Source organism: Stegodyphus dumicola, chromosome 6 (genome assembly GCF_044657685.1).
Source record: "Stegodyphus dumicola isolate Sdum_Otavi_A_Nest chromosome 6, ASM4465768v1".
Taxonomy (NCBI): domain Eukaryota; kingdom Metazoa; phylum Arthropoda; class Arachnida; order Araneae; family Eresidae; genus Stegodyphus; species Stegodyphus dumicola.
The window spans coordinates 86,341,900-86,410,568 of NC_140773.1; the positions used below are offsets into that span (position 1 = coordinate 86,341,900).

Sequence of the window (68,669 nt, forward strand, 5' to 3'; positions counted from 1 at the left end):
TGTAAATAAAATAAACAAAAGGAAATTAAAATCCTTCTCTTTAGTGATGAAAATTTTGGCACTTTTCGATACGCAGTCACATGTAAACTTTCTCAGCTCAATGAAAAGCACCGAGGAAGTTGATGAAAAAAATCTTCGAAAACGGGGAGAAAACCATCAGCAGTGAGATAATAACAATAATCATCTAGATATCGTTCTAAAGAACAAGCAGCGAAAAAGATCGGACATTTTCTTTCTTTCTTGTTCTTCTTCCTTCTTTTCCTTTTTTTATCATTCTCCTTTTCTTTCAGATTTCATGCAAAATGCACGGCTGTTATCGTCTTTGGAAAGAGCAGTGTTTTGTTGTTCTTGTTGTTCCGCCAGTTTTGATTGCGGCATTTCTGACTTTTTTGTTCCCGCAGCTATAGTAAAGGATTTTAATTTCCGTCCATTATCCTACGAAATTTCCCCGCTTCGTTGTTCGTGTCGCGCCAGATTCTTCGATTTTGTGTTTCTGCCACGTGATGGCGTTGCGATCGATTTCGTACAAGTGGAAACGGGGTTTTTACCCAAAGTACGGTCTGTCAAATTTTCTCGAAATAAAGCACTTAATGTTCTTGTCGTATCACGAATGTGCGTGTGCCCAGTTGGAAAGGATTACAAAGCCTTTCATTGATGCAAAAAATACTTTTGAAACAACATGTTACAAACATGCAATGTGAATTTTATTTTACGCCCCCTTTCTTGCACATTTCTCTCTTAAGCTTCTACCGAAAACAGATAAATAAATTTTAAAAAAGTGGAGGTTGATCTGACAGATTCCAATCTAACATTATTATTTGTTCTGTTTTTCAGTCATTAAAGAGGCACAGTCATTTACCTTTTAATTAAGATGATTTACTAAATTAGTAAAATATTTACCAGTCACGCAGATTAATCCCCAGCTTCGTCGGATACACAATATCAATCGACAAATAGTACCGCTAACAATCATTAAATGTCTTACAAATATTAGCAGTTATAATGTTTTTGGGTATAGTTACGATAAGTTTGAATAAAAGTAATAAAGTAGGACAAACATTAACTGATCTCGTTATATCTTGGAAACTGCATTTCTCTCAGTTTCAGGTGGAAATGTAGAGGGACACCCAATGTTTACTATAAGTAATGTAGGTATAGTCCCACTACACTTCGGTTTATTTTTAAAGTAATATTCAAAATAGTACATAATATAATATAACACATAGTATAATATAACAGTATAAATAGTATGTCGATATTTTGATTGATATATCTATTAGATATAATTATAGTAGTTATAATAGCTATAATAATAGTAGGCTAACAGTCATAATTTATAACAGTTCTTAATAGTTCCTTGAGATAAAGTTTATTATATGAATTTGTATCTTCTTCCTCTTCTTTTTCCCTTTTTTACTATATCATTATTATTGCAAGGGTTTGTTTTTAAGATAATTAGATTGTAGCGTTGCGCGCCTCCAACTTGCACGCAACCAAGAGGTGACTGTGAAAACTGGATAAAAGACAGAGTCTTGTTAAGGATTTAAGTCCCTTTTTATTCAACGTAATAAATTACAAGTGCGTGCTCTTGACGCTCACAAACTGCGCTAACTCGGCGGTCAAATAAAAATAATAACCTGAAAAGAAACTAAAGACAAGACTCTAACTACGAGGCTCTCTAAAAGTAACTAACTCACCGCGTTTTACAATACCGCTGCTAATTCAGCAAACTTGAAGATCACTTGAACGATTAACACTACTTCCAGGCAAGCACACAGGCCGAAACGCGGGGTTCTTCAATTTCTGGCCAACTACCTCCGCGCTCGTGAAGTAAGAATATCACACCTCGAACTCGTTTCCTTTCTATTTAAATCAGAATACTTCCGCTGATAATTTGAATCCTTGCGCGTTCTACTAAAATTTACCTACTCTGGCATTGGCAGTTCCAGGGGAAAGTAAGGCTTGACAGGAAAGATAGTTTAAACTTAAAATAAATGTGAGTTAAAATAAATATAAACCCTACAAGATAATAAAAGTTTTAGATGAATTGCAGCTTCAAAAATGAATTTTGACATTAATTACATTAGTGCTCACATAAATGTTTGCCTATTGAAGATAGATATTTGATTGTATTTTCTATTTTATTTTTTAAATGTTTGTTGGTAATTGCAAAACGAAGGAAAGCATTGATATTTGAATTAGGCAATTTAATATGAGTTGACTTTGTTAAGGGACATTGAGTAATATAATGGATTGGATCACCTTTATTTCCACATACACATTGCTCAGAGTTAGAGCGTTTCTCTCAAAATTCAAATTATTAATCTCAAAATTGTTCAAGTTATTGCGTTTCTCTCAAAAAATCAGAAACTAAGTTCTTATTTTTAACGAGAAATCTTAACTCGTAAATACTACATAGGCCGTTAAATTTTAAAAAAGAACGCACAGCTTTCTCATTGTTTCTTTTTAATATATAAACAAAACCTGCAAATGCATAATACGTTCTTTACATTTACATATTGTTGTTTTTTAAAGCCCGATAAGGCCATCTGCCTCGAAACAAGATGTTGTTTTTGGGTCTGTTGCAATTCGCAATTATTCTTTCATGTTCAATCCATCTCAAACTAACCTATTTAAAATCAATAGATATAGCTCTTAAAAGTATTATTTTTTAAATTTTTAATTTGATTGACTTTAATAAAAACCCATTTAGTTCATGGCATATGTAATTAAACACATTAAATATTTTTATAGAATTACATTACATATTTTACCACTTTTTAAATATGCAGAAGATGTATAATATTCTCATATTAGTGTAGATGCATATTCATCTATTATCCTATAAAACGTTTCGCTAATCTATTGGAGCCACTAAAGTCCACAGTTCATGGAATCCATAAAGTTAAATTAAACATTCATAAAATCGATGATGTAAATAATCATAATGTCTTAATTAAGCTTCAAGCACGAATTTTTTCCCTGTTTCATAATAATTATTGAATCTCGTAAACTAATGGCGATGTTTTTGAATAATTTGAAATTGAAAAAATACTATCATACTACCAATAAAGATATCTGAATGAACAATATACGTGCTAATACTTCGTCTTGGAATTACTATTTTCATGTCCTTTTCTTTGACACATTTTAAAATCACCTTCCAGTAGAACAAATGTGCATACCACATTATCATTAATTTTAGGGCCATCAGTGTAGATTCTAAGCATTGTATTGCAATATGAAAAATTATCGGATTCTGTTTCTATATTATTTTTACTAATGATATACGTTTAGGAATTCCCTTATGTGCCGGATGAATGTTACATGAAATTGTTGTATATTTATAATAGAGTGGATTAAATTCATATTAGGCATAGCTTATTAGGTTTTGTGAGTTGTAGTATAGTCATAAGATGTTCTACTTGAATATGCAAAAGAAAAAAATTCTGTTAGCACAGTAAAATCTGCAACAATTGAAGTAGTACTGGTAGTTGCATATTTGGTAAAGATAAATGGGCCCTGTATATTCAGTGAACGTTTAGAGTTTCTCTTTTGCTTTAGAAATGCCCATATAGCAGCTGCGTATGAAACATTCTTTTTTTTTTTTTTTTTCAAACTAATGTATAGTTGCTACTGTATATATGGATTCAAACCGCAGTTTATTCCTTGAAATCTTTTAATATCATTTGCAATAATTGTTTTTTTAATTCATGATAATTTTAAGTACATTTTGTGCCTCTTAAGCTCTCGTATTATCGCTGGCTACCAAAGCGTACCAAAATCACTTTTAATATCTAGGTTTAAGGCATCTTTTCTATTTTCATCAATTAAAACTTTTATAGGTTTGCCGAAACTAAAGAAAGCCTCAGTTTTGCGTAAAATAATTTTACAAAAAGCAGCACATAAGACGTGAAGCTTAAAACTACACATTAAAAAGTTTCACTGTATTTCATCGTATAATTTTTGAACGTAAATATAACAAAAGAATTCAGAAAGGGCAGTAAAACTAAGCATTATAAATTTGTATTCCATTAAAACTAAAATCTTTGCAGCTTTAACTATTCTTCAAGATTTGTGCCTCTCAATTAATAACAAGTTAGCGGGTTAAAAATTATTGCAGACATGCTTGTGCCTAATGGACAGTACATATTTTTTTTCTCCTTTATCTTGCGACCATTACATTATATCGGATGTCTCAAGATAAACCGACCCATACATGCGAGACTTCACTTGATTTGGGTGTGGTTTATCTTGGGCCATTCGAGAATAGTTACCATGGCTTTAATCATACACACGTCCTTACTGCGGTACTGCCGTTACACGAGGCAAAATATCTTTGACATCCTACGACTTGGCAACCTTCTAGTCCTCAAAGGTTATACTGTTCTTCTCAGTATAAACTTTTTAATTTATCAGCCAAATTTAGAACTGCATAATAATTTGAGTAACTTCAAAGAAATCAAAAGGTATTTCTTAAAAATTCATATCTATAATTATCTAATCGATATAATCTTCACTAAAATGTACAGTTCTAATATAAATGATATACGTTATAATTTATAGCTGATAAGTTTTAAAAAATTTGCAGCAGTAAAATAAAAATGTTTCTGATATTTTGTACCTAGTCTGCAGAATTCCCATTTGTGTTCCGCCGAAGGACAAATTTATTACCAACCGTTTTAATTCTTGTAACCGATATAAATTGAACAAAAGTTGTAAACGTCATAGCAGTCAAATAACAGTTTTGAATATATTAAAATTCTAACAGATGTCAAAGAAATAAGCAGCATCTGCTACCATTAATCCAAATTCCCAGTTTAAATATTCCATTGCTTTACAGTTGTCAAAAAATGAGCAGCATTTGTCACTGTTAGGCCTATCATGTTAACTAAAATTTAAAAAAAAATTATTAAACTTAGACCATTTGCAAAATAAATTCAGTAAAGCATGAAATACATTAATGTGCACAATTTGTCAGCAAAAAATAGCTCAGTAAAATTCTACAAAAGATGAATATGCCTTCCAGATAAAAAAGAAATGAAAGCAATAAAGTTCCACCTTGCAAAAAGGAAAATAAGTAACAACATTCCCAAAAGAAGGCTGATTTTCCAAAGCATAATCCCCGTTCTGAAAAACGACCTGTATTACAATACGCCCAATTTGTTCTAAGCATTAAAATTTGATGTTCAAAAATATTTTTTCCCGAACTCAAGCACTGAAACTTGCATAAAGACTCTGAGTATAAAAAATGAGGAATCGGATTTGTAATGCCTTTGCCATCAATATGCATTAAACGGAAACGATGCAGATTCTGAAAAATGCTCCTTCATTTCCTTTTTGTTCTATGGTGAAGAAAATAACGATTCTTTATCAATTTTGATTTCTTCTTCAATTCCACTTCATTTGGCATTTCTTTTCATGTTGCCAGATTACATTACGACTATATTTACTTCGTTATAAGTTTCTAGATTAGGAAAGAAGGGAGAAAAAACAAATTACGCTTTTTTTAACTCATTAAATTTTACATAAATATTTGCTTTAAAAATTTCTGAATTTTCAGAAAAAATGCGATTTTCCCCATAAATATAAACATTTCTAATTTTCTTAAAACGTAAGCTTAAACTTCTTAAAGTTCTTTTAATTTATATTTTTTAGAACATTAACCATGAAAATAATTTACGATGATAATTAGCTGCAAGGCAATTATACATTTTCCAATACCAAATTTTTGAAAATTCATATATATCTATATCTATATCTATCTATATATATATATATAAACAGACAGTAATTTAATAAAATAGTTTGCTAAACAGCAATTTTAAAGCAATGTTCGAGATAAAACTATATAATACAAACATTTTAGTTATTGTCCCAAAAGCTTAATATGCTTTCTACTTCTCTACTTCCTGCAATGTCGAATTAAAAAAAATTGATGTAGATATGATAGAAAAAAGGATATTTTAACCAAACATTAACTGAAAGAATGTAGTGGAACAAAAATGTACTTATTGTTCAGAAAGATTACAGGAGTATCTAACAGTATTGCAATGTGAAATATTTGCACAAAATCATGAAATCAGATTTTTGTTAAAATGGTATCATGATCAAAGTCATTTTGGTTATGGTTTGTTTATCATAATTTATTAGAATGCATCATAATTTATTAGAATGCATCATAATTTATTAGATGACAATCACATATAATCTGGAAACAAATTTTATTAATATATTTTACAGATAAAAACTGCGACTTTGAAGGTTTTATCCATTTTCATTCAAATCAGACGGCATTTACTAACACCAGAATGAAACATAATATATTTTACAAATGCAAGATAAATAAAACAAATTTTTGTTAAGTCAGTGTAGAACATATTTCATAAATTTTAGCTTAACAGCGTCAAATGAAGAGAGTAATATCATCTCTGATAATTTTTATACAGGAACAGCAGCATTTGTTTCTGCAATTTAAAAATTTGTTTTAACTTATTTTTATTAATGTTTTAAAAGTTAAATTTTTTAATAATGCCTTTTAGCAAATGCGAAATAGCATTTAGGTCAGAAATTCGTTAATACAGAAAGTTTTGTGTGTTTTTGTCATTACCGGCATATAAAACGAAAGAACATCCAATAATTGGAAGGGCATTATTCGGCCCTGTTTTCCTTAGGTCTTGATTAAGAATTACATTTATTATGTCTCTTTATTTCAAGCAAAGGATTAAAACCACTCTCAAAGGCACATCTCCACATCCTCATATGTTTCACTAATATTCTTTAGTATATTTGGATTTGTTCTGAAAGCTGCAAGCCCTCTGCATAATGAATGATATTGTTTTAAAGAGATTCAACTTTAATTTTAAAAGATGCTCTGAATAATATTTGAGACCTCCATTTCAAAGGTCCTTAGGCATATTTTATCCTCGTTAATTCTTTGCAAAAATCTCGGAGTTCGATACCCATGAAATCCAGCATCATAAAAGGAACTCCTCATAGTTGTCAAAAATGTTTGAGATAATTTTCATGCTCCGTTTCCGTTGAACGTCAACTGCAATTTAGTGACAGTTGTAGGTTTTTTAACCGCTAATCTACCCTACGAAAAACTAAATCGAACTGGCGCAAAGCCGCGTCGACAGGAAGCGATTACTTGACTATTTCTAAATTTCTCCGTTTCAAAGCTTGAGCTTGATTTATTGATGTAAACCATTTTCTGAATCTATATTATAACGTTAGTCACATGGTGTGATAAATACCACTATTGCTAAAATCATGTACTTCTCAGCATTGCTAAAATGAAGTGTAAATAATAGGAGGAAATAATAATGTAGAAGAACAGCAAACAGAAATATTAGTATTTTTAAGAAAAAAATATTTTGATCAAAACTTGTGGAAATTACAAAATAGCTATGTTCATTTTAATCTTCAATTAAATTGCTAACAAATCACAAATATAATTTTATTTCTATGCATGTGGCTCCAGAACATGGTATAATTATTTACAATAAAATCTCTTAAGCACAGTGTTAGCAAACGACAGCTTTCCCGCTCCATTATAACCAAGAGATTCGTCGTTCGATATGGTGCATGATATTCCTCTCAACAAATAATGCCGTCTTTGCAGAGCTTTGCGTAATTACTCTTTAATTTGTAGCTGCAAAAGCAGCACTTCCTTACCTTGGCATTATTCATATATCCTTGTGCTTTTAGAAGTTTCTAAAGAAGTCCAAACATGAAATAGATGAAGTTTTTTCTTTGTTTACATGAATTCTTTACAGTTACAAATCACAAAGTTTGTACTTCTGCAACAGTCATGACAGAAAATACCAAAAGGGCACACCAGTATACCATTTGTCATGTCTAGTAAAACAAGATAACGTAGCTGATTTCTGAGTTACATCAATTACAAACAAGTTCGAGTTCAAAAAGTTGTTAATAAACAGTATAAAGTTTGTCATAAGATCAACAAAACTGACAACTATCTTAAGGAATAATCTCAAAATACATGCCAGCAATAAATATCACGAAACACGTTCTTACCTTACTGTACACATCTATCAAAAGTAATGATTACTTCGGAAATATAGCGCGGAAAAAATGTAATGGTTTTTCTGAATCAGTAGTATCGCAGTAGTGTATTTTGTATGTAAAACTGTAAAAGACGAACAACGTCAAACGGTAACAGTTTTTATATGTTTCTCCTTTTCGCAAATACAGTTTATGTTCTGTAATGTGAAGCTTAAACTACTGTTAATTTAATAGATTTACGTTAAATCACACTAACAACGAATGATATTGTTACGAAAAGTCCAGGCGCGGTAAGATAGCTTCTCCACAAGCAGGTTTAGGGTTGCCACATTTGGCGAAAAATCGCCCATTCGGCGACATTTGGAGACAAAATTGGCGATATGCCATGGACGGAATTCTTACCGGTTTAACCCACAATGTTCTCGAACACAATCCAGAAGCTGTACAGAGTTATACTTCGGTGCTTTGCTGTGAAGCTGTCAAGTCACTTATAGGCTAATTGCCTGAACGTTGTTTCGGTGATCGTTACAGCGTGTCTGTAGTAGTTCTTCGACGACTGTAGAAACGTAATTTTGGAGCTGTCCTGAGAATACTGGCCAATAAAGTGTGTTTTGATGCTTCATCAAATGCTGTTGTCTTTATTCACTCCAAATACGCACGAACCCGTACTGTACGAACGTAAAGGAAAAGAAAATTACACAACAATATTACTTTCTCAAGCATCAGCTTCCGAATAAAGATTGAGCAAGACGTTTTTATTGGCAGGGTTAAAGATAATTCAGAAGTTGAATTTGACGAAAATCGGAGCAAAATTTCATATAACAAACAGATAAGAGAAACAGAATGTCATTGAGTCTATTATGGCTAGTTTCAGTGGAAGAATTTTCATTTCAATCGTAAGAAGAAATTTTTAAAAACATTATCAGAAAAGAGGTAAATTGTCCGCTATATTACAAGGCATACGATTCTTAAAATTTCTAAATACATGACTTAAAATTATTTTTATTTTGGCCATATCTGGTCTGTCCAAATAACAAATGGGAATAATAATGTCTATATGTGTTGTAAGTTGCTTTGTTTCAAAATCTAAACTGATGTACTTCTCTTTTGTTTATTAACCTTATGAACCTAGTTTATGCTTCAAATATAAGCTTAACTGCAGACATACGTTCTTGTATGGAAGGTAGAACTACAGAGAAAAGTTTTGTATTAGCATACCATCCCCTGACCAGAATGACAAATGGCATCTTTCGGCTTTTAACGGCTAATTATGGATGGTAAACAAGATGCTTTTGCACTTCTAGGATACAACGTATAAGACATCAATGAGAGAAGCGCCAATGCTTTTTTAGTTCATTTTTGGCAGTATAGTTTAACTCCTTACTGTTCATAATGAGCATCTTCGACCATTTCTTAAAACGCACTAATTGGATGGAATTATAAGGCTAACATTCTAAAGCAAATTCTGCGTCTTATTCGAGGACTAATGAGTGCCATCGTCACTGTATCTGCAACAATCCCCGGAGGTTGGACCTCAAAGACCGTGAAAGCTTCTTTCTGATTATCATTGCGCCTTTATTTAAAATATGGCAAAAAGTTAAATTTTTATGCAGTAAATGTGTAGCCATTCTCTCGTGTTTACTCAATATTAAAAATACAAGGGATGACCACTGAAGACTGCAGTAAGGAAAATGCGGAGAATATGTGTGCAGGTAATTTTATTGGGAAGGAAATAATCTTATCATGACTGCCATTCTGTGAAGGATTTGTATGTAAGTTTCGTTTCTTCTGCAGTTGCATCTACAACTGCTTTTTCAATCTTAAAGTTCTATCCTTTAGTTTCAATAAGTACTCTATCTTTTTGCTAAGACATAATCTTGTACCAGGAGGAAATAATATGCCCTTGTATCATTTCAATGAATTCCCTTTGCTTTTAGTACAAGGGTACGTTTTTGGAATACAATCTTTAATAATAATTACGTAGGAATCTATTAAATTAAAGTAAAGAACTAGCAAGAGTAATGGAATTGTAATTCGCTTCAGAATGTTGGCATCCATTTTCCCTTGTTTGATACCAACAAAAATCTGCAAAATCGCAGTGTGTTGAATTAAGCACTTCAGGTTTCTGCAGCTGTTGTGCTAAGATTACAGGAAAACTGTATGGTATAATCATTTTATACATTCAGAAAAATAATACAGGTAATAATTTCATAATTTTAAAATGGAAATGCAAAATTATCTTTATAGCAAAAGCAAATAACACTGAAATAATAATAATAATAATACAATTCATATAAAAAGTACTGCATTAATATTAAAGACTTTTTCATAGTTCTCTATTTTTTAATGTTTTCTGAACCTTCTTTCACCTTATAAAATTTAGCAACGTTAAAAGTATTTTAACCCGGTTTGTGAATTCAGGTACGACTTAGCTAAACTGTACGCCTTAATTATCTTTAAATGCATTTTCGGCCAAAATCATTCAAATACCTTCGTTTTTAGAATAACTGCAGCATTTATATCATTTAGATACTACGTGATAAGCTGCTCCTTTTTAAATATCTAAATACAATGGCATTAGGTTTTCACAGTCAAAAAATAGAAACTGAAAGCAGCTAGAATGTTAAATTTTTTATTTATCTATTTTAATAGTGAGATTAAAATATTTCAGTTTCTTTCATTTGTACTACAAAAAATAATAAAAACAAAATAGTTCTTTTATCAGTTGATGCTTGAAAATTTTATTTATCAACTTTTTTTCATGTTTTTAATATTGCCGATATATTCATTTTTAAAGTTTTCACATTTCTCAGGAATATTTCCTTTTATTTTTCAGTAAAAAAGAACTAATCCTTCTATTATGTATGTTTAACTTAATAAGGCAAAGCATAATGAGCGCTATTTATCGAGAGAGAATGATATATTTGTGAAGGAAATGACTTTCTTCTTTGTGAAGGAAACTAGCTAACATGTATGCTACAGGTTAGGAAACCCGCAAAAACATCCATGCAGCAAACGCACATGCCAGAATTCGATGTTAGATCAGTCTCTATAACACGTGCAGTTTTATGCATGAAAAAATATTTGATAATGATGCTGTATTTACTTTTTCTGTGTTCGATTCCGTAAGTGAAATTTTAAAGTTTATTGCCTGCAGTGTCTATTAGTTTAGCCCATTGCAACAACATATAATTTGATGACATAAATTCGAGACATTTGCATGAAGTAATAATAAAAAGCTGTAAACTGTATAAACTGTCTTGTACCGGATAGGTTTCAGAAATATATAGTCATTTTTATGTCTCACTTGAAATATTCAATTGTTAATAATTAATTCAGTCTTTGATTTGGTTTAATTAATTGATTAAGGAAACCATGGGAATGTCAAAGAATGTGGCGCCTTTTTATTGCTTTAAATAGGATACTTTAAAACGGTGCTTCTGGAAGCATTTAAAAATCGAAACTTAGCTATATTTTCTAATGCGTTTCTAAAATTTTGCTACTAATTTGGCATCACTCCTATCGAATTGAATGAAACGAAATAAACAACGAAGGAAAAAAAAACAGCAATTAAATCATATTCCATTCTAAAATAGAAATAAAAATGACTATATATTTCTGAAACCTATCCGGTACAAGACAGTGTCGGCAACTGAAAGAGTGAAATTTCTTTAAATTAACATTTCCATGCAATTTCATTTTCTATTAAGTAATTTAGAGCAGTGGTCTGAAACTCAAGCTCGGCTAAACGTACAATATAAGGCTGAATTTTAACAAAAACAATTTTAAAACTAATAATAAATTTTATTTACTTAAGAATTGGAAAAATATATACATAAATAGTAATTGTAATAACGCAAAGCAAAATTATCCAGATAACAAGAAAGTAATTTCGTTTTTTTAGAGTGAAATGAAATTCTATTTTTCTACATAAAAATAAACTTTAACCAATCAGATATTTTTCATTTTGTTCGACGATCTTCTGCCATCTTTCTGGTAACTTCATGATTCGATTCCACGCTCAAAGAACTTCCGGTCTTTAACAGCAAAAAAACTCAACCAAGAGCGATTTTTGGTCATCATTATTACTGAAAGTTTTGCGACTTAAGAAAATTTTTAAACTTCAAAATAAATGATAATCCGATGGAGCAAGATCGGGGCGATATGGAGGATGCGATGTCACTTCTCATTCGAATAATTTCGTACGTATTATTAAAAGTGTACGAGGCCTCGCTTTGTCGTAACTGAATTCCTTTGCGATTTGCCAATTCTGGCTTCTGCTGTTTAATTAATTCCTCCAATTTTATACGTTGTTGGCAGTAAACATTTGAGTTGATCGTTTGGTTGCTTGGAAGCAACTCAAAACATGCAAAACCTTTTTAATCCCACTAAACTGAAAGCACGATCTTTTTCTGATGGAATTTAGCTTTCAATATCATTTGTGCTAATTAATCATGCTTGAACCATGATCATTTTCGATTAATGTTACTGTAGACGATCCATTTCTCGTCACAACTGATAATTTGAAAAAAAAAAGGCGATTGCATCACGTTTGAAATACGTATCGCAATTGATTCGTTGTGTCAAATGAATTTTTTTCAATTCACGCGGAACCCAAATAGCCAGCTTCTTAACGAGTCCAAGACATCTTATATGATATTCAATTGTTGTGAGTGATACATTTAACCTTTTGCAATTTCTCGCGCAGTTATAGAACGATTCGATTTAAATATGGCTTTCAATTTTGTCATCATCCACTTCAGGAGGTTGCCTAGAACACTGGGCCCACCAGCAGCCGAGCGGTAAAGTCGCTGAACACTGGTAGTTCGGCCCGAGGTTCGAATCCCGCGAACGGGCTGGCTACATGGGCGTTTTCGTGGTTTTTCCCATGTGTAACGTGTATACGAGCCAGTTTCCCTTAGAAAGTCCTCCACGAAGGCATCCCTCCCCTTAGGCAGATAGCCCTCGAGGTTTTGCCATAATCACACACGCACGCCTAGAACACTGGTCATCTTCAAGTGGAAAATCTCAAGAGCGAATTTTTTAAACCAATTATGACACATGCGTTCTATTAAACAATCAATATCATAAATTTTACATACCTCTTTGTAAGCACCCCCATTTTTCTTGTCTATGAAACTAAAAAATCTGATGCGGACACTACATAACTTCTTTGTACAGAATACTAAATTATACGCATTTTTTGCTACATTTCATTTAAACTTACTTCCTCGAATTTCATTAAAGATGGATTTTCTCATCCAATTAATTCATTTCTCCTTTCCTGACAAGGTAAAAATACATAAAACCTGAAAATATTTTCATTACAAATTGAAAAATATAGAAAAAAAAATGAAACATCAAATACAGTTAAAACAAAAACATAATTTTTACAATTAAAATTAGAGTTTCTACGCAGAAGTAAGCAATTTGGCCATCAGGCAAGAAGGCAGATTTTTCGGTGCACAAAACCGAACGCTTACGTCTGCTATTCTGCCAAATTTCAAATGCAAATAAATATGGCTGCTATGGTAAAAAATAGGCATACCCGCACTTAAACTACTTTTAAATTGTTGATAATTCCACAATTATTGCATGCAGATTAACTAAAGGCAAAAAACCTTAACCAGAAGATAACAACAAAATTCAACCTTTTTTTAAGCAAAAAATGCACATTTTAACAACATAATACAATAAAAAGTAACTGAACTCAGCCAAGTAACAGAATGGGTATGTAGTATATATGTCATGATACTGAATACGCAGTCGAAGCCTGGAACTCTTAACAGCTTTCGATAACACTCATGGCATGTGGTTGAAGCGTACAGATGAAGATAACGACTTCGATTTCGATAAATGACTAGTCTTTATTTTTACACATGTTCAATTAATTTCGCAGACACTTATTCAATCCTAATATATCATAAATTTCTATGTACATTGGCTTTTTGAAAGGAAATGACGTAGTCTGTTAAGAAGCGAAGCGATGGGGATGCATTAGCAGTGGCGAAGCAAGTAAAGGAATGACGTAGTATTTTGTGCCAAGAGTATTTATACCAAGTCTGAGGTATAAGTAGAGTTACTCCGTGACTGGTTAATTTGAGGTTGTTATATAGAAGATTCTTGAATTTGAAAGAACAGATGAATTTAGGGGAGATCATCAAATCTAGAATATTAATTTTGATGTCGTCAATTATTTTTAAAACAGCTATCATGTTTTCTTATATCTTACATATTCCCCCCTTCAAAAGAAAGGTCGGGAGATCAGCGTGTCAGGAAAGCATTAATGAATTGCCGAAGCAAGAGAAAGTTTATTGTATGAGGAAAGACATGAGGAAGCATCTTTCAAGTATTTATAAGGACATAGCTTGCATGTTTTCCTATGCCCCGTCATAATTCATGTATATAAGGCTGGTACTATATATATATATATATTTATATACTTTTGGTGTGGCCCATTGGAACTAAAAATGGAGGTGCATACCTACATGTTATAGGAGTCCTATACACAAAATTACAACTTTCTGAGGCTACTCATTTTTGAGTTATGCAAGATATATACATACACACGTACAGACGTCACGGAAAAAAACTCTTCTGAATCCATTTTAAATCAATTTTATAATCCGCTCCGGGAAAAAGCGTCTTTTATTCTACCCTTACGACAGATGTCATGCAAAAACATCGTTAAATTGCATTCAATAGCAGTCACAATGAATATTTTCGTTGAAATATTATACCCGGAATTTGGCCCACCAGCGGCCGAGCGGTAAAGACGCTGAACACTGGTAGTTCGGTCTGAGGTTCGAATCCCGCGAACGGGCTGGCTGCATGGGCGTTTTCGTGGTTTTCCCCATGTGTAACGTGTATACGAGCCAGTTTCCCTTAGAAAGTCCTCCACGAAAGGCATCCCTCCCCTTAGGCAGATAGCCCTCGTGTGCTTTGCCATAACTGAATAATCCATCCATCCATCCATCCTATACCCGGAATTTTTCGTGATTACAATACTTCGTACAAGGATGTAAAAAACAAAATATGTCGAAAATGTTTATTTTTGCACCCCATGTTAAAACTAACCGCAAACTAGCAGTTGCTAAAAAAATACAGAGTTTGTTTCTATAGGAACCTAAAAATTTCAGCTGCGAAATCTCAAAAGAAAAATGTTATATGATTGACAGAAGAACAACAGTAGTTGGCATTAAAGACTATATTTGTATTTTTTATCTGCTCTTGGTTTTTATATCCCTGAACTTTCATATTATATGTGAATCAGACGAAGATATTTTAATGACATTCATTTAAAAGCAAATAAAACGTTTTCTTTATGTAGGAGTATATTTTCCTTTCAAAATAAGTATCTTATTCTCTTGAAACACCCCATTCCCTCTAAATTGCTTGTGCACTAGCTGAAAGCTTAAAATGAAAATCTATAAAAATGTACAGATGTGATTCATACTCACATTAATATAAGAGGAAATATCCTTTTCGATACTTTATCGATCATTTCTCTAATACTCCCAATTTCAATGGGAAAGTCAAGAGACTTAGAGCTTCAACTAAAATAAAAGCAAGAAACAGGTGGTACAACCTACTTCAGTCCTCCTGGTGGAATTACGAAAATTCGGGCAGAATTACAGCTCTCAGTCAAATACTATAAGGACTACGTATATCTTTAGAGAGGACAAGAATATCACAGATTTAATGCTGCAGATCCATTTCTTTCTGCGGGAAGAGTATCGCTTATCCTGATCTAAAGCTTATAATGTAACGAGGACATAAAATATGTCTTTGCCATTTTGCTCTAAGTTGTGCTATGATTCTGCCTCTTTTAATGAATTTTAATTTTCCAGTACCTGGAGCTGTGACATAAAGCCGTTATCAAATCCCTAATATATCAGAATCAAGATATCAAGTATTTGATAACAGCAGCAAAATCATAAATTACGAAAGCGTCAAGCCATAAATAAATATTCAAGTATAAATTTTGAAAAATTTAAGGAATTAAGCAAGCGTCATCAACATTTGCAAGCGTCATCAAAATTTTTAATCTGAGAGACGATTCAAATAAACAAATGCAACCAGCTTCGACCAAAAGCTTCCCTAGTATATCTTTTCTAAGTTTGAGCTCAGAGCAGAAAAGTTTCCCTGTTCTAGGCAAAGTTCATTGTAAGGATACATTCTTTCCCCTCTCCCGATTAACTACCGCCCCTTGGCATAAGTGACTCCCAGCCACTACCTTTATTTTCCCCTCAGGGCTCAATTATTATTCCGCGTTCAGTCGACAAATTTAGTGTTGCATTAATTTATCGACTTTTAATTGACACAGTTTGAAGTGAGCGGTCAACTTCGCATCTGTTCGCGATTGGCGATACTTTTCTGGCGACGCTAAAAGGATTATTTCTTCATTTAAAGCACGCGACTGTAGTTAGTGATGATGGAGTATTAGAAGATGAAGATTAAAACACGGGAAATTTTTATGAGGTTGGTGTTTTTATGTAACATGATGAATAGCCTAAAGCGTCATAATCCACTTTGTCTCTTCCATTAAGTATATTTTCATATTAATATCTTACCATTTATCCAATCCCGGAGCATAAAACTAACATTTCTTCAGTGAACCTCATCTTTCCTTCATCAAATAAGTTTTCGAAGTTTTTGCTTAATAGACACCATCCACTGTTTGTTATGAGTTGGAAATGCTTCGTTTCATACAAGGAAACAGCAGTGGATGGGTGTCAGAATTTGCTTTGGAATATGACATCAAGTTTTGGAAACATTTCATCTCTAAAATATTAAAACACTGTGCAGTGCATGGTATCATCCTGTATGCATGCATGGCACTTCGAGTATTTCATTGCTCTTCAAGTTTAACACAAAATCAATCACATGTTATTCATATTTTTGTTAAATCTTTTTTATCTGTCGACAGAACTTAATGATGCTTCAGTTGTAGTGACCGAATAACAAAGTCTATGGGTGTTCAGCTACAGTTTCAAACGCATGGATATAAAATCTTCAAAAAATCCTAGCTGTTAGATCCCGTACTAGGAAACGAAATTGAGGGAGCCTTAAAACTTTAAACATTTAAATCAGAATTTGCATATAGGAAAACACCCATGGCTTCAAAGTTAAAGATATTTCGAAAAAGATTAATAAAAAAATTGCAGAACTTAACAAAATGGAAACAATACATCTAGAATGAATTTTTCTAAAAATACTCGTTTAAATTTAAACAGCGAAAGACGGTGCTAATTAGGTTTGGTGAAGGAAATCACGTCCAGAGGAAACAGGAGTCTGTAGCCAACGTATACACAGTAATTTCCTTCGTTAATCTACAACAGTGAGTTATTTATCTACAAGTGTATTATAAAATAATATATTTTAATACCATTGTTAGTTAATGTTTGTTTTTGAATTCAAAACGTTTGCTTAATGAATATTTTTATTTCTTCATGAAGAATTTATTAACTGAGAGCAAAATGTTGATTCTTTATAGTGATTAGTTTATCGCAGCAATGAGGCTTTTGAAACTGTCAGTTATAATCATACAGCTTTTACAGTCTCTTAATATTTATACAAGATTCAGCAACTGAATTACCGGAATAATTACTTGAAAATTATTAAAATACAGTGAGAAAAGAAAGAAATATTACACACAAATTTAACTAGGGCTATAGGAAGAGGCGAATTTGGTAGGCATTAACCAGTCACGTTAATTATAGTAAGCATGATTGCAATGAATTACGCAAGTAAATTACAACGCGAAGTTGAGATAAATGATTGTCACGTTTACGTTTTACTGTTCTGTAATATATCCTCGTTTGAGACATAATCAGTTTAATGGTAATTAAATTATATCGTAAAGCTGCATTTCTGGTTAATTTCAGAAGTAAATTATTTTGCACAGCTGATTCTGACTTCCAAGTTCAATAGTAAAAGCATGCATAGCACTTACTGAAATAAACTTTACTGTTCTAAATAATGTCTGATGTATAGATATGCAGAATAGTTTAGCTGCTTAATACTTTCTCACGCTTTTCACTCACAAATAGTTCTGTAACATCCGTGCACAGAGAATATTAATAAAATGAAAGAAACAGAGGTTTGAAATTACTTTAGCAATTTAAGAAATACGAATTGTAGGAAAAAATTAAATTTTAATTAAGAAAGTAGCTTAAATAGAAAAGCAAATAGCTTCTAAAAATAACTTTTATTATCAATAAAATGATAATTCTCTGAAATTATTTAAACGCCTGTAAATATTTGCATTTATTTGTTTATATTTTTATTTATTGTTAATAATTTTTTATTCATTATTCAGCACATTTTGTATGATAAATTTTATGTTTATTTATCGTGCATTTTGTTTAATTTTTAAGTTTGGACCATTTATTGTATTGTGTTTAATTGCGTTGATTTTATGCAATACTTTCTACAATTTGTAATTATGAGTCGACGGATACTGGGATTGTAAAAATAACTGAAGTCAAACTGCAGCTACTGCAGCTACCCTCCACGATATTGCAGCGATTTTTGCTAACTTAGTGACATTCTAAAGGTTTTCAGAAAACACGCTTTCGGAACCTCAAAGCGAATTTTCTAGACTTTTGAGAAATATTACCCTTCTTCGAGAGCAGTAGTATACTGCAGCGGTTATAGCAGCCTTTGTTATAGCAATGGTGTGAGACGCCGCATTGTAGAGATTATAAAGAATTTTCCCCGACAGATTTACCCATCGCTTGTTCCTAATTTGTTTGCCTAGTTTTGATAATCATTGTACATAATAAACACATGTTATAGTTTTTTGAAGCTGAATGCTATCGCTAATCAACCGCCCTTTGCATTCCAGAAAACTCTGACTGATGACACTGAGTCACGAAAATATTTTTGTTCTCAAATGAATGATTTGAGATCATTCAAATGACATGTTTCTAGTGGAGCGGCCCCGTGTCCAATCAGCGCTCACACCAGAAGACAAATCCAGATACCAGCAGCCTGTAGGAAGGCCTTTTTGCATTTGTGATAGGATGCTGGCATCCTTACCGATGATCTCAATTCGACGATTATGTATTAGCAAGGCCAGTGCCTAACATTACCAATAGACGACAACACGAGAGAACTGGTAGCAACGCGTGGAAATTCTGGATACGCCACACCAGATCTTGCTTTTTTGTTTACTCCCAGGAATCCTCCTGAAACATCGCGGGGGAAAAAACTCCTAAATCTTAAAAAAATCTGCTTTTCGTGCTTGCGTTAACATTCTAAATACCATTTGGTCTGATGTTTTTATTATTATTCCTTAAAATGTGGTTCTATGCTGTCAAATGAAATATACCTACAGTATATATTATATGTTTTAAGTCACCAGCAGCATCTTCATTTTGGGGCTTACGCTTCATGCATGCGCAATATATATTTTTTAACACGGCAAATTTCGTCGACTGGCGACGAATGTAGACTTCAGGCACGCATTGTTAGTTGCTGCGAATTGTGTGCGTGTTCTTTTTTCCATATACAAAAAATAAATATTTAGAAGTATTCATAGTCCAAAAGTATCCATAAATATTCAATACTGTTTGCATTAAGAATTACTGATTTGTTATTCAGATAAAAACCAGAAATGCGAAATTTATTTACTCTGGACTTAAAAGCTTATGCGGAAACAGACGTTGTTCTTTCTTCAAAATAGATGTTGTTCTTTGTTGACTTGTTGATGTTAATACTGTAGACACCGTGTTGCTGTTAATACTGATGAATTAATACTGTAGGTTTCTGTAACGGTTAATAATAAATTCACTAAACCTTATTTTATATTTAATTCCTAATGCATTTTTGTTTGATATTCCATCCTATATTTACTGTTATAAAATTTATTTGAATTCACATTTTCCACAAAGGCTTCTCTCATCCAAATAATTCTTGAGTGCTTTACCATAATCAATTAATTTAAACTCATTTCACAAATTTTTCTAATGCAGTTTTTATATCTATATATCTATCTATTATTTTCTTATGTATAATATATCTATATCTTATATAGATATATAATATTATTTGCATCTTCTTCATCATATGTCTATGCTTTCTCGTTGTTGATTACATTATCTTACCTATTAGTAATCCAAAAGACATGCACTTTATTCGCAATCGATCCTCTAATGACTAGGCTTACCATATTTTTTCTCAAACCCGAAGAATTTCGAGAAAATACTCCCACAGAAAATAAAACCTGCAACTACTAAGAAAAAAAGAAAATAAAGAAAGATTGAAAAGGCTGAATAAAAAAGGCAAAAAACAACAATGTGTTAAATTACATTTTTAGTAACTCAATATAATATTCATTAGTATTTATCATTGGTGTCTAGTGTTCACACTAGTGTTTTGATCACTAGTGTTAACTTTGTTTAAAAATTCTTTGTTATTTTTAACAGTATCGAAAAATTCACTGCAATTTGACTATTAATTTTGCAGTTTAGTAAATTACTTACAGTAAAATTAAGCTTTTACTGTCGATTCAGCCAGTTTATCTCTTTCTTCAAACCATTTTTTATGATGTTTATAATTGACAATATTCTTTTTATTGCTGCCAGTGTGTCTCGCATACTTGAAAATGTATTCTATCATTTAAATGGCTGTGTGCAATGAAATGTGCTTTTCTTTGAAATGACTGAAATTTTGTATTCATTTTTTTCACAATTTTTATTTTTCAAAATTTCATAGTTAGTGAAATCATTAATTCATCAAAACCTTTATCTATATTTATTGTATAATTTGTGACAATTTAATAAATTTTTTCATTCGAAGCTTCAATTTCAGATCATTTTAATTTACTTTTGTCTATTCAAATAAAAGATACCAGCTTCCCAAAACTGTTGCCCCATAGTTCCATAAGACAGACATAAATCAAAAAGGTTGTAAATTCTTGTAGGGCTGTACTTATATTAATAGTTCGATTATTTTCTAATTTAAAACTTTTTTTTTTCAGGTGCGTAATTTTTACCATGTTCTGTGCATTCATGTGCACGAAGCAGGTTTTACTTTGTAAAAACTTCCTCACAATCATCACATGTAAATTTGCGAGCAGTTCTTAATGTAGGAGCTAATTTTTCTAATTACGAAGGACGGCACTTAATAATATGCGCCCGTAGATTTCGTTGGAATGAATAGGACTTCGAACATTCCAAACATAAAAAACTTTCTTCCATAATAATCATACTAAATATAAGACTCAAGTAAACTGGTAAGTAAGGGTTAATTTCTTAGCGTTACATTATTTAGCGGAACAACATGTCTTTAATCGTCCCGCAGAACGGAGACCGCTACTTTAAGTCACTCGTCCATCAACATGAGTGTTTTCATTATGACAGTCCTGTTTTTGGTAACTTATATGGATGGATGATGGGAATGTAAAAGATTTTAACACGAAATTCTCTCACTACGAGGTTCTGCTGCTCATCTGGCAACTTTGGAATAAGGTAAATTGATTATTAATACATTATTTAATGTCTTCCGATATCATTGAAAATTTCCTGCATCGACATGTGCTTCAAACATGGTAACTTTATCTCAGCTCAAACTTCAATTTCATCCATCATTTACTTTGACCTGATTCTTATTTTGCCTATTTTCAGAAAAAGAAATAAATAAGCCATGAGTATAAAATTTATCATTAAGTTTTATAGCATATTGTAATTAATTATAAAATATTACTATTCTAACTTTATCTGTATCTTACCATTTTAATTATCCTACTAGATATTTGTTTAAACCTCTCGTAAGTATCTGATTTTAAGAGTAATGAATGCCAACATTCAAGATGTATAAAAGTTAGTTTCGATTAAAAAAAGGAGCTTCAGTATATGTTAACGTTAGTCCGAATCAAATTAAGCACATTAGTTAGAGCATTGTAACACTAAACAAGGAGATACATACTGTACTTGTGTTCTAACAATGAATGAGGGATTATTTTTGAGGCCATCCTCTAAATGTTTTCTGATTTTGGTGAATGTTAGCTTATTATTTTCCCTTGTCTTTCCTATTTATCCTCAATCTCTTACCAAAGAAATATACAAATGTGTGTTTAAATATTAGGTTACATAAAAAACCTCGAAAATATGAATTAAAATAATAATACCTCAAGCACCAGCTACAAGAAAGCTCTTGTGAGTTTTTGCTAATATCTAAGAAGGTAGCCACTGCAAATATGCTCAGCAGAAATTCAATTTACTAAGATATAAATTGACTTTAATTTTAAGATTAAATGAGAGACAGAAATATCTGTCCTCCTGTCCTCCTTTATATAGTTCAGCCAGTTCCATCAAGTAGTTAACTAAAGTCAGACGAAATTATATTGTTACAGATAGTTTGCTATTTGATAAACAGATATAACATCAGGCCATTTTTGATTATAATAATATTCTAAAAATAGGCTTCTGTTTGTTTCTAACATTATACTTTTAGTATGTAAAATCTATCGTGCCAGTTTGATAAATCTCAGTTTGTTTCCTTTTACGCATTATGTGTGTTTATTTGCATTTTTTTAGAGTTTTGAATTAGGATTTAGTAGCTTCCAGATATTATATCTCAATCAAATACTTCAATCAAAGACTTAGAATAGAGCTGCAGAATATTAATAGCCCTGTCACAGAAAATGATGTGGCTAGAAAACTACTTTTTGTAAAAACAATACATTTACGTTTATATGATAACCGAAGTTTTGGGTGAAATTATATATAACATTTGTTGATTTCGTATAAATGTATTTAGATGCTGAAGAAAGCGCTTTGTTAAAAAGTTCTAATAAAAACAGATAAAGAAATGAAACAAATGTTAAAGAATGCATCTGTTTTCGAATTTTACTTTTAAAAGAACGGTTGCAATTCAATATTTAGAATTAACTCAAACCTTATTCAATTACCTTACCTCTATACGGAATACTTCACCCTGTTATGAAAATTAGATCCTTTTGTTGCCGGAGTATAAAATAATTGGAAAAATTTCACAATGTAATACTACAGACACAGTCAGTCCTTGATCATATGAATCCAAAAATAGCTTTATTTGAGAACAATTACAAAGCTTTATGTCTAAGAATTTACAAAATGCTTATTAAAATGGCATTACAATTAAGAATTTTTTACAATAAAAATAATAAGGATTTTTTACAATATGAACATTTACTATAAATAAAATTTAATTATTCTAAAAAATAAATAATTAATGCTGATAAATTGGTTATTATCACTTTCAAGACTTCTAGAAATAAAATATTACTCATACCTTGAATTAACAATGAACGTCTTTCTTCTGAGGTGATAAATCCCGAACCAATGGATTTAAGCTAAGCAATTTTAAAAAAGAATAAAAAAGTTACTTGTTTTCATTAAGATTTTTTCATTCAAACTCACCAGCTTTTATATTTAAACTTGTTTTGTATTTGAATCTAATTTGCATGTTCCCAAATTAAGTATTCTTCATCTAGTTTAAAACTTCTTCAAGTGAAATGGCAACAGAAAATTTTTAAAACATTTAATCTTCTTAAATCTGAGATCAAACCAATGCATTTCTGGTCCACTTATTTCGAAAATAAATATTCAACGATTATTTTCCTTTTCAAGAGACGTTTAAAGAATAGTTCCAATTTATTCAACTTTACCGGATTACTCTAAGCAAATGATTTGGTAGTCTTTTCTTTTTTTCCGAAGTGCAGCCATCTAATTTTGTCTTTCCAAGGGAGAAAAGTCTGCGAATTATTTTTCTTTTTATCTGTGGTTATGTACTTGGAAATTTCCTCAAGAAAGATTTAATGACAGTTTGTTAAAAATTCCATTGCATTCTACACTCATTTAAATACTCTTCTTATTTTGAATAATCAACTGGATTAGGTGCAGTGAATTAATATAATTTCTCGAATTATTTTTTGTGTTTTATTAAGCTTTTTTAATAAAAACACCTGAAGCGTTTTAAAAGCAAAGAATCTAAATTTACTTAAAAGAAGTTGAATCTTTGACAAAATTTGGCATTGAATTTTATTTATAACATTTTTTTTTTATCTAAGACGGTTTAACATATTCTAAGAACAGTAGAGTTATTACTAGATTAAGTTAAAATGTCTCAGATGTTTACATCTATATATATGCCCATAGCAAATTAAATTTAAATACATTTTTCATTATTTCGTTACGATCAATTAAATTGTAAAAGTGTTCCTAAATCGACGTTATTACCGGAAAACCCGATTAGGAGTGAATTAATTTTTTATGACAAAGTACATTAGAATTCAGACAATTCTAACATATTTTGTACTCCTATGGAATTAACATACCATGACTTTGTGAATAACTGGTTTATATTTGTGTTGCACTCGAGAAAAATTAGAAGAAATCTTATAATCCCAACCTTTCGACCACTAAGAATAGAACTGACAAAGGCTTGATTCTAATAATCCTAAATTGTTCAGACGTTTCCATTATATTAGCAACCTCCTTTCTAGAGGAAAATGAATAGCGTTTTAAAAGACATAATTGAATAAATAGAAAATGTAGAAGTTTGCAGAAAAATCAAGAACTGCTGCCTACCAGCAGACTTGCATTAAATATAAATGTTGTTGCAAATAAGTGAATTTCCATAGAATGAAAGAAACAAAAATTACAGAACATTTATTAAACATTTATGTATTTCTTGTTTTATGCTTCTTATATTAAATGTAGAGTTAAATTATAAGTTTAAACCTAATTGACGTTAAAAATTATTCCTTATTAATCTTTCTTTACTCATACGTGAAGGAAATTTATAACTCTAAGAAGATATTCTTAATCTAAGAAGGGGTAAAATTTATGAACACTATATTTTGTAGTAAAATTAAAATTTAATAAAACATTGCATCGCTGTTTGTGGAATTTTGTGAATACAAGCACTAAATGTGTAAAAAAGAACAATTAGATTATTTTCTAAATATTTCGGTTCCAGTTCCTGAATTCTAAATCGTAACCTTTAACTAACACAAAACACATCCACCGATCTGCAGATCGGCGTACTTGCGCGTCGTTTGAGAAATAAAATATTTTTCTGGCGGACTGTTAAATCTCTCTCCCTAAATTACACATTTACTAATTATTTAAACTTAACCTAATTTGCCTTCTAATGAGGCACACGGAAGAAACAGAAGTTACGGGAAAGAACTAGAATAAAAATAATATTTGATCGAAAATGAAACTTACAAAATCAAGAGGATTAGCTATCGTATTAGAAAATTAAAATTAATTATAAAAAGAAAAGTACTTATCATAAATATATCTTTTTATGTGTTACATTAATAGAAAATTTTATTTGGAATAATTCGTTATACATATTTAATATCCCCCCAAAATATAAATTCCTTGCTGCTGTGTGTTATATAATTAAATAAATGTTTTATAGACACCATAAACAGATCAGCATTGATGTACCGATTTAAAGGTTCAAATGTTTGGACTCGTAGGCATATTTTTTGTTTTTTTTTTATTTAATAGCTTTTTCCTGATATTTTTAATAACTTTATACAGTGGCAGTCAGTTCATTAAATGTACAGAAATAGGAACTTCTAATTTTATTTCAGGCATATATACTGATTATATAAATGCGAGTACTAATAACATTCGAACATCTATTTTCTGAAAACACAGGAAATACAATCCTAAGAGGTAGTTTGCATAAATCTCTTTTACAAAAGCTTCTTAAAATATTAAAGGAACATGACTTTTTATATTTCTCTACTGTAAGCAATACTTCTTAACCGCCTTTTGATCTGCTGTTTATTGTTGCTTGTAAATAGTATTCTGGGATCTTCAGTAAAAGTAAATGCCTGTTTTATACGACTTACAAAGACAACTGCAAGCAACAAACTACATCAGTAAAAACATACTTTTATGCGAGCTGTTACTTTAATTTTTTTGGGGGAGGGAGGGGGAAGGGAGAGAAAAAAGAAAAGACGACAAAAACAGGCATCGACACATCATTTTCAAAAGTCACATCATTTTCAAAAGGGCACCAAAAGCACAAGAGCAGCGACCAAAAAAGACAGCAAATAAAACGTTCATTAGCAAAGAAGAGATAGTTCGCCATGTCTGCTGTATTTTTTCTTCAGGACATTTTACCTTTGCACTTATCCGAGGCTAAGCGAAGAATTAGCAGGCCGACCGGTGTTTCTGATTTACAGCTCAGTAGACTGGAACATGGATGGGGTGGAGTTAACAACGATGACCACCTTTGAGCTCAAGTACTGCTGTTAGGAGGATTCGTCTCTGAGAAACATTTTCTCAGTAGGTATTATTTTTTGACTGCAGGGAAAATTATTTTGGTTTAAAAATAAGATTCATTTTAGTCTTCGTTTTTAACCACTGTATATTGATTCTGGATACATAACATGAAATACTTGAGGGATGTATTTTGTATTTAGTTAAAGCCTGCTAAGAGAACACTTTTTAAGCATTAATTAGCACTAAATGAACTATTTGGCTTGTTGGTTTCGCTTATATTGTTGATCAAATGAATCTTTATTCTACGGTAGCAATTAATATTTTATGCTAAAATTTAAAACATTTCGCCATTTCCTCGGGCTGGATCTCCAGTACAGTGTTGCACGTTGAAATCGCTTGTTTCGTGCTGTATTAATTTTGAAAACTTTCAAAATTTATAGCGATGCTAAATGCAGTTGCTTGTAACAAATGCAAATACTTACTACTCATATTTCAAGATCAAACACTGTCTAAATGCACATGTATAAGGATCACACAATTATGTGTAAATGAAGCAGTATTTGGATATTAGTAAGAACTTAATATCCGGAAACTTAAAAGAAAGCCTTAGACTATGAAAACATCAGAATGAAGTAAGTAGTTTTTATGAAGAGGAGGTTCTTCCAAACATTTTTCAGATTTTCACGTTAAGTGCGAAAACTACATTACAACCTCGAAGCACTATTTTTTGCCCTTCCCCGTATTTATTCATTCTGTATTGGAGAAGGTAGTCAAGTAGCGTTGGATATGGAAGGGGTAAGACCTAGGAGGGTGTAAATCGCTTTCTAGCAACACGAAAACAAATATTCCTTAAACACGAAGAATAGGAGAAATATATGCACAGCTTAAGTGCTGGCAGATGCAGATGAGTGTTTCAGTACATAAATATTCCCTCAGAACATAGAATATTTTTACAATATTTTATTTAAGTTCAAACATCTCGGAAGAAACTGAAGTTCTTAATACTCAGATGTTCTGAGGACTTCATAATTTAACAATAAGGATGTATCGCGCAATTCGCTATGCACATGGATACGTGAAAACGTGTTGAAGATGCTGATTCTCAGATGCTTTGAAGACTTCCTCATTTAACATCATGAAGATATTCGCACTTCATTTTTCGTAAGACATCCATCGTCTAATATTCTAAGGAGTGTTTTACTCATTTCTAGTAATAATTTAGGATTTTCCAATTTACTCTAAAACGTCTTGAACAGATACTGAGATATTATATTTAGCACCCCAGAGAATACATTGATAAATTCTGAAATGTCATGCGGGTATGGTAAGTAAGATTAAAAACCTCCCGTACATTGTCAAGAGGATGTTTGCTAAGCTGTTTAGGAATTCCACTGGGGTATGACATCAAACATTCAATAAGACATTTAACATTTAGTATTTGAAAATTTATGGGAATATTCTGGTTTGCCCTGTGGATATGTTCTGATATCATGAGCAATATCTTTAAGGTACCCTAGATTTACGCTATGTAGCCCTATATAAAGGGCCGTAATCTTTTTCTCATTAATAAACGCAGTTGGTGTACACATATTAGTGTTTTATTTGTATTTATGAGTAACATATTTAACTGATTTCTGTTTTCGAATGAAATTTTCAAAAACGAATTTTTTGGTCTTGGAAAAAGATTCATTTATTCTTTGCTTCTCTAAACTTTATTAAAATTAATAATAAAGAAAATAAAATGAATAAAATCAAATGGTATCACATGCATTTGGAAAATGTAATTTAAAACCGAGGATTATTTATTAATATTTAAATTAGCAATTCGGCATATTTTATTCTTTCAGAATATTATGTAATCCAGAAAATCAGCGATATGAAGAATTCATCAATATTAAAGATCCACTAGACTTTTAGATCTTCAATGAGCAAAAAAACACGCCTAAGATTAAAACAAAAATACACTATATGATAAAATAATAGATTTTTAATATATATAGAATGCATAACTGATATGATACAAATGCAGATCTAGCACAATTTTAACATAGTTACGAAATAGGCAGTTTTTGAACCTAGGCACGAGAGCATTTGTTTTATTCTGCTCAAGCTGATTCCTTCCGCGAAAGAGAAAACCTTCTTTGAAATCTAATTTAGCTAAAAACATACAAATATGTTTCGTTTAAAATAACAATTTTTCATGCTTAAAAAGTTTTTTTCTTCCTTAGAAGTATTCTTCTGAAAATGAAAAAAAGAAAAAAGAGCAGCTTTAGTTTGAACAAACAAGTGCATATTTTCAATGTAGAACATCAAAGCACATTGGAAGATTGGGGGGAGGAAAGGCGATAGCGAATTATTACCGAAGCGGCTTGAAGAAAGAACTGCATATAGAAAATGGAAAATGTTAGAATATTTTAGCGTGTAAGTTAAGCAGTAACAGAAATAATATAATGCAGCCACATGCCGGCGAAGCAAGGATGTTGAAACTCGTTCGCCCATTCTTTTGGTGGCAACATACTTCGAGAAAGGAGGAACATATTTTCCCCATTTCTGACGGCCTTCGCATTCCTCCCTATCTGGTAATCCGAGTAAAATTCCTAATATTTTTTTTTTCCTTTTCGTTTTATTTACGCAAAATTAAGCCGCGTCATTACTTCCAGAAGCTTAGCAGACGCAGTTATCCAAAGAAATTGGAGAAGGTAAGCTAAAATCTAAACACCTTTTTATTTCCCCTTCTTATACGAAGCTGGTTTAAGATTTACCATTTCTTAGCAACGTCCATCAACACTTTTTAAGTACGAATCATATTACAAACTGAAACTTACACAATCTTCTCTTAAATTTTTGGTATTAAATAACAAGTTTATTTATATTTGTTTAGTATAAGGGACTATGGAGAAAGAGAAATAAGGGCGCATATTACTCGTATATAAGGGGGAAATATTATTAGGCCGCATAAGAAATGCAAAGTGAAATCGTAGAAGCGTAAAACAAAGCGAGTAACGCTAAGCGATGAAAGATTCAAAAATAAGTGTTCCAGGAGTGAATATAATTCTGTGATATATTCTAAAAGCATTTTAATTTTTACATACATATTACACTAGACAGCCTCTACGTTTCTTTACAGCCCACCAGCGACCAAGCGGTAAAGTCGCTGAACACTGGTAGTTCGACCCTGTGCTTGATTCCAGAAGAACGGGATGACTGCATAGGTGTTTTCATGTTCTCCTCCCTGTGAAACGTGGAGAGGAGCCAGTTACTCTTAAAAACTCCATGAATGCATCCTTCCAAGAAGGCAGATTGACCTAGTGTGCTTTGCCATAATTAAGTAAACCAAATCAAATATATTTTTCGGTCATTATAATACATAGTTATCTGATAAATATCACCTAAACTGAGCACTCCTTGCTTCGGGTAGATGAAAAGGGGTCGCAAAAGTACATCTATAGTACACAAAATGTTCGAGAAAGATGAGAACGAAATTCCATGACGCCACACCCACTGCAAAGAAAAAAATCTCTCATCATTTGGTGTAAAAATTCTATTACAGCCCTTGAAAGCATACGTTCTGAGTATATAATTATGTTTTTTCAAATTAACTTAAAATACAAAATTAATAAATTATACGATATCCTTTTAAAGGAGATTTTGCATACAATTCAAATCATTTTACTATTTCAAAATAATAACATTATTTGAAAAATAATGAAAGGAAGAATGTGGTTCATAGAAAGAATAATTAACCAATAAAAATTAAGTTTCAGTACAAATTAAAACTGCCATCAGCTCCTGATGTCCAAATTCTACCTACAAAAATGATTATTTCTTGTCTTAGGGTTTCTGGCGCTGAGATTGCTCCTTGAAATTTTCAGTGTTGTGTTGAAATTTTTAGTATGTTTCAGATTAAAGAATATAGTTTTAAAATAAAATGTTTACGTTTTCTGACGTTATTGCTCTGCGCAATGAAAGATTAACTTGTTGTAAGACTGCTCTAAAATTTGACTTTCACCATTTGACAATTATAATAGATGCTTTAGTTTAACTAGGAATCTGGAAAATTGACATTGAAGAAAAGATTAAAAAAAAGTACCGTATGAAATGGCCGAAGTCTTATTCGTTTGTCTTTAAAAGGTCATTCCGGTAGATGTGAAACATTAAGGCATAAGTAGCGAATGAGGTGTTCAGTTAATGTTTCAAATGGACTGTAAATCGGAGGCTAAATGAAACTGGTTTAATAGCCCCTAATTCTGCCGAAGAATATTTTCATTCATGAAAAACAGAGAATTAAGCGATTAAAATAGGCTCTTACTACAATGCAGCATGTAAGATGAACTTCAAATCAATGACGTAAAATTATCTGGAGAGCCAAAACAGAATATTTTTCATAACCTACTAAAGAATTTGGTGCGACTGTTTGTGTGACGCCTTTGTAGAGATAGATTTAAACTATACTCTAATACAGTAACCGAAATGTTATGCTATTGTATACTGCACTTATGCTATTGAGTTTGCATCTCAACATATGGAGTGGTTTGACTTTATTTCGTAGAAGAAAAAGTGAACACACTGCCTAATATATTAAATATATTAATGTGCTTGAAAGAAAATGCTACCTTATTATGTTAATTTAGTGACGTTTATTATAATAGTAATTTATTATTTATTTAAACTTTTAATTGAAAGAACTTGTTTCTAACTATTTATGTACACTTGTAAAGCAAATAATAACAATGATAATAGGTTCGTATTTAAATAATAATACTGCATATCTAAAATATGATTTTTATAGAAAATTTCAAAAAATAAACGGGCATAGAATATTCAATCATATTGGACAGCTTTTCTTGCCCCTTTTTTTCCTCCAGATATTTTCGATTTAATAAATATGGAGCCTCCTAGAAGAAACAGTGAACTCTCTTTTATGGTAAGGACAAAAAGTTCCTTCTCGAGAGAAAGATACCACAAACTGTGGTTCTTCACCTTTAGTCATAATGATATGACACAACAATGATAAAACACCCACCATTTGCAGAGAGGACAGAATGGACAAACAACTATGGTCATGTAGCAGAGCGAAAATTTAGGGTAAGGCACGCGCATAACTTTCTTTCAGATACAAATACTCAGAAAGATAATTTACAAGTCAAGCCGTAGTAGCTGGTAAATACATATAACAAAATACTCATTCTAACCTATGGGGAATGAAGTGATATATGACGTGTACGAAACAAATATATTACGTGAGTATTGATAAATAATGTTATTTAAATATTGAAGTAGTTAGAAGCTTACGTACTCATAAAAGTCGAATTTTTTCAGTTGAATAACATATTTTGACATTTTAAATAAGATATATTTCAAATTCTTAATATTTGAGTAATGTTTAAATAGTTTATCAATTCTGTCAGTTCGTTATTGTTTAATATGACATTTCATTTTTATATTATGATATGAAATGTTAAGAAATAAAACTGCCATTTATGGTCTTTTCTAACATTTCTCAAATAATGTCATGTAAAACCTGAGTCAACCTGAGTTATTATGTAATTGTGCTTGTCAATAATTATATAATCACACGGCTTAAATTTTAATCGAATCCAAGCTAAAATAATAATATGAAAACCCAGCTAAGGCAGTTGAATTATTTCATGATTACAAACAAATTATTAAAGGAAATTATTATGAATTCATGGAAAAGTATTTCGCAAGATTACGGTGAACCAAGAAATAAAGAAACCATTTCTCTATTCAATTTTCTGCGAAACAATAGTTCTTGGAACGTTTTCAGAGGAAGGCCTTTCTAAATTAATGCTTTTGCAATTAGATATTCACATTCGCGAATTATTTTCTTAACTTACATTAAAGTAAAGATCTGTAAATGATACAATCTACAAGAACTAGCAAAAGATCAGCTCATGGCACGTTTAACAATGACCTGGAATTACGCTACGGATAATTAATGTCATTTATTAAATTTCCTTAAGCCCAACAATGATAATCTTAACAAAAGTTTAGAAACTAAATTAAGCGATTTTCATAATCGCCTCATTTAACGTAATACTACCAGGTTAGAAAATACTAATTTCACTATTAATTTTCGCATGTTTCCAACACTTAGTTTCGTAAACAAGCGATGACAAGATTTGAATCCAGAATTAATGTTATGCAGTATTTTATATTTATTTGGCTTTAACGCGTAAGATGCAATTTATAGCGTAAGCATTAGAAAATCTACCACGCATCGAATTTCCTTGTGTATTTCATTAAATATGTCCTATTTTTTGAGTTTCATATTTAGTTCTCGAATGGATTATTTTGCTTTTATCGATCTGTAATTTAACGCCTGGAAGAGGTGGTCCAGATCGACGACCTCGAGGAATATTTTGTGTGTGTCATGCGTATACATTGCTGCTGATCATCTTTAATAATAGTTCTTTTATTAAAAATAATTTTATTTATCTATACTGTAGAGACATTAGGTTATTTCGAAGCAGGAGACATGAAACATGAGCAATGCCCTCGCCGGGACTCGAATCTCGGACCTCTCGAATACGCGCCGAGTGTGCTGGCCATTACACCCCGAAGGCATGCTAAGAAGGCGGGAGAAATATCTTGTAATACAAATGCCAGACATTTGGCCACTAAACCAATAGTCTTGATCTTGCTTCGCAATACTTAAGAGCAACAGACTCAAAAGATAATAGGCGCAGTGCCTTCGTCAATATGCTCCTTCTCCATGGACTATCCAGAGTTACAAAGAGTGCAGACTGAAGAGTCCTAGTCTAATTTTAAAAGGATAGGCATTCAAATAATCGTGCCTAGTTAAAAGAGGAAATAACATTAAATAATTTAACTTGAATAATTTATTAAAACTAGGATAGAAGGAAACGAACAAAAATTTTTAGTCAGCAATATGACATTATTTTAAAATCATGCTTAGAAGAACGGAAATTTTGGAATCCGATTGATGAAGAAAAATTTCTATTTTAAAATTCGAAATCACAAAATTATACAGTTTCCATTTTTCATGTGAATTATTAATTTGAGGTAAATTATTAAAAACTGATGTCTAGATTTTACAAAAGAATATCTCGATAACTATGTACCAGCAAGAACATCATCATCGAAATTATGACAACATAGTTGCTGAAATATAGTAAAGGGCTTCTATAAAAGTTTGTAGAGACATTAGGTATTTTGGAAACAGGCAAGATGAAAAATTAGCACTGCCTTCGCCGGGAATCGAACCGCGGACCTCTGGAATACGCGCCCAGTGTGCAGACCACAACACCACGAAGGCATGTCAAGAAGGCGGGAGAATTACCTTATATATTCCCTCTTTTAAAGGGCGAATGGGGTTTTTAGGGGACCCAATCGCCAAATCCCAGGTGTGGAAAATCATCATCCAACACCCTTTTAGTTCGGGCGCCGCTGTAGAGACATTCGGTATTTTTGAAGCAGGCAAGATGAAAAATTAGCAACGCCTTGCCATTAATCGAACCGCGGGCCTCTGGAATACGCAGGCACCCAGCGTGCAGACTATCACACCACGAAGACATGCCAAGAAGGCGAAAGAAATACCTTATAAGTTTCCTACATTTTCAAAACGATACATATATTAAAAAGCATTACATGTACTAGTATGAGAGATATTTCAAAATAAACGCACACTAAGTTTGCGTACCGAGACTGTTACTGGCACAAGTTACCTGAATATGTTGTAGTTGTGATTGTCTCCACAAGTGGCTGCTTATTACAGGGACTTTGTGCAACAGGATGGGGCGTACTCTCATTGGAATATTCAAGTTCCTCAATGCCTGAACTATGAACTTCCGCATCGCTGCATTGGACATGTTTGTGAGGATGACTTCGCGTTTATTCTCGGCCCCCAATGCCTTGTGACCTTTCCCTTTTGGGGCATATTAAGGGCCTTACAACTGTTACCAGTAACACCAAAACATTAAAAGAGCTCACGGAACACATCAATGCTGTAGTGATGACCATCGACAGGATGGGAGCGCACACAGAACATTTGTACAGAGAGCAGAAAACTTATTTGTACGTGTAATGCTTCTGAATATACAGCGTTTTGAAAATTAATAAATCTTTTATAGCAGTCTTTATAAGAAATTTTCTGCAGCATGCATACTGAAATATTCATCTTCAGCATAGTCATAAAGATGTTAAGAAGTTAATATCGCTAAATACTGGTAATGCGATCACGGTTCTAACCTAAGTTACTGGTTAAGTTGACTGGTTGCATGGTTGAATTTCATGATTTGATTACGTGTAACGTGAATGCAGGTCATTTTTGCTAGTAAAGTCCTCCACGCAGGCATCCTCTCCCTTACGAATATGGCCTTCGTATGCTTTGATCTATAGTCAAATAAGCTATTCTATTTTAAGCATAATTAGCAGTGCGCAGGTACATAAAATTAATGAAGCTTTTTCATGAGAGCAGTACATGATAAAGAATTTCATGTGAATATTAAACTCCATGAATTTAAGACTTTATATGTGTTTTTTTATTTGCTAAAATTAAAAGGAAATCTCATTATATTTTGCAATAAAAGATCATATTTTGATAGTTATCATACGATACGGGTTTTATTATTGCAATATTATTCTGCATTATTATTAAACATATTAACTGTTATAGTGCTAATATTATTTTTACGGATGGAAGGGATGGTGAGCTGTTCTCCAGGGGATTCAGTTACCTACAAATTAAAGTTAAAATCGTTTTCAGGAACAAATCTCATTCATAAGCCAGAAAAGTCTTGCATTCTTTTAAATTCAACATAGTGAGATAAAAGTTGATAAGACCGAAGAAATGTGAGTAACCTTTTGAAAAACATTTAAAATTCATGAATCCTAATTCAACACTTTCTATTCAATCTATCACTTTGAAAAAGGAGCCTTATCACATTATCTCAAGATATTTAAATAAAATATTCAACACCCAGTTTCTTTCCAGTTGGCTTTGAAAACAAAACAAAAACGAATTCGAGAAGTTCTGGCGATATTTCCTGTAAGTAAACATTGGAACATTTATTTTTGGAGATAAGTCGCATACTTCTCTTCTAATGGCTGAAAGTCCCCTTCTTAATGCGATAATTTTCCCATGGAGAGAAATGCACTTTTTTTAGATATATCATCCTCTTCTTCAATTCTCAGAGGAGTTAAGCGAAATCCTTTGAAAATTTTAAAAGCTGCAGAATTTTTTAGCAAGATTCGTCAAGCATATATCTTATTTTATTTATGTGCTTTATTCGAATTCTTAAAGCGAGCCTCTTAAAGTGAAAAATAAAAGAAAGCTTTTCAGCACCAAGAAGATAGCATTTAAATGGATAAGAAAATTTTAATATAAGACTTCAGCTCTGCAAGAAAAAGTAAAGGATGCATTATACTTCTTTTTGTTTCGTAATATTTTTAAATATTTACCACCCTATTTCTTTAATGGATTTCATAAGGAAGCCATTTTATTTCATAAATGAGAAAACCTTTAATTTAATTGTGTTATAAAGATGCTCTTTATTTTTGCACTGAAGTAATTTATTTGCCAAAATATTAAACTTCAGTTAAATTTTATCTCTCCAAATTCAACTAATTTATTATAATTCCGTTTTACAGTATTTTTATTGCTTTTAAATACCTTTTCTTAATTGCCTATAATATATGAATTTCTAAAATCTAAACTATGTTTTAATAAATAAATAATTATTTTCCAGATTATTATGCACATTAAAATCTAGTTTTCATGATCTTCTCTGAAGTAACGTTAGAGAAATTTCAGAAAAATATCACTTGAAAGATGAAACTTGAATTCACTTGAAAAGTGAAAATATAAATTTTATATTGTAAGGAATTTGGGAACTTTTTAAAAGAACAAACATGTTTTTCTCCTGCAATATTTTCTGTATATTAGTTCGTGAGGAATTTTCGCAATGCCTTGAGCGTACTTTCATGATGTAAGTAGTTAGCCTGCTAATTTAGCAAATAGAAGATTCGTGCCTTCAGCCTCGATAAAAGCATAGCTGATTTATTACATTTCTCGGCCAGAAAAATTGATAGCCTCTACAGTGGCATCGAATTTAAAAATTTGGTGGGCAATACCTGAATTGGATCGGATCGGCCTTGCGACTCTCCAGTCAATCATTAAGTGGAAAGAATGTCAAGAAATATCGCATTGCACAATCCGTGGTCTTGTGATATAAGCGACTAGCACATCCAACTGGTAGTCGAAAGGTACGTGGTCCGAATCTTGGAAGGAACACAATTGCTTCTTTCATGTTTCTTGCATCGAAAATCCTGATAGTTTCCATAGGCTTTCTGTTCTTAATTAATGCACTTTGAAAGAACTGCTCTTAGAAACATCTATGGTACAATGTAATTCAAAATTATTTGAAGTCAATTCGTTGATTAGCGATATTTTCACCAGTACCACTATACGCTTTTAATTTCTCGACCTTAATTTAACGATCTCGGCAGCCACTCAACGCTTGCAAATTTGGGACTCTTGAGCCTAGCGCCCGGAAGCTCTTTTTCGCTAGTGGTAGAGACGTCGTCTCGCATAAAACAAACCCACGATCGAATCCCAAGGTCATTATTAAATTCAAGAGCACGTAAAATTCGTCAGCGGTTGCACTTTCATAAAATGGCGATACCAGGAAGCAGAACCAAGCCATCACGTGGTGATCGCTACAGCTTCATGGCAGTTTCGTGGTTTAAATCATTTTCACTGGGCACGAGAGCCAGTACCTTGAGTAAAAGTCCTTTAGAAATGTGTTCCCATGAATCAAATATTCTTCAGATACATTTCCTTGATAACAGTGTGTTAATTATTATTGACAAAGAACTGAAGAATAGGAAACTTAATATAAGGATATCTATTAGATCTCATAACAGATAATGTTTCGCATTTATTTTACCTGCAGATCAATCAGCTCTTGTATTCGGCAAATTTGGGAAATTTTGCAGGTGTTTTAACCAATGTATGTTCAACTAGGGTTTTTGTTAACAAAACCAAACCAGTATTTTTATTAATGCATATTTAATTGGTTATTTTTATTAGTGAATGAAGATTTACTTCAATCTCTTGTGCAAAAATAAACTAGTTTTTCATCAAAATCAGATATCATATTTCACCTAATAATAATTGCAAACCAAACTGACATTTTCATTCACTTAATATGAAAAAACATTATTAATTAATCATTACGAGTTTGCAGAAAAATCGGAATGTTTAACATTAAATCCATTATCCAATATTTCAGATTTATGCTGCATTTAGGTGCTGTATGTCACGTGTTTAGTACTATGAAAAGATTGTGATGCAATTTTTATTTTTAACATTCTCAGATAATTCTAATGGAATTGTGCACAAAAATACGTACACGTGATGGTTACAAAATACCAACAAAAACTTTTAGTAGTTAACAGAATACCTCATTTAAAAGTAATCAATCAATACATTTTAAGAATGAATACCAGTTCAAAAAATATGGAACTACAAATGGCGACGCTTGAAGTGCGTCACAAGTTTTGAAATCTTTCCTAAAAGCAATTAATTCTGTTGAATTTCTTTCTGATATATGTGTATGTAATTCTTTTCAAGTCTTACTACGACTGAAAAATTTCCTACAAGTCATCTAGCACTTCTTTGGTATTCCCACTTTCCTGTCTAGGATTTTTGATAATTCACGTTTCAGCATACACAGAGTTAGGTTATAAATAATGCATTTTTATTTCACAGTTCTGAGAAATTTTATTAAAAGTGCGCAGCGCTTCATAAAGATAAGCTCCGCTTTCATGACAAAATCCGGACTACTAAAAATGTTAACATACGGTTCACAGTTTTAATCTAATGTTGTTCTGAGTTTCGCTTTAAAAACTGTAAAGATTGCTTCAGACTTAAAATAAAAATTGTGTTATCCTTATCACTCAAAACAAAAGAGAATTTTTTAAAAAATTTAAGTAACGGTATGAATCCTAGTAAAGCTACTTAAAGCAACAGTTTTTGTGTAAAATATCTCACATTAGCATAATTTATTATAATTTACCGAAATATTTCTGAAATACATTTTAATAATTCTCGTTCTGAAGGATAATCTGAACAATTATATTTATAAACAAATGTTTAAAAATTTCAAATTAAGATTATGAATTTTTAAAGTCGCACAATATGCTGCAAATTTAATTAAATAATCGAAAGATAATAAAATAAAAATTGGGGTCAACAATCTCCAGAATGTATTCACAGCAAAATTGAAACAAAGACAAAACAACATTAAAGTAATAAAGTGGACAATTCCGTGAGCCTTTTCAAGAAGGAACCGAAAAATTTTTAAAGTCAATCTTTCGGAATTATACCTGGATGATTATTCAAAAATTCAAAAGGAAAATTCAAAAGTGGCAAATAAAAATTAAATTAAATTATTAATTAAAGGTGATTAAAATGTAATAAAGTATGAAAGATGTCAGTTTTTCATTTTAAATAATTATTAAGCTATGATCTGCTCCCTAAAACAAAAATTACTGTAAAAATAAACAGTAAAAAATAGGAATAATCTGAATAATAAACAAAAAAAAATATTGGGTAAATTAACAGCAAGGAAGTTAATAAATATTTAAATAAATTTTGAACTAAAGGAAATGAAAAAATGCTAATAAACCTTTTAAATCAAAAGCAACGGTTGTAAAACAACAGGAAACGCTTCTAAAGACAAAATGTTAAGGAGCGTAATTTATTTTAGGACGTTTGAAATTTTAATGATAATATATTGAAAAGTTTCCAAACTGAGGAGAAAAACAAGAAAAAGAACGACCTTTTCAACCTTTTATTTTTGTAATAAAATTTCAGAATTTTATCACTATGTATGCAGTCTCCAGTATTTTCATTTTTCAATATTATAAGCTACATCTATATCTATACAACTCGACTTAATTCTTGTTTTTTCATTATTGCCATTTTACTAAATTTCTTTCTTTGCACTCAAATCGATTTACACCTCATAACAGGATTCTCGAAAGTTTCACAAGTAACAACATGCGGTTTTGATTTACTTCATTCAGGTTTTATTTATTTTTCTATTCCCTTCAAATTATTTTTAAGTGAATTAATTGATTCAGTTTAATACTAATTCTTTTTTCCAGTTTTAGTTTTCCATTGTTTGTAAGGTTTTCTTGCTTTTCACAATTTGAATACTGATTTTAAATATATTTAATATATATTGTTTTGTTTTACTTACATTAGATTTACAAAATTTGCTTTTGATTTACAACGTTTATTAGCAGCTTGGCGTTTTCTTTCGTTCACAATTTATTTAGCCCATTGCTATTAATTTACTCAAAGATCTTTCTTGTTTCTTATTTCAATTATTCTTATTTTATACTGTTTAATTTTACAGTGATTTTTGTTTTAGGGTCATGCCGGAACAGATGATATCTCAGTTATTAATTGAAATTTAAAAAAAATGCTTTATTATATTTTAATGGGCTTTCATTAATAATTAAAATTTGATTTTTAATTAATTGAATTTAATTTGTCATTACTTTATTCTGAATTTTTCGCTTGAGTTATTTTAAGAATTTATAATTATCCAGATAGACTTCAGAAGCGTGGCTTTGTTGAAAATTCTTCGGCTGCTCCGTGAAAAAGATCAAGGAATTTTCAACAATTTTTTTACATTATTTTTAACATATTATTTTGTTGGATTGGTTTACTTTTCTTTCAGTTTTGGTATATGTATGTCCCTTTAGACTGTTGGCCCTCTTTTTCGATTTAATTATCCTCCTTTAATTAAAATGTATTAAATTAAATTATTAATAGAGGGTATATATACTCTTGGCAAACGAAAAGTATAAACTACTGTAATGTAAAAAAGCTAACTCCATGTCAAAAAGGCTGACTTTTCAAGCGCTGTTAGCCTTTCTCGATAAAATCATCAACGATTATTGAGATGTGATAGTGTTTTGTCCTTTGAATTTCATTCAAATAGACGAAAAGATGGATTCATTGGCTATTCAAATAATATCCAAAGAAATACTTAATTAAATTATTTTATATTAATTCAATTTATTCTCAAACATACGAGAGAAATACCCCAACATGATCCGATTTCATCAAAATAATAATAATAATAAAATCCGAATGCTCGTCAAAACAGTCGAACCAAAAGTATACGCAAACATCAAAGAGAAAAATTAATCTTCTAAAATAAAAGACAACAAAGTAAAAGCTAAACATTTACAATATATAACAGGAAAAATTAATTATCCTATTACACATACAATAAAAGGCTAAATCTTAAATTTACATGGTTAAATGCATTTATGCACAGCAGATGGTGGCAGAAAATACAATACAATACCCGAATTACACAGCAAGTAGTAGTTGGATTGAGATAAACTTTCAATCCGCTAAGCTTCAGGTTCTATTATCCGAAACGTAAACACGGGGATAAGTATGAAGATGACAAAAATAATATGCAAGGAATGAAGAATCAGAAAATTAAAAGCTGACGAAATTTTGAATCAATTTTCTTGTAGTTTACCAAAGCAACCACATTTATGATAGTGCTAAAGTGAATTTGATGAAATAATTCGCAGCAAACGCCAACCTATATAACTATCATTAGCCAACAGTCACTGACGCAGCCTGAACTAAAACTATGCTGCGAGTTACAGGTCGCGGTCCGAACGAAAAGTATTGTGTTAGTACCGGTGACTGATATAGCGCTTAACATGTTAATTTAGTTCTGTTTTCTTAATATATATCAGGGTATTCTAGTATCTGTTTTTTCTTTCACTAGTTGGCATAAAAATATGGAAAGATATCACTCCAGATTAAACAATTTTTCTATATCTTTTAATTTCTTTTAAAATTAAAATAATAATTTACTAAAAATATGTATTTTTGATTTAATTTCGATAATTTGTTTATGCATCTGCTTCTTAGCTATGTGCCAGTCCGTCAAATTTTATGAACATGTACATTACATCGTGCTAATTATCGTCTGATATTGTACTTCGGTACTACACTATATATATATATATATATATATATATGTGTGTGTGTGTGTGTGTGTGTGTAATGATATTTTTAAATCAATTGATTAAATTAAATTCTAATCACATTCCTTCATAATGTGTTGGCGATTTTCTACCCAAATTGTATCCCTGTTCCTAAATTTTGGCGAAATCCTTTCTCTATTATAAAAAGTATGTTAACCTGTTGGCGCCCGCCAGACCGCCAAACTCATAAATCTGTCATATTACATAAAGTCCTTAAGAACACTCCTGATGAGAAGATAACGTCGCCTCGTGATTTCAATTAATATCGCTGATTGGATAAGCACCATGATGCACACATATCTGTAAATAGGGCTTCTCCTCGAGGTAGAGGAGGAAGGCTTGTGAGATGGATGCTAAATTAAACGTATCACTTTATATTCAAAAATTTGTCTCATTCCTGTTGCCCCAGCTGCACAACACAAATAATGTATGAGATTCTACATTTCATATATATATATATTTAAAACCGTACTTAGCCATATGACCGTAGTAACAGCATACTATAATTAGCGCAATGCATTAATGCAAAGTATTCGCTGTGACAGCTCCGTTTTAGTGCAGGATTTTCATGAGATCAAATTTTGCATCTATACTGCATATTGGAAATATACAGAGGCATTTTTCATTGATTAATTAGAGAAATTGTAACAGAGAAAGAAAACTTATCTCTCCTTCTACTGTGAAAGAAAATTTACTACCAGAAAAATTAATGTTCAAGAATGTTCAAGGCATCAACTAAAATAGCATTAAGAAGTTAAAGACTTCTGATTTTTTTTCCCACAATATAAGAGTTGTCAGTCAAAGATAAAATGGTACAGGTTTTAAGATGGAAGTCTATCTTTTGATGGGCTGGTTAGCCAGTATTAGATACGTCGGTCGATTTACTAATGTTGGGTACTCTGAGCAGAAAAGATTCTTTTTTTGTACTGTGGCAACTCTCATTGAAACAGTCAAAGCCAATTTTTATGTAAGCTCTTTTAAAATGTGAAGTTTTCAGTAATCAAAAATTAAAATTTCCATTTGCTGTACGGCAGATGTGAATTTAAAAGCAATGTAGTTTCATTTATATTCTGGGCCATTGAAATGATATCTGGATAAGCTTAGTTAGTGTAGATCGGAATCTTTCATATTAGTGGAAGAAATATACCATTCTAGAAATACCATACAGCTACATATTCAATAACGGAGACACAATAGAGAGGCGAAGTAGTTTACGGGGGTAAAAGACTGAATGCATATGCAACTGAACAACTTTAGATAACGTTTTCAAATTTTTCTTATGGATCTTTAGAATTCAATATATTTGTATTCCATGGTGGTTACGTCTCAGGAAGTGGTACGTTTTCAAATGTAGGTTGCTGGAGTTATATACTCATCTTCAGAATGATCGGGATTGTGACTCCGCCGCTTTCGCATGTATTTTTATAACTAAATCCAAGTCGATGAAGGCAAGATGGAAAGGGAGCATCGAGAAATACTTTAGTGAGGATTTATTGCTCCTATAGTTACTATGGGATCTGTAAATATGTGTTCTTCCTGTCGTGGCTCTGCCAAAAGTAAACATTTTTGTGGCGACAACCTCAATAATACGAACACTTGTAAACTGACCGTCATTCTTGAAAATGTTAGTAAATGTTGTCACTGAGATCAATTTTCTAAGACGACAACATCAACAAAACAGAAAAATCATCTAGAGACGAAAATGGTTCTCTTACAAAGGTTCCATTAATCTTTTATTTTAATTTTTACGTTTAGGAAGAGTTATTATTTGTAGCTTCAAATTACATTTTTACAATTTTATTATAACATTTTTGGATTAATAACAGGCTGACATGCATCGGAATGTGAAATCTATAATCGGAATTTTAAAACTTTAAAACTACTGTCACGTGTTTTATGGCAACTTCTTACAGGTAGTGTATCAGAGTGAATATTTATATGAATTCTACCATCGTACAGAAAATGAAGATAAACCTGGGTTATTAGGAACTCTAGCAAAAACTCCTCCGACTCTTCCTTTTCATTAATAATGCATTATTTTATTAATTACTCACTTCCGAAAGAGCTGAGCTATTCATCTAACGTGCCCTGACACAAGAGATCGGAATAAACGGGAAAATAATACTCTTGGAAAAAGGATTTGAAAGACAGATTTCTCTCCTTTCGAATAATTCGGGAAAATTTCTCGGAAGGCATTCCGATGCGTCTTAACGACTGAAGTTCTTCTGTGAAAAAATGGAATTCGTCGGATAGGATGTCCGTCGATTATTTACGAGAGTGACAGCGAAGTTTGGGGATTATCCATAAGCTGAATGGATGACACAAGGAGAGTAAAGGCGCGATTAATCAGAGAACGGAGGGGGGGAGGGGTAATATTGGCATCTTGAGAACGATCGATTTTCTTTGGAAGCCGAGCTACACGAAGGAAGGCAAATCGTTAAGTTTTGAAGATTCGGTAGGAAAATGCTGGCGTGCAGTAAATAGCGTCACAAACTGGAAAATACAGTAGTACGCAAAGGTAAGATGAGTTTTTTTTGACGATAAAAGAATCAAAATAATGGGAAAAAATCAAATGAAAAGAAACAATCTTATGAAATGCCTATATGGCATTAGAAACGAATGTTGCGATTTATAACTTTGCATTTTAATATACGTCAATATATTATAAAATGGTATAAAAACTTAAAATATTCAGGAATTCGTTTGTTGCTTTTAAACCGCTCAACTGTTAATCAGTTATAAATTGATTAAACTCGAAAAGAAACATTTATGCTTTTCTGAATGGCTGCACTTTACGAATTAATAACGCCCGAGGCTTTTTATGATGAATTCAATACTTAATGATTTGCATAGTGGCAACACTTAAGTCCTGAAAAATGCAGATGCTTTGACTGAATGCTAATAAAAGCATGCAATCTTGATGTTATGTCTATGGTAGCTTAATAAGATAGCGTAACGTAGCAGGTTAAAAGGAGAATTAGAAAACACTTTGATGGTAAGGTTGTGAATGTCAAAAATGAAAAATATATAACCAAATGAATCTGCACCATTACATAATTTTCGAACGTTGGAAACATATTTTAGTAATTAAAATTAGCTTCTCGTATTTTAATTACTATTAATTAAATTATAATTAAAAATGAAATAAACAGCTAACCTAGTAACAATTGCAAAAAATTCAGTTTGATAAACAGTTACAGATGTCTAAATTCAAAAGGCAAGTTAAACATATTTTACCGAATAGCATTCTCAAAATTAATTAAAATATTTTCTTTTTCTCTACCTCGTGCTTTCGTTGTGTAACTGGAAGCACATACGGCTAGCGAACGGAAAGTCTGGAGTTAAAATCCTGGAGAGCGCATTGCGAATTCCTTCGATTCCTGCTCCAAACTAAACTCAGCGATTCTGCAAAGTGCATGACCAGGTAGAAGATAAATTAAAAATTATATGCTTCATGCAGTGGCAACAGTTGCGAAGTTGAGGGAGAATGCAATAGGATCTCTATTAATCCACAGAGCTGGAAGTCAAGTTAAAGAAATCATTGGTGGATTAGTAATATTAGATAATATACTATGAAAAGCAGGAACATTCGCGAATTTTTCTATCAGAGATTGATCCTTTGACAGTTTTTTTAATCCGAAATTGCTTATTTAACTGCATTATTATAAACAATAAAGGATGCGGTTTATATGTGTTTAAGATGAAAGCAAAACTGATAGTCAGACACGAACTGATAATGAACTCGTAAGCGCGTTTCAAAGTCTAAAATGTTGCGGAGACATGGTTCAAAAGCTGTAAAAAATAGTGGATTTTCAGATTTTGAATGGTGAAGTATCTATTCGCACAAGCTGAAAGTGATGGTGAGGATGACGAATGAAACGGAAATGGACAATGTAAAAATCAGCCATATTAAAGCTTTAAGTAAAGGATCTTTTTTAGAGTAACATCCTGATGTTTCTCATATGGTCTTCTGTTGATAGAAGTGGCGTGATCGTACTGTGGTGATAGAAATAGAGAACTATCATAAAAACTGTTATAGAATTTTTTTAAAATTAGTATCTTATAAAAATACATGTAAGAAAATGCTGATAAGGATGTTTATTCCAGTCCTTTCATTAACATTTATGTCACGAAATAAAATTCTGTATGCAAAAATGGTTTATTTGAAGGAAAAAATATTTACTAATAAAGGAGTTTATTAAAATGTTAATAGTAATCTGTGCACTTACTTTTAGAATTTCAAATAGACAGTTTCAGAAAACCTTATCGAAAGAAGGACTGGCATGATTTAAGTCTAACCGGGTAGCCTAAATTAACCGAGGTGGTCACGTTTCAAACTACCTCGGATAATTGAGGTTATACGGTGCATTCAAGGTAGCGTAATGTAACATAACACATTTAACGGTACAAAATTTTTGGAAACAAGATTAAAGTAAAAAATCGTAAGAAAGATCAATTGATAGAAGTGTTAGGCTTAGGTTTAAATGCCAGAGGTCATGTTCCCTGAATATATAATTTTAGTCACTAATTAAAAGACATAGAAGATAATCGAACATATTTGAAACTGTTTGTAAGAACGTGAAACCTGTTGCTAAGGTATATTTTGAAAATTATTTGCTAACGAGAAATATCCAACGGTTTTTACTTATCTGTTTTAACATAAAACCATGGCTTCAAAAAAGGACTATTAACCAAATCTCAAACGCAAAATAATTGTCTCAGTATTTGTATCTGTTATTGAACCATTAATGGATTCATATTCTTTAGTTTTAATAGTTTCCGTAGTTATCTATTCTCTAACATTGTTCGACAATGAAACTGGATAATTCTACTCTCTTGGGTAACAAATTACATGCAGAGCAAAGACAAATGAGGAAATAATTAAAATAAATTATGCATAATGGAACTAACCTTATGTGAAATACAAATGAAACAAAATGTCAAATTTTATATAATTATTTTGATCTTCTCTCCGTATACAAATTATTAATCGTAAATGTTATATACAATGGACGGAATATATTTGCATGCTAGCATATATAATTTCAAAAATCATGATATGCGTAAACATTCTTTTAGCAAGCATAATTATATAATTATACTATCCTTTAGCGATCTAAAAGTTGCTACATTTTAATACGAATTGTTAATGAAAGGACTGGAATAAACATCCTTATATCCAATAACTCTGACCAATAACTCTGACATTCGAAACAACTCTGACCAATAACTCTGACATTCGAAAACAGAATAAAAGGAATTTAAAGTCATTATTACTTATTCACATACTTTAATTGTCAATTGACTTCTTGCCTATTACTTTCGAATTATATTTAGAAGGAATGTGTTTCCATGTGTTATGAGAATTTTTTGGTTTTTATAGTGTAGTGGTTAATTTTTTCCGCGAGCGTTGTGTGCTGATAAATGCGAAGCTGTTGCTAAATATTTTGGAATGAAGAAATGGCTGTTTCTTCATATTTTTAAAAATCTATTTCAAATCTTTAAGCAGAATTCCATTTGGATTGGACAAAATAACAAAAGTGGGGGGGGGGGGGGGTAGAGCACAGATTTTTGAGTTTTATATTAATAGCATTTAGCAGTCATTCTCAATGCTACTGCATTCTATTTCCATCCACAACACTAATTCCAAGCTTCCTCTCTGTTAGAATTTGAAAACTTGTGCTTCGGCATGCAAAGGCTTTGAATATTTCTTTCAATGCACATAAAAAAAATATGCATCTTTTGTATAAATTGCGAACATGTACTCCACTTAAGACAAGTACTGTTGGAAATAACGCAGCAATTTTGTTCAGCTCAGAAATGTTTGCCAATTCATGATGAAAGATTTGTTTTGGCTCGAGATTCAAGTAAAATGTGTAAAACGTGTTTCGAAGTTATACGGCTTCAATTAAATGGCGAATAAATAAATAATTGGCCATCATAACATTATTTATCATACGTGATTAAAAATAAAGTGATGGATCTGATAACAGTAGTAGATTTTAAATCAATATTGCCAAAGAGAAATTTAAGCGAATTGAATTATACTTATATTAACGTCGTTTCTTTACTTTAATATCTATTGTTCCTTGAAATTCTGTTAATATCTTAATACTGTATGTTGCAGGTTCAAATTCTATTAAATAATATGACCAAAAATGAATTATTTTTTACTTTTTAGTGCATTTAACTGAAACTGTGTGATTTAAAGCAGCTTTTGTACATTTTATTTCATACTTTTACTGTATAGTATATAGCAAAGTAATAACGAAAGAAAATCTCTACCTCTAAAGCTATCAAAATTAATCTTTTTAGTTTGGATTAAGTCAATATTCAATTTCATTTAAAATTTTGTTTTATTTAGAAATGCAATTTAATCAGGATTAAAAGGTGAAGAAATAATTTTAAGATTTGATGCAAATTAATGAACAAATAAGTAGTAAACTAAGTTAAATGAAATCGAATAAATTTTTAAACGAATGTTTGAATAAAATAATAATGAATCAAAGGTTAAGGACTAACTATAAAATTTTCATTCGTTGAAATACTACAACAAGTACTTATTTCCAGGATCAAATTTTGTGTATTTTTTGATTAAGTTGATTACAAAATGTTTCAGAATAGAATAGCAAATAGTCAATTAACGTTTCTGTCACTTCGGGAAATAATACTAATTACAATATTTGAAACTTGCAATTTTATTTATTTAAGACAAAATTTATTAATATAAATAAATTTTGTAACAATATATTTAGTTATCAACAACCCATTTATAGAAATTTTGATAAACGTAAGTTAAACTGAAATTATTTATTGAAATACAAAATATATGAGTACATTCAGTTACTTACTTTTCATTCTTGACTCTTTCTTAGAGATTTATCTTAAGTGGTGAACGATAAAAAACAGCTGTTTGTTAGAAAAAGCAGATAATAATAGCTGCAGTTTATATATCTTTTGCACTCACTTTACTTTGATCTGAACGCTATATTTCAAACGTTCTTTCTCGATTATGCTGAAATGTTCTTTATCAGGACATTATGTTTTTTGATCACAGTAGCAGTAAGTATTACTCATTTCCACAATTTCTCAAATTACTTCAAAACTGCCAACACTTAAGTACTATTTTTCAGCTCAGCGGTTCTTATTAATCGAGTGCATTCAGTTTCCTAAACTCTAGTAATTTCACTCAGGGATCTCACAAAAAAGATGATTCAATCCTGTGTTCTATACAAAATTCTTTCGTCAAATCCATAAGTCCGCTAAGTAGGAGGCTCCTCATCTGTGCGTAATATGCTGTACTACACACTCATTTCCTATTTAAACTAAACCTAAACTAAATTTTAATGACCATTGGTGGAAGAAATAGAAATTATAAAAATAATTAATATTAAAATAATGTATTAGCTAAAATAAACCATACATGTTTACTTGAATATATATATATATATATATATATATATATATATAAATTATATATATACATACCTGAAGAATTCATATTATATATATACATTTTCTGTTACAATTATGTGTTGAATAAATACTGAGCAGAGCAATTTGAAGTAAGAGGCAATAAGAATGTAAGACCCCTTTGCTAGTAAAAAATAATAAATAAAATAAAACAGAATTAGTGTACCTGTATAAGAATTTGGTTTAAAATGTTTGCTGCTTTCAGGTCATAAAAGCCATTCCCTTCCAATCGTGCAATAAAAATTCAGATTGCGGAGAAAATTCTGTGTTACTGCTCCATTCATGATGAAGCACTGCGAACCGATTGTACTTGAAGGTATATTAAAATTTTAATTTTTTATTACATATTGGGCAACGTGCCCAGTCCTGAGTCTTCACTGTGAATGAAGTCCCAGTCTTATCAAACTTGAATTAATCATTAGAACAGCATTTAATGCAAAAAATTCTAAATATATTTTTTACTGCTTAAAATTTTAGAGTCTTATATAAATCATACAAGTTTATCAAATGAGGCAGCAAAATGAGGTTATGTTATAAAATAAAGAGAATTAATACTAATAATAATACCATCATTTAATTTACTTTGATTATCCTAACATGTGATTATTGTATTTGTAACTTAAAATAAATTTGTTATGCAAAATAAGGAAAACCCTGCAAACTTAAAAAATAAAATAATTAGAAACTTTCAAAAAATTGCAATTAAATCTTTGTATGTTGATTCACTTGATTTTAGTTAAACAATTTTATCTAAGAAGTTACTATAAACCATATAGATTAAATGCGAATTTTTCAGGCATTCAAGACGTAAAACATAAAATTATATATTATAAACTGTTCAAAATAGCAGAGAGAAACTATAGAAAGAAATGTATGATATTAAGTATGATATAATATCATCATAAGTTATCGCCACCTTCTGCCATACGTGTTTATTTAATAGGAAAAGACTTTGTTATTTAAGATGTAGCTGTACATTTATGTCTCTAAATCGCCTGCACACGAAGCTTGCAATGGATATTTTTCTCAATTGAAAATACTCATTATTTTGCCAGAACATTAAACTAACTTCTTGAACTAATGAACGTCTCGACAGAAACTTCATTCGATGTGTTTACTGCATGCCTATTTTTATTCAACTTCTTTGAAGTCTAGCGATAAACCATTCAAAACAACAGTAAAGTATGTTTAAACGTTTAGCGGTTTTTTACTAATGTTTAAAATTATGCTATTAAGACTGCGTTTCATTTATTAATGTTAAGAAAGCATTTGCAACTAAGAATTCAAATGTTATATTTTGCTGAAATTTTATAAGTATCAAAAATGCATTTGACATAATAATCTCTACAAATTCTGGACTACAGTTTTTAAACATCTATTTCATTTTGAATCCCATTGTAAAAAGCAATTTATAAAATCTAAATCTTATGCTCAGAGTTATTTAAGATATGTAAATAGTCAGAATGACAGAAAAGTAAAGTAAAACAAAATTATTCCAACGAACAAATGAAATAATTTCTGAATTTGAATTCTTAAGATGATCACATAAGTCAAATGATAACATTTTCACCGTGTGATCGTCTTACATTTAACAAACCTTCGCAATAACGATTTGGTTAAAATTGTTCGTAACAAAAGTATATCTTCAAAATCTTCTTCATAAAAGCTGTAATACCTTTTAAATTCATTACTCATGTGAAGATCACTCTTCTATAAACTGTCTATCAAGAAATGGAAGAAGGTAATGACTGTAGAGATTTCAACCGGATGACAGACGGTCAAGTCCGCAATTCGTTTAGCATAGCCGCTGTAGAACGTTCTGCCATGCTTAATTTAGGTGATCACGAGCGATACTGGCCTTAACGTAGTCTTGCCACACCTTACGTGGGCTTTTATTAGATTCAGAACGAAATCGTTTGCAAATAAGTAAATGACGTCGTCAGTCACAAAAGGGAATAAAGTCACAAAATCAACCGAATGAAATTATAAAATTCCACAGGTAAATAGGAATAGGAAAGTGGATCTGTAATGACGATAGCATATCCTTAAATTCTTGATATTGTCGGGTATCATTGCCATTTTCTGATATCAGTGAAATTCACAGTTTATTTTCTGGAGCTAAACTGTGTAACAAGACATATTAGAAAATGATTCTATCGAACCTATGTAGTAGAGAATGGGAAAAAAGGAATATCTTTTCCTATGATATGATTTTTAATGAGTAATATTATTATAAAAGTGGAATATAACAAATTATACTTTCAGGTGACTACTGTTTGACAAAAGATTATTCATTCCTTTTTAACGATGTGTACTTCTTAAGATGCCCTTGCGCGCGAGGCTTTAAATGCATTGGAGGAGAAGGCAGCTTTCCTGGTGGTAAAGACAATTTTCTAGTAAGTGCTTTTCTTTTATGCACACTGGGTGACTTAATGGTTAATTTTCATAAATTATCCTTTCTGAACAGTTTTAACTCCAGGAAATTAACATTTCGGAAGAAATTTCTTGCGCCACTTAAATCTCACTCTAGTCTGCTTCTACAAGATAGGTCGAGAAAGATAACAGTAAAACAACTTGGCGTAAAACAGAGGACTCTTTAACGAAGAACAATGTTTCTTTTGCCTTTCTAGTTCCCATGGCAACGAAAGGTTTTCAGCATTTGTTGAAAATTTAATCCCAGATAGTGTTGTTCAGTAATAAATGTAAGACCCTAGTTCAGCAGTTTTTATTTGGGGTAATGTTTCACGAGGTGCGTAAAGTGAGTAAAACTGATAATAAACTTCCGAAATAAATTTTAATATCGATCAAGCTCAGTTCGTTGGTCGAAAATGAAGGTTGTAAAGAGCCTTCTATGATGAAATGGAAATCTATTATTCCCGTTTAGGAGTACGTTCTATTCCTTTTTGTTTTATTCGTATTTTTGATCATATAGAAGCATAATTGTTAATAAAAACTAGAAAAGCAGGATGATAAAATGAACTAGATATCATTCGTAATAGAAAGGGTTTGGTCAAAAGATCACAGCTGTAATATTTATCAACTCGGTGCTACTTTGGTAGACGGTTGCACGGATTTTGGCGAATTTGTTTTTGGTGAGTGATACGACTTGTGATAAACCCATTATTTATGGTAACCAAGTTATTTATAGTAACCGATACTTTTGTCATTTTATTTAAAAAATAATGCGTTTTATTATGCATAAATTCCATGTTTTAAGTATTATTTATGGCTTATAAATATTAAAAACCAATTCAATTTTGCCTTTTTATTTGAAATAAAAATATTATTGTTTATGATATTTTGTATAATTCGTTCTGGATGGTGTAATTAGTGACGTCACCTTGCTTTAAATGTAATTGGTTTTAATATCTATAAATTTAATCTGATGTTTTAAGTATTATTTATGGCTGTTAAATATTAAAATACAATTTAATTTTGCCTTTTTTAAAAGAGATTTTATTATGTATGATTATTTAAACAATTTTAATTCTAGGCGTGATGTAATCAGCTCCCTGATTGGTTACAGAATATTTGTGCATTAATGAGCTGTAATCAGCTCCCTGATTGGTTACTGAATATTTGTGCATTACCGCGCCATTTTAAAATGTTATTATTCATCTCTTCAAATTCCTTAGATTTCATAGGAAACGGATATGTCCCTTTCAAAAATTAATGTTGTTATTGGTAAGTACCAAGAATTATTTGTATCGGAATAAAAAAAAAAAAAATGTCCTTTGAGGCCTTATTTTGGCCAAACTGGCTTTCCTAATCAAAGATTTATTTATAAATTGCTACAAGGGTTCGAAGAAATTTATTTTAAATTTTTGGACGAAATCTCACTAATTGCTTCTTCAATCAAGTGCGAGAAATGTGGATCACAGATGTGAAGATCGCTAGAAGAGCCGATTCTCAGGACGGCCGCATATGGTATTGTGGTCACGGTGGAAGAAATAACCGCTGTAACGGTAAAAAAAAGTATTAGACATTCCTTCTTTTTTACCGGCAATAAACTAATTGCTGTCATATTAGCTCTAGTGTACAAAGCGTTCTTATTTACTTATTTTAAAGTATTTGAATTTAACTAATATTTTAATTCTTTTAAACGTTGGTATGATGGTTTTTAATTCGATATTCAATTTACGTAACTTTTTAATCCAATTAAACGTTGGCGCAATGTTTTTATAGCGGTATTTTTATTCTATTTCTGTGCTATATGAAAGTAATAATTTAGCCTTACTTTAATATTTTATACTCGTAGTAAATATATTTATTTACATTTGCCTACCATCTCAAAAAACAACGTTTTTAACAAAAAAAGTAATCCATTATTTTTAAAGATATTTTCTTTTAAGTTTCGAATACTTTGCTATGTGTAAAATACATATAAAAACAGCGTTTTCAAGATGGCTGACGATTGTAAAAACCGCGCCAACAATTGCGCCAACGAAAATCGCCAAACATCCGTGCAACCGTCTACCAAAGTAGCACCATCAAGCCTAGAACTAAAACACAGTAATTGTCTTTTATTTTACCTTTAACGTATTGAAAATTTCAAATAGAGGTGTAGTTAGGAATTTGCAACAGAAATTGCGCAAAGACCGCGCTAAGATCCAAAGTATGGGGTACCTTACCCAATTTGTCTCAAGACTTGTTAGATACAAAGAAATATCAAAGGAACTTACTTAATCATATATATAAATGCGTCTAGCCCGCCAGATTTGTTTCCCATATAGATAACAGAAAACATTGTTCTTAGAGTCGCCATGGACTAACTTAGATAAATAACAGTTTCGAATTAAAAATTGTTTCTTGACTATATGCCAACAAGGGTTGGCACTAAGGATAACATGGGGAGCTCAATTTTTAGAAGATGTCGCTAAGCTGCTTTCTCATTAGACAGCTAAATAAGTATATATTTCGCTTTTAAGTTATTAATATACTTAATTTATACGAGACGCCAAATTTACTAACCATCTAGGATGTTGAAAATATTGAAACCGGTCTCATGTGCTGGGTAACAAAGGATTACACGACAAATTATTTTATATCTCAATACAAAGAAAGCAATAGAACTTAATTATTTATCGGTATAAATCAGAAAATTAAGTCTAAACTTTATTTAAAATTTACAAAAAAAAAAAAAATAAAATAAAATAAAAAAATAAAAAAAATAAAAAAAAATAATTTCTTATACAGGGGCATTCAGAACTGATGACTGCAAGCTTTATTTGCTTAACTGTTAAAGCTAAACCTCTGCTCCGAATTACAAAATTTCTCAAAGTAAAGTACAATTTTATAAAACAAGTTTTAACATTGGAGTTTTGAAAATATATAATCTCTCTTATTGTATAATCACTGTGGAGTACGAAAACCTAAATGGACAAATAAGTATTACTTTTAATGTATTAAATATAAAATGTTCGATGCTTTACCTACAATATAAAGATATACGTGTAATTAATATTTTCATGGGACCAGCTGCAAGTTTAAGAACGTATACTATTTCACACAGTGAAGAGCTACTAATTGCCAAAACAAACTCTAATTTTACCGCTACTTCACAATTTTTTTTATAAAGTAGTAGGCATTGAAACGTAATATAGTACACAACATTAGTTCTTGAGCAGTCTCGCAAATTTTGAAGTTAAAATGCTATGATTTCGTGAATTTTCTATACAGTAAATATTTTTCTACTTGAAATTTTTGTTTTGCGAGGACTAAGTAAAAGAGTTAGATTTTACAGTTACAGAAACTTTCCACTTTCAGTACAGAACTTTTTGTAAAATATCTACATTTTGAAAAACTTTGTATATGAATCTACCTGACTAAAACAACAATTTTAAAAAATGCAAGATAATGATACATAAGATATTTCTTGAATGATTGATTGGTCGTAAAACTCTAGTCCAATGAATCAAGCTAGATAGGTTTCCAAACACTGAAAATGTTGGGTCCGCGGTGTCTTTTAATAAAAATATAAGAAAATTGTATTTTCAGACGATGCATTTTATGATGTTTCAATTAAAAAGTTGCCTCAAATCCTACTAAAGATTTTTAGGCGGGGAATAAATCGATTCCGTAAAATAAATGTTGTCCTTCAATAAAGAATCTCAGAACTGTATGCTTTAAATAACTGTCATCCAAATTAAAAACCCGAACAAATAACCTATCGGTTAAGTTAAAAAAGCTAAATATATATATATGTGCAACATAAAAATCAAACAAAATGCCTCCAACTACGAAATTTGAGTTTCATAAACTCTGCATACAATAATTTGAAAACAGCGTTTCTTTGTTGGATTTTTCTTGCGTAGTTAAAGTATTTCTCAGAAATTCATTTTCGTTAACTTAATATGCGTAACTGCCTGAAGAAATATTTGTATACGGTGCACAAAAATTATATTTAATGGTATTGAATCCCTTGACTGACTCGACTACGGGAAAGAAATTTTTCTTCTCCGAGTATCGAACAGAAATTTTAATTTTGGATAACTTTAATGAAATATATTATGCAACCAAAATTTTTGTAGTTTGAAAGCTTATCTTACTTGATTTATTTCTTAAAGTGTAATGTAATTTATAACCAGAAATTCAAAAAATATTCATTTGTTCTTTAAAATTTATTTGTGGTTTGAAATATTCGGGTATAGAAGCGATGAGACTGAATATCAAAATAACCGGGCCCACCAGCGGCCGAGCGGTAACGTCGCTGAACACTGGTAGTTCGGTCCGAGGTTTGAATCACGCGAACGGGCTGGTTGCATGGGCGTTTTCATGGTTTTCCCCATGTGTAACGTGTATACGAGCCAGTTTCCCTTAGAAAATCCTCCACGAAGGCATCCCTCCCTTAAGGCAGATAGCTCTCGAGTGCTGTGCCGTAACCTAATAAAACAAACAAAGAAAAAATAACCTTAGTTTTTGATGAAACACTACAACTACTATTTAATTTTTCTGAAGATATTCTTAAATTTTATGCGCAACATTGATCTTTAGAAACTTCTTACAGTGTAAAGCAATAATTATTTTCTGTTACTTACGCTTAAGGATTAGTTTAGCATGTTTAATTAAATTTTATTATTATATTATTTTTTAGAATGCCAAATGTAAGAAGTCTACTTCTTTATGAAAAGAAAGCAAGACTCCATTTATTCTCAAATAGGAAGAACTCTGCAGCAGTGAACGACATCGCAATAAAAGTTAATTATCAAATTATAGTTTTCTATTTTAGAAATGTCATTCTATACAGATAATTCTTGAATAAAATTTATTCTGCAAATTACATTTGTTAATTTGGAAATACAAGACTATTATTTTTTTCAATTATTTAACTGAATTTTAATATTATATTTCAAATTACAGACTTAGATTACTTTTTCTTGTGTGCAATTGAAAAAAAAACATTTTAATATGCATCTTCGGCAAAATACAGATTGAAAAATGTTTTTCGGAAGCCAATTAAATAGTTATTTGGTTCATGTTATTATGTTTAATAGTTTTTGTAGGTATGTTATATCACAAAGATAATGAGATGTGAAATTATACGAAATTGGAATTTAGTAATTTGTATAATATTTGAAATATTTTACTAAATAAATAGAATTAAAAGAATTTCAAGTTTAGATCAAAGAATTTTAGGGAATTTAACATTTCCATGAAATACAGAATACTAACTTAAATATTAACGAAATATAGTAATGCACCTGGTAAAAGAAAATTTTATGAGGAAAACTTGATTTTAAAGTATTCAAAATCATTGATACTTTTCGATAATAACCTCTTAAATTCCATAACTCAGATTATCTCTTAAATTATGTTATTACCACAAAGGCATCGTCTCCAGGAAAGTTTCAGTTGACAAAAAATCTATTAAAAATTCACCGTGTGGAGTCATTAGGTTAGTTTGAAACAGGAGAGGTTAAAAAAAATGCAGTGCCCTCGCCAGGACTCGAACCTGGATATTTCGAAATACTCACCAAGTGTGTTACCGTTACATCACGAAGGCATGCTGGAAGGAGGAAGAAAATACCTTATATATTCCGCGTTTTAAAGAGCGACTGTGGATTAGAGGACCCAGTGGCCCAAATCCTTCCTGGTAATGATGAATTATTTTCCACCGCCTTCTTGTTTGAGTGCCACTGCATTGATACTGGACGTGTGAAAATGAGCAATGCCTTCGCTAGGACTCGAACCTGGATCTCTCAAAATACGCGCTGGGTGTGCTACCGTTCCCCCCGAAGGCATGCAGGAAGAAGGAAGAAAATGCCTTATAACCGTATTTCATAAAATTTCGAAATACAAAATATGAGGGGTCTTTTATAAATCACTGTAGGTAACATTGTTGCAACCATAACTCATTTCTTTGGATAAAAACAGTTTGTGAAATTTAAAATATCATTTTATTCCTGCTTCAATTTTGCATACATCATGTATCGTAAATTATGGTACGATGAAATTTAAATCTGCTCTTCTCATAAAGTGATTGTTCTCAGATGTTAAATTGCGTCGGAGTTCATTGCAGCTCGGCTCCGGTATTTCTCAGTTATTGAGGTAAATCGTAATTCATTTCTTTCTGTAAGTTCACTATAATTTCAGCGGCCAAATTCTATATTAATCACAATATGCCTTAAATATAATTAAATATAGATTCTAACTTTAGAAAGTACGCCTGTCTTTGAACTGCGTAGAAGCGCATCGCAGCCCGGCTCCGGTACTTCTCAAGTTTTAAAGTAAATCGTAATTCTATCCGGAGCGCACCGGAGCCCTAAAATGAAAAGGCTCCGGCACTTTTTTATGTAAGTGAACTATAATTTCAGCAGTCGAATTAAATTTTAATCATAAATATACCCTAAATATCGATCTAACTTTAGAATGCATATCAGTCTTTTTTTGGGGAAAAAATTCTTTGAAGAAAGTTGAGACTTTTAAAGAAATAAAAGCCTCCACTCAAATGTGAAAGGCTTATTCTCCAGTGCAATGAACTTACGAGAGCGGGCAAAATGTTCATTCCCGAAAATATTAAAAGTGATCACTCTCTTCGTGTAGTTCAGTGCTAGTAACTATCTATAGTAGAGCTTCCGCAGATTTTTGAACAATATAACCAAATATGCGGTACAAAAATTTTCATTTGCACAAAACTTACGTTTGTTCTGATGTTGTAATTAGACTGGATTCGAGAGTAAACTGTTTTCGTCTTTGTATTCTGCTTGATAAATAGAATTATATTGACAGGATATCGCATCAGAAAGTGTTGGACATTTCTCTCTTTGCTTTCGAAGCTATATTTCTCTATTAAAGTTTATTTCCATATTGTCAGTGCTGGAATAACTATTAAGTATTATAAGCAGATTGTTAGAATGAAAAGAGGACATCCAAAAATTTCCCTTTGCCGGTTTTACCATGGAATGCACAGTGCAACTAATCTAAAGTCGACAGGCAAAGAAGGAATGAAGAAAAAGCTGGAGTATGTTGGACACCAAAATCTTTAAGTGCATACAGCCTCTAAAAATCTGAATCTGGTCCTACATACTCTCATATTATTTCTAACGTTCTCTCTAATATCAAGAGTGACGAATTAGTCGCGTTACTTTTTTATTAGTGTGCTGGAAAAAGAAAAAAGAAAGGATTTTGTTTCTATCATCCATTGAGATAGTACATTATACGATATATTCAGGGCTTAAATTCAGCCGGATATCGGCTGATCTGTTTCTTAATTTTGAATGAAATTTAAGTTCAGGTGAGTCCCAAAACGTCGAAGTCCGATATTTTATTTTTTATTTAACTATTTATTATTAATTTAACAATTTTTAAATTTTTATCTATTTCTTTACATTTTATTTAATTCCAATTTCATTATTTTATTATTTTAATTATTAGCTATTATATTACTTTATTAGACCTTTTGTTTATTTATTTTTCATCCTCTTCATGGCATTTCACAAGGCTCCGGCATTTATAATTTTAGAAATTAAGACCTGATTATTCTACCCTTTCTCGTAGAAAGAAATAGTATTGACATTATAATGAAATTAAAAGAGTAAGAGATGAACTAAATAATTAACAAAGAAGCGTATTAAGAGAGGGAAGCTACAGTTATTTATATTTTTACCTTTAAAAGCTTACTGTTTTCTCTCTTAAGAATAGTTAATTCAAAATTGAAAATAAAGTTTTAATCAGAAACAATTATTTGAAATGGAATGGAGGTGTCAAAAGGATTGGGTTGTAATGGATTGTTCTAACTAGGACAAAGCGCTCGAGAGTTATCGGCCTAAGAGACGGATGCCTTCTTATAAGACTTTCATAAGGGTACTAATTCGTATTCATTTTACAAAGCAAACTCCGAAAACATTTATTGATCAGTTGTCTTCAGCCGTATTACAGCAAAAATTTCAGCCGTATTACAGCTGTCTAAACAGCCGTATTACAGCTTCTTATTACAAAATGAGACAACCAAACAGAATGTTCTTCCACTGTTTTAAAACATTAAATTGTTTTCATTAAACATTATTATTTTAACATAAACATTCATTTTTTTTTTTTTTTGCTTTCCATCACAAAATTTCTATGAAACAAATTTTAAAAAAATTATTGGAATTTTGAGTTTTTTGTGGCCAAAACTAAAACATCCGCATGAATTTTCGTTACATCCTTTCTTCAATAAACATAAATATTTCAGTAACCTATTCCAACGTAGCACCGAGTCGTAATAGTAATTATACAGAATAGTGTAAAATGTTTCTGGAATTTATTTATTTTAGAAAATCAATTACAACGAAAGGATTCATAGATTATTCTTTTCAAAATAATCATCTTCACTTTATCAGCGTTCATATACGTTTTAATAGTAGTTTGGAGTCAAATCTTTGATGCTTTTTTTTCAGGGTTTATAAAGGTTGGACCATTCTTTAATGTTGTTTAAGGTTACTTCTCAGAATGGATTTGGAATGAATTATTCCTCAGAATTATTTGTCACAATGGATCATTGCCTTTTAGAAGTTAATTATCAAATCAGTAAAAAAGCAGATTTCTGTGAAGAACTTATAAGGCATTTCTCCCGCCTTCCTAGCGTGCCTTGGTGGTGTAGTGGTTCTGCACTCTGGGCCGATATTCCAGGACAGGACAGGACTAAGTGTGGGAAGCACTAACACATCGCCATTGGCAGAACTGGTGTCGCTCTTTTACACTAACCGTCTTGAAAAGAACACCTCCACAGGGCGTGCTTACGCCACGCATCGGTGTTAATTGAAACGTTAATCATTAGGTTATAGATTAATGTTTCATTTAACACCAATGCGTGGCGTAATAGGTCCGTGGTTCGATTCTCGGCGAAGGCGTTGCTAATTTTTCAATCTCTCTTGCTTCCAAAAAGTACTAATGTCTCTACCGTGGCGCCCGAACTAAAGGGTGGTGGATTGATGATTTCTCTCTACCTAAGATTTGGCGATTGGGTTTCCTAAAAACCCCAGTAGCCCCTTAAAAGGAGGGTATATAAGGTATTTCTCCCGCCTTCCTAGCATGCCTTCGTGGTGTAATGGTCAGCACACTGAGCTGGTATTTCAGAGGTCCGTGGTTCGAAGGCGAATGCTAATTTTTCTTCCCTTCTACTTTCAAAATACCTAATGTCTTTACTAACTTATTAGCAGAATATCTTCGATGCTTCAGTTTGTCGCTTTGAGTTTTGTTAAGGATAAAATTTAACTCCTTTTCGTTTTGACCATTTCGAATTATGATAAAGCTGTAAGTATGGAACCAAAATACTCGCATTTATATTGTTTGGTCTTGTAAAATATTGGGTGCTTACTCATGTTACTCGGAATCTAACATAGCTTTCAAACATTGATAATAGGATGATATGGCAGCTATGGGTTATTTTAGATCCGGAAATGTTTTTAAGTTACGCTGTAAATATCATGGAAAAAAACTATTACGGCTGCTATAAATGGAGAAAATAAGAAGCTGACATTGTTTCTCTTGATAACATCCAATTCTTAGGCACAAGCATCAAAAAAGAGAGATGAATTTTTTCAGTCAATCGGACGCTTAGTTTAGATTTATTAACATCGCACTATTATGTTCTATCTAAGTATATAGGTATGTATCACTCTTATTTTAACCTGATGAAGAATGAGATTGCTAATTTTTTGAATGTCTCAGATCGGTTGTCAGACACTTATACATAATCTAAAGAAGTGTATTCTTTAAAAATGAAACACAGTTAAGGAACAATAAAGATGCTCCGGTTTTGATTCAGGTACTTAGCTAGAACTTTCGAGATTTGAGAACAAAATATTTTGGATAAAAGCAAATTAAAAAAACTTAACAATAAAGATGCTAGATAAAAAAAATTATTTTCAAGTTACCGGTGTAGTTATCAAGGAAAAGAACAGGAATAGAAGTTAAATGAAAGTAGAAAGAGAAATAGAATACCCAATATATTGGTTCGCTGTCAATGTTGCACGCCCAAAGTAACCACTAATTACGTCATAAGGACCTCGAACGGCTTAGAGGATTTTTCCAATTAAAACTTATACAACTCTTATATTTCTTTCCTTTTTCTTAGCGTCTTGAAAGTTGTTTCTATAATGACAGTATTTACAACTGTTGATTTGGTCAAATTGGTATTAAAGTCTGCTTTTATCGAAGAATTAGGCATGAAGTTATATGGAATGCAAAATATGTGTAACAGAAAATTTTAACGATATGCGATCACAAAATTATTCATCCGAGAAATTGTATCACGTACACTATGAAATTATATGAAAGAAACTAGAGCATGCTTGACAAATTTATCGACACACAGAAACGGAAAATTGGAGATACTTTTTTTTCAGTTATTTGGTTCAAGAAACTAAATCACACAAAATGGCCTCTGATGCTAAAACTACCAAAGGGGCAACTTAAGAGACTAGGAATAATACTAATCTTAACTAAAGAGATATAGGCGAAGCTATCAAGATTCTAACCGAGTTGGCCCCTTAACGTTAATAGACTGCGAAACTATCAAGGGCCTAAAGTACGGCCGAGCGTAATAACAGCTTACGAGTAGCCTAAAAAGGCGGATGCATGACGCCAGAATACCTGGTATCTCTCTCTCTAGGACCGAAAAACTTCGCTCTTCCTCATTATGTATTCAGACGTGATTCTAAAACTACGTTCTGGCCGGAAGTAGTAAGTTGAAGTTAAGAATTGACAGGAAAGGAACTTTAACTCAAAATGTAACTGTTAATAAAATTAACATAATCCTTACAAAGTATTGCATCACTTGCCATACTTGCTGCATTATTTCATATATTGACTTACATACAGTACTTGCTCCACATACAGTATTATTTAATACATTTGATTGCATTATCTTTGATACATACAACCGTTACATCTTAATGAACTGTTGCATTAATTATCATATCTGCAGTATTATTTGAAGTATGTACATTTTTTAATTTGATTTCTTTTACATTTACACTTAATTAGAATACAGATTGTTAAACTTTACAAAGCGTCATTAGTAAATTCAAGACCGCCTTCATACTCTTATATTTTAAGCATTTCCATTTTCCAGTTTGTAGATTATTTACACATATAAATTTTATTTGATTACATTGTCATTCTTTACTGTGCGTCGTTATTGTTTAAATTACTAAACTTACACAGATTCATGCATATGCGGCTAAAGAGGTACCATCCATCACTATATGTTCGAGTGCGAAATCACCAAAGACCTATATTTCCGGCCGTATACAGCTGAAAATGCCCAAGTATGGTGAAACAACTCTAAAAGAGTAAGATACTATGAAAACAAACTTAAAACTCTCATAGACTACCTGGAAATGAACTGCGAAAATCTAAGAGTAATCTAAAAAACAATCATTCAACACAGAGTCTTAACAGGGTCTCTTTAACAACCACAGGTCATAATTACCCATTTTCCGTAGTAACTTTATAAGTTCCGCTACAAATTTTAATATTCTATAGAGATTTTTGGCTAGGCCTAGCAGACACAGAACGCTCAACCAATTGAGTACAAATGCTGATAGTTATATAACAGGCAGTACAGCAACTCAGCTGGTGGTAAGTAAGCACTTCAAATACTCGACTAAAAAACAAAGACCCAGAACTCAAATTTTTTATAAAACAAACAATCCAGCTTAGAGATGGCTGAAGAAAACACAACTTTTGTAAGCTTTAGGTCCTAGGTTCATTTGATTAAGTACGCTAGTAGCCGAAAGGAAAAAAGCGCTGAGAACTGGTAGTGTGATCTAACTTTACGTTCTTGGTGTTTCTTCCCATGCATAACGTAAATGCAAGCTACCTTTCCTTAGATAGATTTTACCTTACAGGCAGACGACTTTTATATGCTTTGCCATAATTCAAAGGAGCAAAACCAAAACAAATTCTTAGAAAGTCCCCTATGAAAGCATCCTTTCCCTCAGCTGACAGCCCCAGTTTCTTTACAGTAATCAAATAATACAATCCATCTCATAGTTTCTTTGGATTATTGTCTGAATGTATTATTTGCATATTAAGTTTAAAGCTTTTACTCTATCACAACAAAATTTTAATGACTCAGTCGATTCATAATCACAGCACGCTTTCATATTTAGACTTCTTTTAAAACTGAAAATTCAAAATCAGAATAAATATTTTTGGCTTATTTAGAGAAATTCTTATGTTTTTAATAAGAAACCTTGCTCTGCGTAAGAAGGGCTCTCTTCCCTCGATGTTTCCTTATTTCGGAAAAATCTATACTTCGGCAAGTTTTATATTTGCTTTTAAATATAGGAATTAAGACAGTTAAAAACAACCAGTTGGCCAGATGACTTCAGGTTGAATGTTCAAAACGGTCTTATAAAACGGCGCAAAGATAGGAGATTTAAAAATTCGTGACAGTATATGGAGTCAAAAGCACTGTTTATTAATTATTTAAATTTGTTTATAAAAATCATACATGGGAAGAAAAATTCACCCAGTAAATGTTCTGTCTGTAACTTTGTAGTTATCAAAAATAGACATAATGTTGTTAAGGAATATAAATAGTTTCAAAAGATACGGTTTGTTATACTGATAATCAAAGCTTTCTTCAAAAGGTAAATTAATAATTGTATAACCTCCCCACTCATAACACCTTTGCCAAATGCAGTTTATCCCGCAAATACAAAAAGGAAAAATACAACTCTAAGGATATTTTTAGCATTAATATGAAATTAGATTTCAGCAATTTATTAACCAAGCATTTGATGAAATATGCGAAAGATGGCTTCTATCTGAAACATTATTTGTTGTAACTGATACTTAAATGCAAAAGATGGTTAAGTTTCCATATATGCAAAACAAGAAAAGAACTGCTTTATTTTAAATTCTACATACATTTAATTTTTTCCATAAGAAAGAAGTAATGTTTTATTAAAATGGAATATGAAATGTAACACTTAATATACAATTGGTAAATTAAGACATCAGTAAATGATAACGCAACTTCAGCAGTTATTGCCATTCTGTTAAATAATTATCCAAATAACATTTTTGCTATTTAAAACCCTCTTCTGTGCGAAGAAATATCCATTTCCTATCAACACAACATCAAACTGAATTTTGCTCATTTGTACGTCTTTATTAAATGGCTCGAACATTCGCTCTTTACCAACACTTCTAAAGACGCAAGCAACGGCAAACGGTATAACTATAAATGCAAATTACCTGTACTTCCTATACATACTATCTATACAAATTACTTACATATCAGGAAATGAAGTTTGGAGGAAACACAATAAATGGAAGAGATGGAAACACACAAATGGAAGAGAAGGGAGAATACGGCAAAACTTATTTCCACGTAAAATGCACCTTGGATATGAAGAAGTATATTTATTGCTTTTTCAGTAATAACCATTTTTCTTTATTGGAATTCTGGGATTACAGAAAAGCTTTCTTAAAGGGACTTCGAGAAATAGCACTAGCTTATTCATTTAAAAAGTAAAATATTCTATCAACATTCTGAATTACAAACAAGATTTCTCAAAATCAAAAATAAACTTTTATAAATATACCATGCACCAGTTTCATTAGATGAAGCTTTCAATTAGAAAAATGTGACAGGGCCCTTACCATATAGCATCCTTTACGGATAATTTAATTTTATAATATTTCTCGAATAAATCAATGGATAAACCTCGCAACTATGTAAGGTAGCGATTGGGCATCGTTTTTGCATGGACTCTGTGTAATACTTACCATAATTAATCCCTTCCAAAATACGCCGGGAAATAATTTTACTTTTGACACTGATTTGTTATACTTTTACGAGAATTAAGCTTGGAGAACAAAGCTAAGCCATGTTTACAATCACAAAATTAACTGAAACAAGCAGAAATAATGTCAAAGGATAAAAGAAATCCTTCGGGAAACGTCTAGAAATTATTAATTAAAGACCGCGTACACATGCACATTTTTTGGTTTGGAAGAGACGCGGAGAACCAATTTTGGCGCCGCTTTTAATTTTACTCTTCTTCTTCTACCGTTTCCAATTATTCATTTATCGCATTTCACTTCTTCTCATAATAATTAAGTTCTTTTCTTTCCCGCAGCTGGCAGCAGTTATGAATTAATTGCCTCGTGTTTGTTGACGAAAGGCGAAGTTGAAGTCCTTTTGTCGAGAGGGAAATTCCTCGCAGCGCTGTCTGATCTGGAAGCTTCGGCTCTTTCTCAGCACATGTATAGTTAAAGCGTTCTCCATCTCTCAGGCATTGTGATGAATTTTTAATCAGTTTTAAAAACGAAACTGGTAAATGAGTCTTTGCCTAGAGTCAACATAATGGACTCGAGTATCTTCGAAAGAAAATGCTTTTATTAAAGGAAACAATCAACGAACTTTGACATTTTGACTTCTAAATTAGAGGGGGATGAATATAAATTAAGCATAAAATTAAAAAGCATGTAAAATTTACACCATTTCGAACCAAAGAAGAAAAGTTTGATATGACAATTAAAACTATAAAATGAGTTAATTAAAATAAGGTAAGCACTTAAAGCTTCAACGTTAACTGCAATTTTTTTGCTTCCCCTCTTTACAGTACAACTTTAATTCAGTAGATTGCAAACTCAGTTCAGATACAAGATACAGCGAAAGTTCACGTAAAATTTAACAGAGTTATGAGAAGGGCTAAGTCGCATGACTTCCTGAGACAGTTCCCAAATTTAATAAAATATATTAAAATAGTTATGAAAAACAAAAGCACATGCGTTGTCTCAGCGATGGATTTATTTACCTTTGCATAACAGTTGCTATAGGCTTTCACTGTTCATTTCTGATTTTTATTTAAATGTTAAATATCATACAATTTATTTAATACGTTGTTCTAGACCTAGATATTCACAAATGGAAGAGAAGGGAGAATACGGCAAAACTTATTTCCACGTAAAATGCACCTTGGATATGAAGAAGTATATTTATTGCTTTTTCAGTAATAACCATTTTTTTTTGTTTCCTGCTTCTAGGAAAAGAGAAGCATTTCTATTAAGTCTTTCCCTTGTTTAGTTAGCCTGTTTTTTAATAACATAATACATTACTTAGAAGAACGATTCTCAACCGCAAACGCAGCTTACAAAAAATTTCCAAATAACATAAATCTAAATGCGAAATATAATATAATACTGTATGCCGTTCAAAAACTCAATGAAGCGATGGCTGCTGGAGCGTTCCGAACGCTTCCCTTGGATAACGTGAATACAAAGGAGTTATTTTCCTTCTAAAAAAATTCTCCGAAACCATTCTCGCGTGTTTTCTTAGATCAAATAAGAAACCGACACAAAATGTTTGTATACAGTATTATTGCGCAGAAAGAAACAGTTTCTATAATTTACATATGAAATAAAGTCACAAGTAAATAGATTATATCCTGATGGAAATTAGAAGTATGCAGATGTGAAGACCTCACCCTCCCTTGAAGGTCTAAGAGATGACATAGTAAGCGATTTTTCTATACCGCATGCAGAGGCGCCGCGTAAACGAGGCACACTTGCGCAAGGTTTTATTTCACCGCCCCCGTAAAACGTATCAATTTGCAAATTAATATGTGATTTATTTAGCATATTAAATACACATTATACTTCTATATAAAAAAATCAAATTAAAGACATTTTTTAACTATCTCAAAATATTACGAAGCATTTCGGACTAGTTTAAGTGTTATGTCATTTATTACTCTTTAATTCAGGAGTTCTCAGCCGGGGGGGGAGGGGGGAATTCTCCCTTGGGGGAATGTTGTCAGCTCTTTATTTAAATGTTAAGTTATGAGAAAGTATAGTTCAGTTTAAGTGTATGAAACATTAAAAAAAACTTCTTTTATGCAAATTTTCATCTTTCTCAACATTTTTTACACATTTTGTAATTAATTTTAATAACACATTAAAATAATCTAATTCTAAATAATTGTATATGCATTTTCAATAAAAATAATCGAATTCTAAATAAATGTGCATGTATTTTTAAAAAATGTACATTATATGTACATTTTAAATAATTGTATATGTTTCAATAAAAATAAGATAAATCTAAATAAATGCATGTGCATTTTTCAAGTTTTGGAAAGGAGGGACAGCATTACTTCTAGCTTCAACATTCTAGCTTTTTACCACTGCTATGGTGATAGAGAACGAATGGTGGGACACCTTTCTGACCCATCATCACCGGGGTGCTCTCCATCAAAATTGGGGGCGGAACTGAGCAAAATATTACTGTCACCTGCATGACCACTGTCACCACTGGCTCTTGCCAACGATAGGTACAATCTTGCACTCTTTGCCTCGATGAATTTCGTGGGCTCGTTCTGACACTATTGTCAGACAAGTAAGATAAGTCACAAAAACAACAACAACATTAGATAATCACAGAAACGGAATTATTTGCCTTTATTTTGTCAATTAGCACATGACGCTTAGTTTGAAAGTACTTAATGTAAATTAAATGAAATGTAAAGCCTATAATGTAAATTAAAAAACAAAATTATCGATTGTTAAAAAGCACTATTTCGGTTTCGAATTTGCATTCATTAAACTAGAATCAGAGTTATAATAATATACTAAAAATCTAAAAGAGTGGAAAGTCAAATATTTTATTTTAATTTCTTTTGCACTGCTTTGCAGTGATCGAGAGAGTAAGGTCAATGAATGCTGTTAGAAGGAGGCTGGTTCGACGTCTGGGTTGCCTAGATGGACATTTTCATTGTTTTGCCAATGCATAATCTGACCACGAACCAGTTTGTTTCCCTAAGTTATATTTTCCTTTAGGAGAGATAATCCTTGTATGAGTTGTTATAATCTATTTAAAAATTAAACGAGCTTTCTTCCTTTAAGAGCAAAATATCTCACCTTTGAATTACTTTAAATGTGTTTCAACTGAGCTTCCTCAAGTTCAAGACATGATGTATTAATATGATTGATATCTGCTTAAGTTCCTTTGCTAAATCACTAATATTAGTATTTTAAAATACTTATATTTGCAGATAAGAGTTATGAGAATTTTATGTATTTATTAAAAACAAATGAAGTTCATAAAAACATTTACCCAAAAATAATTAGTAGTAATAGTAAAAGCTTGGACAAACTAATAAATAATAGACCCTCGTTCTCTTTGGCAAAACAAACTACGAGAATTCTACACGAAACTTAGCTTATCGCTATGTATTAGAAATTACAACACAGATTGTGAAGGGTGTAATGGATCCTTTTATTTAACTCAGATAAAGTTACTTTCTTCAATGATATAGAAAAAAGGTATGTAAGTTTCGCGGAACCTTTGAGAGATCTCTCCGGAACCCCAGGGTTCCATGGAACATAATTTTAAAAACGCTGATCTAACCAATTTTC

At 31.5% G+C, this 68,669-nt stretch overlaps 1 long non-coding RNA gene across 4 annotated transcripts; it reads left to right on the forward strand.

Moving 5' to 3' along the window:
* Positions 1 to 9,577: 9,577 nt before the first annotated feature.
* Positions 9,578 to 56,101, forward strand: LOC118193150 (uncharacterized). Of its 4 annotated transcripts, none has more exons than XR_015041674.1 (4): positions 28,945 to 28,963; positions 49,018 to 49,128; positions 51,078 to 51,208; positions 55,906 to 56,101. It is a non-coding gene; the product is annotated as an uncharacterized LOC118193150 (long non-coding RNA). The 4 variants fall into 4 exon arrangements; XR_015041673.1 differs by lacking the exon at positions 28,945 to 28,963 and adding an exon at positions 48,278 to 48,401; XR_015041672.1 differs by lacking the exons at positions 28,945 to 28,963; positions 49,018 to 49,128 and adding an exon at positions 9,578 to 9,740.
* The last annotated feature ends 12,568 nt before the right edge of the window (positions 56,102 to 68,669 follow it).